This window comes from Juglans microcarpa x Juglans regia, chromosome 4D (assembly GCF_004785595.1).
Source record: "Juglans microcarpa x Juglans regia isolate MS1-56 chromosome 4D, Jm3101_v1.0, whole genome shotgun sequence".
Taxonomy (NCBI): Eukaryota; Viridiplantae; Streptophyta; class Magnoliopsida; order Fagales; family Juglandaceae; genus Juglans; species Juglans microcarpa x Juglans regia.
Window position 1 is genome coordinate 24,102,663 of NC_054600.1, and position 71,232 is coordinate 24,173,894.

At 35.8% G+C, this 71,232-nt stretch overlaps 7 protein-coding genes across 8 annotated transcripts; 4 read left to right on the plus strand and 3 right to left on the minus strand.

Moving 5' to 3' along the window:
• Nucleotides 1-19,294: 19,294 nt before the first annotated feature.
• Nucleotides 19,295-21,766, minus strand: LOC121260467 (transcription factor MYB1-like). The gene is made up of 3 exons (XM_041162346.1): nt 21,529-21,766; nt 21,149-21,278; nt 19,295-20,380 (listed from the first exon to the last, which is right to left on the minus strand). Exons 1-3 carry the CDS (start codon nt 21,659-21,661, stop codon nt 19,405-19,407), a joined length of 1,239 nt encoding a protein of 412 aa, XP_041018280.1. The 5' UTR covers nt 21,662-21,766; the 3' UTR covers nt 19,295-19,404.
• A 14,757-nt stretch (nt 21,767-36,523) lies between these two features.
• Nucleotides 36,524-40,828, plus strand: LOC121260468 (dnaJ protein ERDJ3B). Its single transcript, XM_041162347.1, has 10 exons — nt 36,524-36,709; nt 36,811-36,959; nt 37,081-37,213; nt 37,785-37,899; nt 38,743-38,859; nt 39,175-39,261; nt 39,615-39,674; nt 39,754-39,831; nt 40,291-40,362; nt 40,476-40,828. The coding sequence occupies exons 1-10, from the start codon at nt 36,639-36,641 to the stop codon at nt 40,632-40,634; spliced, it is 1,041 nt and encodes a 346-aa protein (XP_041018281.1). The 5' UTR covers nt 36,524-36,638; the 3' UTR covers nt 40,635-40,828.
• Nucleotides 40,829-40,972: 144 nt separating this feature from the next.
• Nucleotides 40,973-42,797, plus strand: LOC121260470 (LOB domain-containing protein 24-like). Of its 2 annotated transcripts, XM_041162350.1 has the most exons (3): nt 40,973-41,800; nt 42,101-42,231; nt 42,339-42,797. In XM_041162350.1, the coding sequence occupies exons 1-3, from the start codon at nt 41,734-41,736 to the stop codon at nt 42,654-42,656; spliced, it is 516 nt and encodes a 171-aa protein (XP_041018284.1). In that variant the 5' UTR covers nt 40,973-41,733; the 3' UTR covers nt 42,657-42,797. The 2 variants fall into 2 exon arrangements, with proteins under 2 accessions (XP_041018284.1, XP_041018285.1); XM_041162351.1 differs by lacking the exon at nt 40,973-41,800 and having other exon boundaries at nt 41,812-42,231.
• An 84-nt stretch (nt 42,798-42,881) lies between these two features.
• LOC121260471 (transcription initiation factor TFIID subunit 13-like) lies at nt 42,882-45,023 on the minus strand. The gene is made up of 5 exons (XM_041162352.1): nt 44,921-45,023; nt 44,779-44,816; nt 43,714-43,773; nt 43,557-43,631; nt 42,882-43,101 (listed from the first exon to the last, which is right to left on the minus strand). Exons 1-5 carry the CDS (start codon nt 45,021-45,023, stop codon nt 42,886-42,888), a joined length of 492 nt encoding a protein of 163 aa, XP_041018286.1. The 3' UTR covers nt 42,882-42,885.
• Nucleotides 45,024-45,967: 944 nt separating this feature from the next.
• On the plus strand, nt 45,968-47,207 carry LOC121260469. Its single transcript, XM_041162348.1, has 2 exons — nt 45,968-46,814; nt 47,132-47,207. The coding sequence occupies exons 1-2, from the start codon at nt 45,968-45,970 to the stop codon at nt 47,164-47,166; spliced, it is 882 nt and encodes a 293-aa protein (XP_041018282.1). The 3' UTR covers nt 47,167-47,207.
• A 9,295-nt stretch (nt 47,208-56,502) lies between these two features.
• LOC121260465 (phospholipase A1 PLIP2, chloroplastic-like) lies at nt 56,503-60,743 on the plus strand. Its single transcript, XM_041162345.1, has 5 exons — nt 56,503-57,408; nt 58,306-58,806; nt 59,093-59,152; nt 59,365-59,781; nt 59,883-60,743. The coding sequence occupies exons 1-5, from the start codon at nt 56,758-56,760 to the stop codon at nt 60,459-60,461; spliced, it is 2,208 nt and encodes a 735-aa protein (XP_041018279.1). The 5' UTR covers nt 56,503-56,757; the 3' UTR covers nt 60,462-60,743.
• A 4,300-nt stretch (nt 60,744-65,043) lies between these two features.
• On the minus strand, nt 65,044-67,589 carry LOC121260472 (transmembrane protein 205). The gene is made up of 3 exons (XM_041162353.1): nt 67,197-67,589; nt 66,260-66,479; nt 65,044-65,432 (listed from the first exon to the last, which is right to left on the minus strand). Exons 1-3 carry the CDS (start codon nt 67,400-67,402, stop codon nt 65,217-65,219), a joined length of 642 nt encoding a protein of 213 aa, XP_041018287.1. The 5' UTR covers nt 67,403-67,589; the 3' UTR covers nt 65,044-65,216.
• Between the last annotated feature and the right edge of the window lie 3,643 nt (nt 67,590-71,232).

Below are 71,232 nucleotides of genomic sequence, written 5' to 3' on the forward strand. Positions count from 1 at the left end.
GCAAGGTCAAATATTGCACCAAGACAAGATCAAGATTCAACCAAGAGAATACTTAGAACATACCGTCAAAATCAATCAAACAAGTATGGATATTGCTCCCTCATGTCGGCCTCTCTCTCCCAAGAGAAATCTTGAGCCAACGGATCACCCCACGCCACTTTCACCATAGGTATTACCTTGGACCTTAACTCTTGCTCTTTCCAATCTACGATCTGGGTCGGGGTAACTTCATAAGTAAGATTGGGCCGCAGTTGAATGCGTTCGGGATCCACAAAACGTGGCTCTTGCTGTCCAAAACTCTTCTTCAATAAGGACACATGAAACACATCATGAACATCTCCAAAATAATCTGGCAAGGCAACTCTATAAGCAACAAGCCCAACCTTCTCTACGATCTGAAAAGGGCCAATATATCTTGGACTAAGCTTTCCTTTCTTACCAAAGCGCTTAACCCCTTTCATAGGAGAGACTTTAAGATAAACCCAATCTCCTTCTTCAAAGGATAAGTCTCTTCTTCTTGTATCTGCATAACTTTTCTGGCGACTTTGCGCTTCAGTCATCTTCTTCCTGATAAACTGAACTTGATCCTTCATTTCTTGAATTAACTCAGGCCCAAGCAATTTGTTCTCGCCAACTTCATCCCAACATAAAGGCGATCTGCACTTCCGTCCATATAAGGCTTCATACGGGGCCATCTGAATGGAGGAATGAAAACTGTTATTATAAGAGAACTCAATAAGTGGTAAGTGATTCTCCCAACTTCCCTGGAATTCCATGACACAAGACCGCAACATATCCTCCAGAGTCTGAATAGTACGCTCTGATTGGCCGTCTGTTTGGGGGTGATACGCCGAACTAAACTTCAATTTAGTGCCTAATGCCGCCTGCAAACTCTTCCAGAAATGGGACGTGAATCGCGGGTCCCGATCTGACACAATACTCTTGGGTATTCCATGCAAACGCACTATCTCCTTGACATATAACCGAGTCAACTTACCCAACGAGTCAGTATTATTAACAGGCAAGAAATGGGCACTCTTGGTCAACCGATTCACAATCACCCAAATGGAATTCTTCCCACTAGGAGTCCTTGGCAACCCTACCACAAAATCCATAGAAATATCATCCCACTTCCATTCCGGAATAGGGAGAGGTTGGAGTCTACCAGCAGGTCTCTGATGTTCAGCCTTCACCTGTCGACATGTGTCACATTTCTCAATAAACAGGGCGATGTCCGACTTCATTCTATCCCACCAGAAATTCTTCTTTAAATCCCTATACATCCTTGTGCTTCCTGGATGAACCGAATAAGGAGCTGCATGAGCTTCTGCTAAAATTCGCTCTTTAAATTCAGAGTCTCGGGGAATCACTCTACGATCCCGAAACCTAAGAATGACATCCTTATCCAAGCTGTAATGCAAGGGTCCTCTAGACTTTCTGACTCTTTTCCTGATAGCCAACAGATTAGGGTCCTTTCTTTGGAGAGTCTTTAATTCATCAAAATCCACTACTCGGACATCCAAGACTGAAGATAATAATTCTTCTTGCTGTGAACTCTCGATAAGAAGTCTCCTCATTCCACAAAGGAGAGAGTCCACATCTGAAGATTCCGCTTCATCCACTTGTTGTGACTTCCTACTCAAGGCATCAGCGACTAAATTTGCTTTTCCTGGATGATACTTGATTTCACACTGATAGTCGCTAATTAGCTCTAACCACCGTCTCTGCCTCATGTTTAGATTCTTCTGAGTAAATAGATGCTTCAAGCTCTTGTGATCAGTATAAACTTCACAGGCTTCGCCATACAGATAATGCCGCCAGATCTTAAGCGCAAAAACTATTGCCGCCAACTCCAAATCATGCGTGGGATAATTCCTTTCATGAATCTTCAGCTGGCGAGATGCATAAGCAACAACCCGTCCCTCTTGCATAAGAACGCATCCCAACCCGAATTTGGATGCATCACTGAAAATCACAAATGGCTTGTGTGGCTCCGGAAGTGCCAAAATAGGTGCCGTTGTCAATCTTCTCTTCAACTCATGAAAACTTCTCTCACATTTGTCAGACCATACAAACTCAGTATTCTTCCTAGTCAAGGCAGTGAGAGGTCCTGATAGCCGAGAAAAACCTTCCACAAATCTTCGATAGTAACCGGCAAGTCCCAAGAAACTTCGTATCTCACGAACTGTTGAAGGGCGAGGCCACGACAAAACAGCTTCTACTTTACTGGGATCTACAGCCACCCCTTCTTGAGAAATCACATGTCCAAGAAACTTAACTTCTTCTAACCAGAATTCACACTTGCTCAGCTTAGCGTACAATTGATGTTCTCTTAATTTCCCAAGTGCCAGGCGAAGGTGACAAGCATGCTCTTCCAAATCTCGAGAATAAATCAAAATGTCGTCGAGAAACACCACCACAAAAGAATCCAAGAAAGGCCGAAACACCCTATTCATTAAATCCATAAAAGCAGCAGGGGCATTAGCTAACCCAAAAGACATCACCTTAAATTCATAATGCCCATACCTCGTCCTGAAAGCAGTCTTGGGCACGTCCTTATCTCTTATTCTCAACTGATAGTACCCTGACCTCAAATCAATCTTCGAAAAGATAGCCGCTCCCTGAAGTTGGTCAAACAAATCATCAATTCTTGGTAGAGGATACTTGTTCTTAATAGTCACTTTGTTAAGCTCCCGATAATCTATACACATTCGGAGAGTACCATCTTTCTTCTTGACAAACAATACGGGCGCTCTCCACGGTGAAGTACTAGGCCGAATAAATCCCTTGTCGACCAGTTCTTGCAATTGAGTCTTCAACTCTTTTAATTCAGCCGGTGCCATGCGATAAGGTGCTTTATGCACAGGAGCCGCACCAGGTTCCAAATCAATAACAAATTCCATATCGCGAACGGGAGGCAATCCGGGCAAATCATCTACAAACACATCAGGAAACTCGCCCACAACTAGAATATCTACTAACGACTTCTTCTCAGATGACGTAGACTCAACTTGGACCAAAAAAGCATCTGCTCCACGAGCTATATCTCTCCTAGCTTGAATTGCTGATATAATTGTTGGTTTTGCCTTCAACTTACTTCCCGTGAATTCCACATAATCATCATCCGAGAGTTGAAAACCAATTACCCGACTTCTACAATCAATATTTGCTGAATATCGATATAGCCAGTCCATTCCCAGAATTATATCAAATCCCAGCAACTTGAATACAATCAAATCTGCATCCAGCGTCCTCCCTCCAAAATCCAAAGGACAGCCCAAAGCAACTTTAGAGCACCACACCATCTCACCATTTGGAAGTGCCACTACTAGAGTTTGCGATAAAGGCTCCGTGACCAGATTACACATCCGTGCAAAAGTGGCAGACACAAAAGATCGAGACGCCCCAGAATCAAACAAAGTACATGCATAGAAATCATATAGGCGAACTCTACCTGAAGCAAACACATCCACCAGACAATCCCAAATAATCCAACCATAACAAATATTAAATCAATTTAAAATGATTAAATGCATACCAGTAATAACCCCAGCATCGTGGGTCTCTGGAGCTCCGTAATCCACATCACCAGGGGTCACTGCATAAACCCGAGCTTGTACCAACTGTCTCTGGTTGCCCCTTCCACCTCGTCGACCTCCTCGCGCTCCTCGCGCTTCTTGTCCTCCTTGAACTTGACCAGGACACTCCCGAGCAAAGTGACCCGGCTGGCCACATCTAAAACACTGAATTCCTCTCTGGCCACACTCACCCTCATGGGCTCCATTGCACCTGTTACAAACTGGAGCTCGACCTCCAGCACGAACACCGGTGGTCGTCTGCGGACGGGCACTAGTCCTTTGCACGAACTTATGAGGCGACCCAGAACTACTCCCTTCGCCAAGGTAACTCCGCCTTTTCTGACCCGGAGGGGAACCTGCTCCAAAACTGTTTTCCCGCTCTACAATGCTGGCTAAATCCACTAACTCTTGAAAGTCCTTAATCCGAAGGCAGGCCACTTGTTTACGTACCTCATGGCGCAAACCCTCCAGGAAGCGCTCGACCCGCAACTCCTTCGTAGTAATGAGGTGAGGAGCGAACCGTCCAAGCTCCATAAACTTTCTTGCATATTGCTCCACAGTCATGCCACCTTGGACCAAATTATTGAACTCCCGAGCCTTTTGCCTTCTCACTGAAGCAGGAAAGAACCGGTCATCGAACTCTTTCTTGAAACGCTGCCAAGACACAGCAGCCAAGGAACCCAACTCCATTTCTAATAATGTCCGCTTGGTCTCCCACCAATTTGCCGCTTCACCTTACAGCATATAACTTCCATATAATACCATCTGAGCCTCCGTGCATCCACAAACTTCAAATGTTCTTTCCAAATCTTGAATCCACCTCCTAGCACGCATTGAGTCCTCCTCCCCAATGAAGGCAGGGGTCCTATGCGTTAGGAAGCGCTCATAGGGACACCCCACTTGGGCTCCTCTACTTGAATCTCCCTACGGCGGTCGGAAATTCTGTTGAAGAAATTCTGTCATTCTATTTAATGCTCTTGCCATAGCATAATTTCCATCACCTCTAGGTAACTCATCTTCAGGCACCTCAGCTTGCCTTCTTGGCCTCACCATAATCCTGTCATAGAACATTCTCCAACCCCGCTTAAATCCATATAATTTATACTCAACCAAAAATAAACAATAAATAAAGCGATAAATAAAATAATTTAAATAACAACAATTAACATAAAATGACATAGCAACAAACTCATAATATAAAATAAATAACTTAACTTACATCACTTTTAAAAATATTTTTTTTTTTTTAATAATAAAAATAATAAAAATAATTTTCTGGTACTATCCTAAAGGACATGTGGTTTTACCCAGAGCCGAACTGCTCTGATACCACCTGTGGCGCCCCCAATCCCCCTTATAAAAATACACAGGGATCGAGACGCCAGGATGGTGACAACACGGTCACACATCCCAACGAAGTGCCAGTGTGTGTAAATGCAACAGTGTTCAAATAAAATAACGCAGCGGATAGTCAACTAAGTACCAGAATTTAATTACAATCAAACATCAGTAAAGATTTAAATAGCAATTATACAGTCATCCATAAAATAATTTACAATAGATTAAAGCTACAAACGAGTGATCCCAGATCACTCCTCAGGCGGAGCCGTCTCCTCAGGCTCGCCCTCCTCCTCCTCATCAGCATCAAAATCTGCGACACCACAAAATGGTCTCGCAGGTAAGTATAACCCAAACAACGACGTAATACAAAATGCATTAAATGCAACTAACATGCATGCACATGAAAACATGCATTTTTCAACAAAACATCATTTTTCCGAAAATGATAAATTTTCCAACACACACCAAAATCTCATTTTGGTCCGAATTATCCATAAAACATTTTCTCAGAAAATGATTTACCCAAAAATCAACTCGCACTATTTTCTCAGAAAATAGTGCATTAATACCAAATGCACCATGCATTATTTCCATATGCATCATGGTCTCCCCTATGGACCATCCGCACGTCCTGGCTTCGCAGCGGTGCTCAGTTCCGCGTCCAGCGCGTACGTGGCCAAGCACTCACACTACGCAACGAGCGATGCCCAGTTCCGCGCCCAGCGCGTACGTGGCCAGACATCCTCTAGTCCCCGCCAGCAGAAGGACCACGGAGTCGGCACAAGACCATCTCGTCCGAACCCATTGTCGCCCGGCGACAATCCAGGGGACGTTACTCAGTATATTCCGCTCCCGAGTAACCAGAGGAGCTCCACCGAGTTAATGTCCCATCTCGGCTTGGGGTCGTGATACACACGCACCAAAAATATTAACACATAAAATCATAGCTTTTCAAAGCACATGAACATGAATGCAATACACGAAAACCCAGTTTTCTTTTACAAACATGATCATGCATGAAATGATGAAATGCACATGTACCAACACAACATCCAAACCAACAAATACCAATCCAATCAAAACCAACCAAACAACTCCAATCACAAATCCATCCGACCCCCGAACTCCTCGGACTCAGTCCGGCATGCCAAAAAAATACAGTGAAATGGGTTAGTGCAAAAATACATTTAAATTACGAAAATTCTTTGGAGAAATACTTACAGTGCAATATAATAATTTTCCGAGGATCGCGAAGTTGAAAAAAGCGACGTTTGAGCAACACCACAGTGTAAAATACACTGTGGCCGTGGGTCACAATTACCAACTTTTCAACGAGGACAAACGAAGACCCAAGATTGATAGGGTAGGGCCTAGGGAGGTCGGTGAAGCTAGTGGTGGTGGTGGTTTGCCGTGGGTGGCGACGCAAGGGGCGGTTTTAGGCCAAAAAAGTGCAAATCGGAGATGGACTTGGTGGGGCTTCACCGGTGACGGATCGGAGCTGGGGTTGGGTCCAATGGGTTGCCAAGAGGCCGGGGATGAAGTGGTAGGAAGATGGTGGCCGGAGGTGGCGCGACGGCGGCGCAATGGAGGAAAATGTGCCGCGGCGTCGTGGGTTTCGTGGGCTTCGTGGAGGCTAACGGCGGCACGAACGGCGGTGATACTGGTGGGGTAGGACGGCCGGCGGCTGGGGAGTCAAATGGGCTGGGCGGTGACGACCACCGCCGGCGGACGGCGGCGCTGGGAGTGGACGAGGGAAACGGGCGGAGGAGAGGGGAGGAGAGAGAGAGATCGCGCGGGAGAGGAAAAAGAATAAGGAGAAAAGAAAAAAAAGAGGAAAAGAAAAGGAGAGGAAAGAAAAAGAGGGAAAAAGAAATGAGGTCCAATCCTCATAACTTGGGTCACAAAAATGATCCAACGGAAACGATTTTAAAACCACAAGTTAAATAAAATAATTTAAACGTAATGGTAAAGTCAAATTGAAATAATTAAATCCCACGGTAATTAATTTAAATATTAAAAACAATTTAAATGCATAATAATAAATAAATATTTGGAAAGCACATAAAAATAATTTTCACCAAATAAAAATCATAGAAATAAACTCACTAAAATCCAACCAATTTTAAAATAAGAGAAATTATTTTAATTACATAAAAATAATTCCTTCAGTAAAAATACACTAAAATACGGGGTGTTACAACAATAGTTTTAACTTTTAATATTTTCACTGACTAAAATATTATTTTGACATAAAAAATTCGCATCCCGCGTGCTGTTCATTCCGCGCGTTTCACTTGTGCCCCACTTTCATTTCGTGCTTTAACAAATGGCTTTCCTCACTCCTAGATTCTCTTTCTGCATACGGCATAATAATCAATGAAGCCCTGGATGGATAACCAACGAAGTTATCTTTCGGAAGTCGCATGTGACCACCCAGACTTTTAAGATTGTCATTGCTGGGAATATCCATCCTGTGCGAAATGAAGTTCGCATGTGACCACCCACATCCTTACAGGTGACCACGAACTAGTGCTCTTACCCGCAACCGAACCATTTCGCCCAAATCTCACATCGTCTTCGTCTGCCACCATCGCTGCCCATCGCCTTCTAATAAGCTAGGCCGAACTTTTTTTTTCCAAAAAATGGAATGTGGATGAGGATTTGTTTTTCTGGAATGTAGAAATTTGGTTTGTGATGTTTGGGCATTTTTTCTGGAATTTGGTCTCTTTTTGTGAAAGTATAGGAAAAAAAAGTAGAATTTTGGGTATTTTTTGGGAATTTTTGTTTCTTCTGTTATAATCTTTGTCAACAGGAACAAAACAGTAGAGGAACTAGTAGTTGCTAGTTGGAGTAGATGATCGTGAAGAAGAAGAGGAGCTTTTTGCTCTCTCTCTCTCTCTCTCTCTCTCTCTCTATTCAATTTCCCTTCTTTTTAATATTTTAATAGAACAGTAATAGATTTGTTGAGCTTGTTATTTGATATTATTGAAAAGTGGCTAGTTAAATTTGTAAAAATGAATTTTCTAGTTAAGTTTTAGCTAAAGTTTGTTGAGGTCACTACTAGTGCTCTAATAATACCAAATAAATAGTTGTTATATATATTTATATAGAGGAATGCTATACATCAGTCACTATTTACTTCCACACCTTACACTTATAACTTTTTTGTAGGGTGTGGATGTGTTTTTCATAAGGTGTGGAGATATTTTTCATATGGTATGGGGTGTAGGATGGTGAATAGTGGTTGATGAGAAAAAAATTTTTATTTATATATAGTTTGCTATTAGCAAGCCTAAATATACATGTATATGTATATATATATATATACACATATTTTTTGTTATAATTGTGAGGTGTTTGATTTTATTTTGTAACGGAGACTTAAGCAAATTATAATTAATTGGATGAAAAGTTTTTTTTAGTAGTAAAGACTTTTTAGGAGTATGCTCTCTCTCTCTCTAAAAAAGTCAAGGACTCTAGATCTGATTTTCACCAGAGGGGAGGACGCATCAGCTTCTTCCTTTTCCTCCCTCTTCTTCCCTCCTTCCCCCATTCCGCACTCGCCCACCTTGCCTATCAAGGTTTATTTTGCATAGTTTTATTTTACTTTCTTTAAGACAAAAAAAAAATAGATCTACAGCTTTCCGGTAACTCCCAAGAGACACACGTAGCACAAGCAAATTTATAGGTCGAAAATCATTCGGAAGAAAGTAGTGGTTTTGCAAAAATACCGGACTTGGTTCTCACGCGCCACCTACATCTATGCGTGATCCTCATGCACCACCCCTTTCGACAGCTCTTCTCAACACATGTGTTAGATCATTAGACTCGCCACCATCAGACCTTTCAGATCCAACCTTTATGGCTGAAAAGAGTCAAGTGCGCTGCCTTCACGGTTTGTCATAGATTCCAAGTCTACCGGAATTGGTTAAAACTATAATCCGATCTTTTCTACATCTATCTTAGTGTTTCCTTTTTAGTTTCCTTATTATTAATTAAAATTTAAAAAAAAAATAGTTCATCTCTCGGACTTTTGTCTATAGATGTTGAGTCCTCTTTTTCTATGAAATGTGAGATTGAGTCTCTGTTTAAGCAGAGAGTGTTGTCTCTTGGACGTTTGTCTATAGAAAGTATTAGCAATAGTGAAGACCAGACCAGTCACAAAAGGAAATAGTATACTAGTAGAACTCCAAATGCATTATTTTAGTTTATGATGTCATGTTTGATATGCGGACATCATATAATATATCTGATTATGAATGTAAGTTTTTCTTATGAATGAATAATGGTAGTTTCTCTTAAAAGAAATATTTATTTCCGGATCTTTGAATTGCAGTTTGAATTTTCTATTTTCTTTTTTCAAAATATGAATATGTATATATATATATAAACTAATTAGCATCTTTTAGGTACAAACCTTGCAAAATCATATGGGTACGTAGTACTCTATCATACGATAGGCAATGGAATTAGGATTGATCGCCCGTCCTAATTATTAAGGTACGTTCCTTTTGTTAAATTCATGTGTTTCTCCTATAGTAATCTAATTCTGCTTTTTTTCCACTTTGCTTAGTGCATGCAGCTTGTATGTTCTAAGGGGAGAAAGAATTGTATGGATAAAAAAATAATAATGTTGGTCTGCCCAAAAAAGAAAAAATAACTAGAAGACAAAAGATCAAGTATTGGAATGAGCTAATTTTCAAGCAGGTTTCCACAAATCCTATTACTCTATCTCTTCAGTCTAAATAGAAGATGGAAGAAATGCAAATTTTGCAAAACCACACCTCGACATCCTTTCCATTGACCTGGAATCCAGTATCCCAGTGGGAGGCACCTCCTCATGGTTTCTATAAGATAAATTGAGATGCAAGTCTTCAGAAACAAAATTGTACAAGGGGAGTTGGTGTGGCTATTAGAGATTGGGAAGGCAACTTATTTGCAATAATGAGGATGAAAAGATCCTTATACCCAAACCCCCACCTTGTTGAATCCTATGCTGCTCAAGAGGCTGTCCTTCTAGCTGCAAACATTAGACTTAGAAAGATCATCCTTGAAGGCGATGCTCTGCAGGTGGTGAATGAACTCAAAGGCACAAGTGAAGACTGGGTTCAAGCTAGTCTAATTTCCATGGATACAAGGATTCTTCTAAATAGATTTGAATCTTGATCTGTCCAACATGTTAAAAGAGTATCCAATGAGATTGCTCATGTTTTAGCTAAGCATGCTCTTGTTATTGATTATGTAATCATAAAGCTAGAAGACATTCCTAGTTGTATTGGCCATTTGGTCCCTACTTGATGAATAAATCCCTATCGTTCCTTTCGAAAGAAAAATAATGGTTCATTCTAGGATCATTTTGATTAGTTCCTTCGACATATCTTTATGTTAATACCTTAATTTGCACAACAGATCGGAAAGAGAGAAAGAATGATTTCCGACCCACGTTGGTGACTCAGATTTTGATACAATGCTCTTCGCGTACATCTACATGATAAATAATAAATAAGTGATAAAAATAAATAAAGAGACACAAAAATTTACGTGGTTTGGCATAATGCCTACGTCCACGAGTTGTTTGGGAGCGAAATTCACTAGAATGGGTGGTTTTACAATCTTTCATGGCCTCATTCATCTCACAATACAATATAAAAATTTAGGAAAGATCTTTTGGAGTTGTAGTGAAGTTTGGGCGTAGGGAGCTTCTGTGTAAAGAGCTTGTGGAGAGATCGTTCTAAGTCCCTTTTTTTTTAAGAATCTGAGTCCACTTGTCATATATCTTCTTGGTTTTATCTCTTAACTTGATTTTCATCCTTATCTCGAGACTAAATGATATGATGTTGGTTTGACTCCTACACAGTGGGACAAAAATACCTCTATTCTAGTCATAGTGGGACACGAATATCTCTAAATTTCATGATAGCCAAAAGTCTATAAATAGCACTTAGGGGTTAAGGATTCTCACCTACAACATTATTGTACCTCTAGCCATCCAGAGAAACTCGGAGATAAAGTTGTTAGGATGATCATTCTCTAGTCAGGTGTGGCAACTACTTGAGGGAAGAAGAAATGTGAAACGGGTAGGGTTTTCTTCAACTCATTAAGGGTTGTGGGCCGATTGTTGGCCATTGGGTTTTGGCCCAATCCAAGAAAATAAAAGGGAAATCATGTATACGGGCCAGCGTAGTGGGCTAGAAAACTGGCTCAGCCCAATGATAGAAACAAGAAAATAAAAAGCGGCTAAATGAGTTGCGGGCCAACACAATGGGCTACAACTGTGGTCCAACCCAAAAGTAAAACAACAAAAAAAATGGAAAGAGGGGCCAAAAAGTTAGGCTTGTACAATAGGCATGACCCAGATCAAAGGGTGACTTGTGACCCAACCGACGGTATCACAAATGAATCGGGTTTCAGCCTGGGTTACTGGACCGGTCCGGTTCGAACCCCAACCGGTTAGGTTATAATATAATATTATTTTAAAAAAAATTAAAAAGAAAAAGGAAAAATAAGTCTTTCTTTCTCTTCTCTCTCAAAGCATATGATTTATTGTTTATTAAATGTATGAATTATTTAAAGTTGAATTATGGCTATTAGTTATAAAATTCTTAATTATTGTTTCTTATGAATTTTATCCCATGGTAGGCCATATAAATATATGAATTATTTGCCCTTGAATTATGGCTATATGTCATAAAAATTCTTAATTATTACTTTCTATCAATTTTATTGTATGGTAGGAAATATAAATGTATGAGTTATTTGGAATTGAATTATGGCTATTAGTTATAAAATTCTCAATTATTATTTTTTTTATTGATTTGAGTGTATGTCTGGCCATATAATATATATATATATATATATACACACATATATTATATATAATTGCTTATTCCATATGGAGCAAATAGTTTGCACCAAAATTAAGGAAAAGATTGGTTGACCAAAGGTACAAGATTTTTCTTAATTTTAGACGGGAAAACCATTAAACTCCATAGTGAAATTCTTTTCTTAGTTAAAGAAAAGATTGGTTGCCAGAGGTACAAGATGGGTATGATAGAGTGAATAATTTTTTGTGTCAAGATCTACACCCAAATGAGGATTTTGATGACCCTACTAGTTCATCCATCAAAGTAAAGTTGGAGTGAACAATTTGTATATCAAGATCTACTCCCAAAGGAAAATTTTGATGACACTACTAGTTCATCCATCAAAGTAAAGTTAAAATGAACAATTTGTATGCCAAAGTTTACTCCCAAATGAAGATTCTGATGATATAGCTTACATAATTTAAGATTAAAGGAAACACTTTGTATGTCAGAGTTTACAATCAAATGAGAATTATCATGATACAGCTAGTTCATCCACAAAAATTTAAAATTAGAGGGAACATTTTGTGTGTTGGGGTTCACTCCCAAAGGAGGAATCCAGATGACACTATTAGTTCATCCATAATGATTTAAATTTTGATATTGTTTATGAGTGTCGAGCTCAAAGCATTAATGTGATTAAAAAGGCTTTTTTGCATTAAATATATGAATATCTTTATAAGGTTTTCTGTACAGAATTGACTCGAATTTAGAGAAACATAAGCATGCCAAACTTATACTAGGATTTTTAGACCCTGGTTCATCTATTTTAAGTCTAACATCAATTATTATTGATAATAGTGATAAGGGTCATAAAAGTAAAATGTTTAAGAAAATTGAATTAATTGATACATATCAAACTATAAGAATTTCTTAGTTTTGTGCATAATGGTTTACTCCATGAGAATTATTATTTCATTAAAATAATGATATGAACAAGTTGGTAGCTTGGTTGTTAGCTAAATACAAATTTATTCTGCTAATTTTTATGGAAAAGCAACTGTATTTTTTGGAAAATCAAGAAAATGATGGTCACAGAAGTGTAAAAGTCGTGTCAACTAAATTTTGAAATAAATAAAGGCATATGAAGATTTAGGTGTCCTAAACATAAGACTTGATTCGAAAGGAAATGTAAACTTTTATTTCTGTGTAAGTTTCGAATAAGATCTTATACATGTTAATCCATTTTTTGAGATTAAACTCGAATGCAAATGTTCATCTTTATTTTGTCTGTATAAGTTTCCAATCAAACTCTATAAATCTTGATACTTAAATTGGTGGTTGAACTCGAGCACAAATGTTCAAATTTCAATTTGTTTCAAAGTGTCATTTATATTGGTTCCATTTATCTTCCAGTAAAACTTTTATTTGTCATGCCTTCATAATAATGTTTTTCTTAAAACATTTCCCTTTTTACTTATGAGGCATGTACGGGAACGAAAAGAAAAATTATTTATGAAAAAAATTTATAATTTTTGGCATAGAATTTGAAACATAATTTGTGACATAAAATATTCTCCAGTTTGGAGAATATCTTCAAGAATAGTTTAGATGTTAATAAATAAAATATCTTCCGCATTTAAATTTTCTAATCTCAGGATGTATGTTGATTTATATAAAAGGAAAACAAGTCAAACATATCAAGAAAATATGGTACAAGGAATAGAGAGTTTCTTGAGATAATCAATATAGACGCATGTAAACTTTTTTCTCTATAATGTTTGATAGATATAAGTATTTCATTACTTTTATAGATGATTTTCATGATATGAATGTATTTATCTACTACAGAGAAGTCTCAAGTCATTAGTAATTCTTGAGGTTGTTCTCATATGGAGGAATTGTAGTTAGATAAAAATGTGAAAATCATTCAATTGAATTGAAGTAGTGTCATGAAAAAACATTTTAAGAGTTGAGCCATAACCCTAACCTATTTCATTAACTTCTTGAAAATATGTGTAGTAAGATTTTTAAAGACAATCCTATATATCTTAGATTGTGTTTCTAGTAAGCAGTCTCAAAGACTTATTTTGAGTTGTAGAGTGATAGAATACTTGATTTAAAGCATATACGTATATGAGTAGTCAATCTAAAATAAGACTTTACAATCCAAATAAAAAAAAGTTAGATCGTATAACAGTTAATGGATACATTTTGATTACTCAAGGAGATTCAAATGATTTAGGTTGTATTGTTTCTATTCATAGTTTGAATTTTAAGGAAATTTAAATGTCAAATTTTTTATAGTTTGCAAAATCAGTGGGAGTATAAAAACTAGAGATGTAATTGTCGTGAAGTGCATTCTAGTACTTCAAAAATGCTTGTAGTTCATTTTTTTTATTATCTCAATGATCACATGGAACAACAAACAAATGATCATCTATCTCATCAGATAAACACCGCTAAAGAATTGGCCATGGAGACACCAGAATAGGTAACTTCATGCAATTTTCTTGATTTGCTATTTGGTTAGGCTACGTAGTATATTTTTAAAATTTGAATTTGATATGAAAACAAATGAAAGTTTACATATGTTTTCACAAGTTATATAAATAAGTGATTTTATAAAAGATCGATGCATAAAATAATGATTGAAATACATGAATTAATGTAAAGTCTGTACTTTTGTCTAAATTATCTGAAATATCTTAAATGTATAAAAAGTAGAATGTAAATTGATCTCCCTAACTTTATTAAAAGTAATGTTGAACGATATAAAGTATACTTGTAATTAAGGATTTTATCCAAAAACAAGCATTTTTTAAAAAAAGATAGATTTTATAATAAACCTGAAATGAATCATTCAGGGTTACTATAACATTAGTAACTCATTACGATTTAGAATTACATTAATTGGATGTGAAAATAATTGTATAGTGAAAGTTTGAAGTCTACAAGAAATGAATAAAAGTACTACTTAGAAAAAGTAAAAGATTTTTAAAAAAATAGTACATGAAATTTGATAATACCAATACTATTTTTTAATTTATTGTTAACGTATATACCCGAAAGTTAATAGGAGTATATTTTCATTTATGGTCATGTATGTTTATGACTTTTTAGTATGTATAAATCATGGTTTGTAGGATTGTCTCAATATATTTGGATAGAGTTTTGAAAGACTTTGCAGGCTTGTTGGTCAATAAATGATTTAAAAATAAAATGTGACATACTCAGTATTTTACAGTGTTCTCGAATTGATTTGTTATTAAAGAAATTTTTTTTATGATTGTTATAAGGAATTTGATAATTGAACAAACTTGTATAAAGTTGAATATTAGTTTTCAGCTAACATCCTTGGTTGTTGCCAAAGTAACTCAATGATATTTGACCCAAAAGCTGTGAAAATAGTGCAAGGTTATTTGCAAGAAATTAAATAGTATTGTTGCCTTAAGAAAAACTAATACTCTTAAGGTAGTTAGATATTCAGACCCTATTTTTTGGGATCACTCTAATGATGGAAAATACAATTATGGTTATGTATTTTGCTATGAGGCAAGTCTCTTATTGCTTCATGTGTAATAGGGACTGAGTTTATGGTATGCTTTGAAACCACAGTGTATAGTATCTGACTGAGAAATTTTATCTTAAGACTTGAAATTGTTGACTTCTAGCCAAGCCGCTAAAAATGTATGACAAGAATTCCTCAGAGTATTTTTCTCCAGATAATGAGTATTTAATGAAATTTTAAATACCTAAGTGTTAAGAAGAAAGTACAGAAACAAATATGTCCATATCAATAATGCATTAATGATTATACTTTAAGAACATGTTGAAAAAATAGGTCTTATGCTTATACCCATGATGTGAACATATTAAAGAGATTATTTATATGCTGAATATTTCGTTAATGGACATTTATTATGGTTGTTTCTATTTTCTTGTATTTCCACTTTATATGTACATTGAATTGTATAGATGAATGATAACAAAATAATATTTGAAATAGATATAAATTGGAACTTAATGCATTACAGTATTCCCCTTAATTGTCCAAATTAAAGATCGTGATAAATTAAAGTATTAGTGTTGTGATACATGGAAATAAATTAGTTGGTTATATAATATAGGACCGCCATAACTTGCATTGGTAGCTGATTTTATATTGATATTACATAACTCATTTAATATATTTTTAGTTAGGAAAATTTTCTAGAAATGAACATGCGCAATATGGTTGATTTCTTATAATAAACCCATAAATGAAAAATATTATTTTATAGGTGTATGGGCCAAGTGAGAGAATGTAAGAGTTTTATTAAAATTGTATGTCTCACACACCCATATCCTAATGAGTTTAGACTAATTCAAATATTATCATTTAATTAATGAGTCACAATAGGACAAAAATACTTCTATTCTAGTCATACTAGGACATAAATATCTCTAAATTTCATGACGGTTAGAAGCTTTTAAATAACAATAAAGATTTAAGGGTTCTCACCTACAACATTATTGTGCCTCTAGCCATCCAGAGACATTTGGAGGAAAGTTATTACAGTCATCATTTTATTATAGTTAAGTTAGATTTTTTATCAATCTAAGATGAAAGGAAGAATATTTTCTAATTATTATTATTTATTATTATAGATTACATAAAATTGAAAAATTTTATATTTAATATTTCATGTTAAAATATTTAATACTTTTAATTATGAACCTGCATGCATTCTTTCCAGACTTCAGGGTGCAAATTAATTAAAAACCTGGGACTCATGATGAGAGAGCTAGCTGAGTCGATTCAAAGCAGACTCATGTGAACTACATGAAGCAAATTATTAAGGGCACCAAGCTAGCTACAAAGCCAATTATAAGGACACCCCAAGACCTCGAAAACTACTAATCGATCGACGACGAATGCTTATACCTATACATTATGATGATATGGACATCGCCCTTTGTTTTTAGCAGATATGTAAATCACCTATGCCCACCACATTTATATTTGAGAACCCACAACATTTATAATCAATCTGCAATACCTTCTAATCACTTTGACTTCAGAACCCTCAAAAGTTTTTTTTTTTTTTTTTTTTTTTTAAGGTAGAAAATAGAATGAATAATGGATCCATTCAGAACCCTCAAAAGTTAACGTTGCTATTTTATCATTTTTTTAAATTTTTTTTAATATTTTTAATCATTAAAAAAAATAAAAATATATATAATTTTATTATTAAGTAAATTAAAAAATTAATAAAATAAATAATAAGAGAGTAATAATTTTATTATTTTTTATTATTATTATCATTATTGTTCTACCTTTTTTTAATCTTTTTTTAGTTTTTGTTGGGGGTATTCGCGAGCATTCTTTTCTGCATTGGAAATAATTGTAGACACATTAGGCTGTCAAGTCAATATCCTCTAAAAGTGTTGCAGATCGAGGTACAGTGAGGTCCATTATATTTTCTAGGGTGTTCCAGCAAGCACGTCGCTGATAGGGATATGAAAACGAGGACTGTAGGCGCAGTTAAGTTTTCCCTTCGTTGGCATGCAAGTGGGTCATCGCATTCAATCGTTATACCAGTGTTGATGTGGTAAAATGCCACTCCTGCAAGATTTTCTTTTTTTTTTTTTCCAGATAATTGTCAAGTCAAAATTGTTAACTTTAGCAGTTTAAATTAATTGTTTCTTAGTTATATTATCATACTTTCGTCACGCGCATCTCTTGAAATTTCTCATCTCCATGATATATACTTTAATTAAATTGATCAACAAAGTTCAGTTCAAATCTAAGATTCACCTTTGTGCTCTCATCTTGCTGAATGCGATCTATTTTTTCAGTGAGGGCTTGGATTGCTAGCTGTATCAATCTGAAGATGCTGTGGATTTATAATATAATTATAAATTATCTTAATTTGTTTAGTTTTTAGTAATAATTTGTTCCATGATCATAATAAATAATACGTGATCGATACATGACCATTATCCATGCGTACTATGCAAATTAAATTCGACTTTCGTATATAAGCCATTATCCGTATAGTACTGCTACGTACACTACTATTATTTTCCACCCACTTTCTTTTTAATCAATATATATTGCATGATTAAACTAAAGATAAAAAGGATATATACAAGAGAAGGTACATGAATGACCTCATCATAACAAAAGTGCATAAGAGGAAAATAGAAAAAGGTAATATTAGATCGAGTTAATTGGTCCAACCCTATGTTCTTTAGTCAAATCCAAGAAAACAAATATCAAAATTGTTAGTTTTGATGTAGACAATATGGTAGGTTGAGGAGTTGAGGTTAAAGGATGCAATTTGTAAATAAACATTATAGTTTGAACTCTTTAATTTGGCATGTTTGAATGAGACATTCACTCACTTTTCTTCTAGATTCTCCAATAGAAAAAGTGAAAGAATAGACAAATAGTTCGGATTTTATTGTTAAGATCGATATTTGGCCATAAACAAGCTTTACTTTGACAATCGAGGGTACAAAGACACGTAATGGCACGTAAGCCTCACACACTGATAGAAACATGGGTACGGGTCAAAACATGTTGAATTGAATGATAATTTAATAATACTGCAGCAACTCGACAGAGTGTGTGCAACTCAATCGTAGGTTGTTAGAAAGCGATAATTTGGCGTTTTCCAATCGGGAAAATAAAAATAAAATGAAACTGATTAAGACTCAAGAGCTCGTGGACAAAGAAAATTGAGAGAGATAAATCATATATAAAATTAATTATTACATAAAAAAGAAAATCTTTAACTTCCCATAACATTAAGGTAAAATATAAATTCTCTTTGAATTTAATTAATTTCCATCAGGGTTGGATGCCATAAGAAGCTAGCCAACGTGAATAGAAACTTAATTAATTTGTCTAGTTTTATATATATGATCATCATGTTCGTTGGAGTAAACTAGGAAAATAATATATTTTTAACACGTGCTTTATGACAAAATTAAATATCATCTAAATCGTCATCGTACGTACCTTTGGTAGCAGTAGTAAAGTTTGAATTTTATACTTGAAAGAAGATGAACGCTAGCTGAAGTACGCGTGCATGCTTTGATCCACTCAATACGTTTTTCTTGAAAGCTAGTCTACCCTCAAATTATACGAATCTAATATTTAATATTAATTCGTGCGTTAAAAAATCTCAGACATAAGAATTCCACAAAAAATATCCACCGATCCTCTTCCACACGCAGAATTAACCCACTCCAGTGCCCATATAAGTACACCGACATTGACAGTACCATGGCCTCAGACAAAACAAAAAACATTTACTTGGAATATGATTTTCCAACTGCTCTAAGACTGAAATTAATTTTACATGACACAAGAAGAAAAACAAAATGAACAAACAGGAGATATATCCATGCATATAGCCGACGGCATCTACGCTAGCTCAAAAAGAGGGGGGGAAAAAATTGACAGTTTACACCTTCAATAAAGATCTGGCCATTGAAATCAATGAAATCTTGCCGATTAGATCTTAACCGAAGGTTTATATAAACTACCAAATTTAGTAATTTAAAGTGCAAATCGAGAGCTTTAACAATTCAAGGCAGTATAATTTGGAAAAAAAAATGGCACTCCAGAAATACAAGAAAGATATCATAATCATGATTTCCAAAAAAGGAAGAAGAAAGAAAGAGCATTTTCAGGATAGGAGCCAAGCCACCATAGCATCTTGTTTGTCAGGATCTATACCTTCCAAGTTAGAACTATCACCTTCCAAGTTATCACTCTCCCACAGCCAGGATAACATACTCTCATTTTGATCCGATATCCCATTTCCCTGTACAACACCCTCCCATTCCCAATTATCAACCCCATCATCAAAACCAGAAGCCATTGAAGAGCAGGAATACCATTCCCCACTCTCTCCATTTGAACTGTAATTAACACTCTCAAGATCCTCACTAGCCGCCATCATCGCCATCTTGTTTGCACACACGAACCCTGTACTATCTTTCTTCTCAACATCATGATGAATAGTACCGATGACATCATGATGATCGGGATTCCCCTTATCGTTTAAAGTTAGAATCCCATTTGAATCCATCAAACCATTGCTCATATTGTAATCAAAACCCAACCAAACCCCATCAATGTCGCCGAACTCATGATCATATGGTCCCAAAGTTTCAGTCTCTTTCTCATGACCACTTGGGAACAGTACCACTTGGTTCTCATATTTCTTTTCCTCTTCAGGGCACAAAACCAGGCTGCTGTCTCTCTCCTTGTAATTAACCTGATCTGGATGATCCGAAACCATGCAATCGTCTATCACGGCGGTGGACTGCAAGGTGGTCTCTTTCACCAACGCTGTTGTTGGGGGCGATGGGATTGATGATACTGTTGTATTCACAGTGCTATCTTTAGGTTTTGTCGTCGGAATCCCAACATGTTTATGGATGTATTTCTTGTCTTTCTTCATCATGGCCCATCGACTGGTTCTCCCGCCTCTTCGCTTAACAGGTAAGTCCACCTTGGCTAAGTCCATGATCGTCGGTAGGGTTTCGGTACGGGAAACCCTCCTGAACGTATGAATCTTTCTGCTCAAGTGAGAGTTCCAGTAATTTTTTATTTCGTTGTCCGTTCTTCCAGGCATTTGGCTTGCTATTAGAGACCACCTGTAATATTTGTGGGTGAAAGTTGGTAAGACTGCTCAAAAAATAACAATATAACCCTATATAATAAGTATAGGAACAGTGATACTGTAGCATTACTTACTCTTTCCTTCTTTCTTATCACAATAATGTTTCTCTTTGTTTTTTAATTAATTGATATGATATATTTTAGACCAGTTATTTTAAAAAATTATTTCAAATATGATACATCCAATAATACTGTAACTTAAAAAAAAAAAATCAAATTAATTGTTAAAAAAATAAGCGCAAAAATTTAATTTAAACGTGTAAAATCAGAATTATTAAAAATCAACCCCTATATTTTTTAGTTTTTATTTCTTTTGGGTACGTAAAAGAAATAAAAAGAGAAATATATAATTAATTAGTTTTGCGGGGATATTAATTTTCAACTGCTGATGTTGATCACAAAAATGATAAAAAAAAAAAAGTCAAGATATTTTGGATCAATTGACAACACTTGATTTCTTACTGAGAATCAAAGATCGAATCACCATGTATAAAAAAAATGACAAAAAAACTAATGGAAAATTAAGGAAAAGGCCAAAACGAAAGAAAAAGATGATGACGACATTAACGATGTTACATGAAGCAATCCCTGACTTTTCACACCATTTTGAGGATGGCAGGCTGGCAGCCATCACAGTTTCGAACCAAAGATAGTAAAAGACAGAGAGATAGATTTCGGATCTTTTGTACATTTATTAGGCCGTCGTGGAGATGGAAACGACTGAATATTGCCGCTGCACTAACCTATTTCCCATTGAAGTATGCAACTTTATGATAATTTGCTCCTCTTCAGCAGAAATGTTTCCCCTCTTCAGGTCGGCTCTCAAGTAGTTAATCCATCTCAGTCTGCAGCTCTTTCCACATCTCAGTAACCCTTCAAAATAACAAAAAAAAAAAAAAAAGACAGATCATCTATCAATGAATAAAATACTAAACTAAACCATGCCCATTTGTTCACAAAAGCAAAGAAACATGACCATTAAATGAACAATCTCTCTCTCTCTCTCTCTCTCTCTCTCTCTCTACATGAAGTAAAAAAGAAAACAGAAACCAGTCAGGAAAAAAAGGAGATCGAAGACGAAAACAGAAAGCATATATGCAGCATTCATTATCATTATACGTACCGGCATTCTTTGGCAATGACCTCCATGACCCTTCCCCGTTGGCCTGAATATAGTTGATCAAGATTTCATCCTCCTCCGAAGTCCATCTCCCCTTCTTCAAGCCGACTTTCTCACAGCAAGGAGCCCTTCCCATTTCGCTACAAAACAAAAAGAGAGAGAGAGCTGATCGAGCCCCGTTGACTAGGTAGCTAAGATTACGAAATTCATGTATCCGTGCACAAGTTTGGAATTAAGCAATAAGCGGAAGTTAAAAATTTGATATTTATAAAGGAAAGGAGAGAAAGAGAGAGAGTAGCCACGTAGGTGTGGGGCTATTGATGGAGATGTATGTGTGGTGGATGACTTGGCCACGAGGGCTACCTATTAAGGCCGCAGTCGTGGCTACTCTACCGTCGAGTGCCTCGTGACGGGGCTTTACTCTCCACGTTGATGCCCTTAACGAATTCAACACCCTCTTCCGTGCATGCCCTGCATTTTGTTTTTGTTTTTTTTTTAATTAAATTCCTCGCCTTTATTATCTCATCTAACCCCAGCCCAGCCAGGTACTGGCTTTCTTTTTTCTTTTTTTTTTTTTCTTTTTCTAATGTAAATTTTATGGACAAAACCCAATGAAAGTTCATCTTTTCACGATGAACCCTTTCATCAAAAGTTTCAGTATTGATCACTCTTAACACATCCTAAAGATCAAAGTAATTAACCTTAATATAGAGATAATTAATTACTAATTATAACCTTAATCTCCATTAAATCACTTCCCTTTTATTTTTTGTTTGTCTTTATAAATCTTTTTTCTTCATGAATACACTTTTTTTTTTTTTTTTCCTTTCATTTCTTTTCTTCTTCTTTTTTTTTTCCTTCTTGATGATGAATTCTGATCCCATCCACATGCAAGACTAGGGACCATTGGTAAATACCAATAAATTATAATGGCTGGAGCGCACCTGATCTTATTTTCTTCAAGTCCCATGCATGCATCCATCTGCTAATTGCTTTGGGCGCGCGTACGTAGGGGATGGTGCAATTACTCACCATGTACGTGCCAATTAAAAGGATTAATTAATTAATAATATAATCGATCGGAAGTTCGGAACAAACAGTTTTGGAAAATCTTCTAATTAGTTAAAGAAAAGTTTGATAATCTAAGTGATGATACTGTCCATTATTTTAAAGATAGGTTTTTTTTTTTTTTTTGAAGAAAATAGTTAGAGGTAGAATATTGAAATCTAGTTCACCCGTAACCGGGTGTGATTTAATTTCGACCAATTTGAAATCTTATGATTTCATTCTACGGTATACATCCGGTCAAAGTTATTATATATTCTCAAATTTGTGTGTAGAATATATATAATCCACATCAAGTAAATGATAACATTTTATTTAGAATATTTAAAATTTTTCTTTTAGATTAAACTATGCCATATGTAAATACTTTATTATGTTTGCTCTATATACTGACTTAATAATAAAAAAAAATTTAAGTTAATAAATTAGGATAATTATTTGGCAAAAAAAGAAAATTGTAGCATGCAATAAAATAAATGTGAACTTTAATAAAACGAATGCAACTTACCTACCTACCTACCTAGCTAAGACGTTACCAACTAATTTAGCGAGCGGCATGACTTTAAATATAGGAAAACACTAATACCGCCTCAACGTGACCGTTCTTTTTGACCATTTGGTAAAAAAAAATTTTTTTTTATTTAGTGATTAAGAAAATATTTTTAAGTATATTGATATATTTTTTTATTTTTTAAAAATATTTATATGTATTAAAAAAATATGAAATGAAAAAAAAAAAAAACGGCAGAGTAGCATTGCCACTATTTTATATATATATATATATATATATATATATATATATATATATAGTCCATCATGCGTGCTTTGGATTATATTTCAGGAATGTTTTCTTTTTTTCCTAGGATGTCAGTTCCGTCGTTTAAGCATATGGAATTAATTAAATGCTAATTAATTATAAGCTACGTACGGTATAAGAAATATTTTAAAGAAACGCCTCCTTTATTTATTATTTCAAGACCCAAGCCTAACATATAGTCATAAATATGGCTGCATAATAAATTAAACAGAGACTCACCGTCTTGATACCTTTTCAATGATACTCTACTATCGAAAATCTGTACAGATAAATGGACAAGAAATATGAAAAATTCTTGATCTCCTGACAGCAAACATGGAAGGCCTTAAAGAGGTACATACGTCCACAAGGTAAAGTGAGTCAGTGAGTCAGGTCATATTAATGACGCCACTCTCCAAACTTTACGCCGCATTAATGATGCCGCCCCTAAAACCACGCAGCATTAAAGGATTCTAACTAAACGAACAGTTGAAGGGACATGGATTTTCCAAATCAGGTACGAGTTGTCTCCATCTAAAAATCTAATATAAAAGTCGACCTTCATGTATAAATAACTATCTCTAATTCTTAAAAACTCATGCATAAACTATTAAGGAGATATATTAATTTTAACATCGGAGACTCTCCAACCTCCGTCAAGACCCCACACTCATTGTGCTTTCTTAAGTGTGCAAGTGAAGGATTCAAGAATCGAGTTGGTAGAATCCGACCTAAAGACATACGAAATACGAATAGAACATGGGATTTTTATTTTTTTAACTAATTATAATTCGAGTTTCAAGAAAGTCTAAGCTACGCTAATTGATGTTATTTGGTAAGTCGTGTAATTAAGATCATGTTTCAACTTTAATAACTTGCGGTAGTGATAATTTCTTGATTTGTTTTTTATAGAAGCCCGAGCAATGCCACTCACTATTCGTTTTCCTATCATTCTCCTAGCTAGCTGTCATCATGTAATAAAATAATATTAATTTTTTTTATATTTATTTTTATAAAATTTCTTTATAACTAAAGAACTTTTTTAACTGATTGAGATAATTTCTTATATTTTATTTGTAAATCAATCACTTGATGACAAGTCAAGAGATGAAAAGAAACTGCATGGTAGTAAAATGGATGATAAACAAGTTTTTTCTTATGAGAGTACAGCTCACTGGCTAGCTAGTTGCTTCTAAAAGCTGCTAAGTTATTTATATCCATGAAAACTGTAGCTTAATTTGCTCACCAAAGAAAGGAAAATAAAATGAAGCCTTGCGGAGAACTGTACATCCTCATGAGTGTTCACCTGATCATGACATGTGATATCCTAACTAATTAATAATAGATCATAAAACTAAAAGTACTACTTTATTATATACCTTATATATCTTAGTTGATCCTATGTACATGATATTCTTCATAATTAACTCAATGCCCCTGGTCACCTACGTCATACGTACCAGCACCTACGTACCTAGAAGAATATATATCTAAGTCCCAAGTAATGTACGTCCTCATCAACTATATATATGCCCTTTACTCGAGCATTAATCCCGAGTACTACTGAAAGTCTACATCTAATTAAATACAATAAAAAGTTTACGTATAAGTACCAGAGATTCCGCCCAATCTAGCAAAGAAAAAGAAATTAAGTACTGGGACTGCCGGCATAGAGAAACAGTGTTCATGACTAAGGTTAATGTGTTTGGCTAGTGAGGTGTGATCTCAAAAATTATGTGAATAGTAATAAAAAAATAATAATAGAATATTAAATAATATTAAATTATAATTAAAAATAATAATAAATTAATAATTAATATTCTCTAAGAATACTCTACTATCCAAACTAACTCTAAGTTATAGTACTGACTAAATGATGAGGAAGATGATGACCCTTCACTCTTTTTATTTTGTTATATTTTAGGTAAAAAGGTGGGAACGTATAATTGGAGGAATATAGGGTATAATAGCATCCTACCAGTTGGAAATTTGGCAAAATGAGTCTAGATAATTAATGAAAAGCCATATACGTTAACAGTGGTGTCGTCTGTGAAATTTTTATAGATTTTATGTGTCTTTCGTATGTCTGCGACAACCCGTTCTCAAACAACTCGGAGACAAGAAAAAGTAACGTCAATAAACATGAAAGCAAGGCTCTCCGTGATGGAACAACTGGTAGAAAAACTGTCTGCCGAAGTGGAGACCCTATAAAAAGAGAACGAAACACTCAAAGTAGCCACCAACGGGCCAGAGAATGAAACAGAACTAAGTAACAAGGAGCATGTAGAGTCTAGAAATGCAGAAAGGGAGGTGATGCGGAGGAAGAAAGAAAAAGCATGCAGGATGAGCTATGTAACCTCAAAGGAATATACGAAGAAATGGCAAGAAAGATGGGCACATCGTCATAAATAGACAAACTACTCACTAGTACGGGCCTACCCTAAAGCGAGGAGGTGATGGTTGTGCCCTTACCACCAAAATTATGAGTTCCCCTCATGGACATGTACGTTGGGGACAAAAACCCCCTTGAACACTTAGAAACCTTCAAAGCTGACATAACTTTGCACGGCTTCCTAGGAGAAGTGGCTTGCAAAGCTTTCCCATTAACCTTGAAGGGGCTGGGGAGAGTATGGTTTGGGTCTTTGGCACCCGGGTCCATAGATAGCTTTGGGGAGCTAGCCTACCTATTCCTTATTTAATCTATGATGAGCAAGAGAAAAAGACGTCCCACGGCGTACCTCCTCACCATCAAGCAGGGGGAAAATGAAACTCTAAAGACATACCTAAACAGGTTCAACAAAGAATGCATGACTACAAACAACCAGATAAGATAACTTTGGTAGGACTTTTAAGAGGTGTGTGGCCTCGATCCTAGTTCATGGCAAAATTGGTAAGGAGAACTCCCGCCATGCTATGAGAAGTCATGGATCAAACCAACAACTTTATTAACACCGAGGACACACCTTAGGCCTTGACCGAGCCGAAAAGGAAAGAACCGGAACAGGCAAAAAAGAAGGAAAGGGCACCAACCAAAGGCAATGCTTATGAGAAGCAGGAGAAAGGACCACGCGACAATAGGAGAGAAAAAAACCCCTACGAGAGGCCTGGGGTTTTGATTTGACCGGCCAATGCTCACCATCCAAAAAGATGATTGTCAACCCTCCCAAAAAGACAACTACAAGAGCACTAGCCACCGCTATTACACTTACCATCAGTCTAACACTCATAATACTAAAATTTACCTTTCTTTGAAAGATGAAATAGAGTAGGGTGGGCGGACGAGACAGCGATACCCTCCTGCGCAAAGGTTAGAGTAAGAGTGGGGAGGAGATCACAGGAGAGAAGTGCGGTGAGAGTCGAAAGGCCAAGGCCAACGAGGGAAGGGAGCCCGAGGTAAAGGGTAGCTGCGTAGGGACCCCAGCACGATTGCCCCCACTCACCACATTAGGAAAGGTCGTTGAACGAGCACCACAACAGAAGATTGCACCGAATGGAGAATGGGCATTACGCCGGAGAGACTCCCTCCTAGGTGTCTTCCCTATCCCTTCCACTGGCAAGCTAAGGGAACATCTACGTACCTAAGGCACAGTCGTCTGCATCAGTGCAGTCCAATCAGTGAAATGCATGTTGGCCAAAGGAGGCAAATATCGTCAAAGGCTGCCCTCATCCAATAAGGCCTCTGAAAAAATAGCGTTCGGATGGGCTTTCACCCAAGCACGAACGACCTCGATCCGACTCACTTCCTCGAGAGTCGCCGAGGGTTTGAAGCTCTTGTCATTGCCCATGACCCCCCCCCCCCCCCCCCCCAGATGGCACGAACGAGGCAATCACACTAGTTGGCTTGCCTGATCGGGAACTCCCACGATCCCACCCCACCCCTTACCAAAGAAGGAGAAAAAGCGTCGACTCTACCCTTTCACCATGTTATATTGTGGCTCTAAACGAGTCAACGCTTAGATGAAACTGAAAGCATGTGTTGTCACTCTACTTTAAAAGGTTGTGTATAAGGAGGAACTCACGTTCGGTGAGATCAGGATATTCGAAACCTGCCTCCTCCAGTGCTTGCTGCCAGATGATGTAACACGATACCAAAATCCTCCACGCATTTAGGTGGAGTTGGGCAGGTGCCAAGCGCAAGTAGTCCAACACATCACAAATTGGAAGGCAGAAAGGCAGCCTAAGGCCGTTGGAGAATATGCTAAGGTACACAGCCACCTTCAACGCATACCCTTCGGAGTTCACAGCGCCTTCATTGAGCGACGGCACCTCAAACTCTACGATGTCAGGCACCTTATAGGTTGTTCTCGGCGACTCCAACTCACTAGGAGTCACCATCGATGGCCACGAGAACCCGTTGAATCTTTGTGACTCAATGCGAACATCAGGAGGATTTAGGTCCCCGGGAGCATGCAGAGAATCAAAAGGCTTGGCAGGCTCAAGGTTTTTAGGGGCAAGACATGAGTTTTTTGGAGCCATGTGAATGTAAAGACGGAATAAGGCGATGATTAGCATCCTGAAGTTGTGGGAATGCACATGTCCCATGAAGCTGGCAAGATGTGCACGAATCCCACGCATGTACTGTATGATGTGGCGTGAAGAGAAAGAGCCGCCTAACACCATTAATGCTAAGGGAACCAAAATGAAGCATTTAAAAGCAAAACCCAACCGTCAGAAAACATGCCAATAAAGTCGAGACAGGAATCGTCGCCTAACATCGTCAAATGACAAAATACCATACAGGCATAATCTAAAGCCCAGAACTTGACACGTAGAGAAGCCGAGAGAGTAATATCTGCCCACTTCTAGGGAAGATGATCTTAACTGCAGCGACTGCAAGAAAATATATAGCATGAAAACGAAGGCCAGTATCTGTAAGGGGGTTTTCCCTCCTATCAGCCCGACCAAACCCAGCCAAGCCCAATGACTCTCTTCTAAAAGGAGTCAGTGGGCCTCTGTAGAGTACTCGCCCCATGAGTAAAACTCACCCACAAAGCAAATCACGCTTGGTAAAGCGAATGGTAAGGGCAGAGGGGACTCGTGTAACACCCCGCTCCTTCTTTCTGACGTAAGGAAATTCGACTACGAGTCTCATTATGAGTGTTGAATTCCAATTGCATGTTTTTAAATATATTATATGATTTCTAAAGTAAGCCCAATGTTTTAAAGCTCTTGAATATTTTAAAAGTCTTGGAAATATTTATATGGGATATTTCCAGTGTTATTTGACTAAACTTGATTTTAAGTAAGACAATTATAATATTTTTGAAGAGCTCCAAAAATATTATAATTGTAGAAAATCATTTTATTAAAATGATTTCAGTTATTTAAAATATTATGAGATTTAAATTATGTTAAAAATTCTAATTAATAAAATGATTTTATTCTCTTAAAGATATTAAATAAGACTTCATCATTTTATTAATGATGAAGGAATATTATTTTATAAACTAAAATTTAGTTTAAATAATATTCTATCTTAATTCCTCTCAGTGTTTTTAAGTTAAATCAGTATTTAATCTCTTACTGTTAAAATGTTTTGAAGATCCCAAGATGAAGGGTCTGGATTAAATATTCAAGCTCTCTTTTTTTTCTCCCTCACTTTTCCCTTTCCTCTCTCTCTCCTCCCTCTCCCTTCAGCTTATGCTACACGCCCCTCTCCCTCAACCAAATCTCCTTCAGCCCAGCCCGACACTGTTGTGCGCCTCCTAGTCTCACCGCTACCACTGGTGACTCCCTCTTACGCCGGCGACCAAGCCAACCACTACCAACCTTACCCATGAGCAACTCCTTCTCTCCTCTTGCGGTAACCCAACCAAAATGAGTGAAACCCATTTCTTTCCCTGTGTGCCGCCGTACGCAGCTATCCAGGCCACCGCACCTCCACCACCTCACACCGGAAACCACCTCTCACAAACCCAGCCACCACGAACCTCCATCTCCCTCTCCGTCGCACACATGCACACTACCTATAGATGGGTTTCACACTACCCATATCTGGCATTAAAGAATTCTGATTAAGCGAACACTTGAAGGGAGATGGGTTCCTCGAAGTCAGGTATGAGCTATCCCCATCCAGAAACATAGTATAAAAGTCGACCCCAGGTACAAAGAACCTTATCTGATTCTTAAAAACCACAAATTATTAAGGAGATATACTGACTTTAACAACGAAGACTCACCGTCCTCTACTAAGGCCGCCCACTCTTATGTATTTTCTTAAGTATATAGGTGAAATAAATGTATAGGTGAAAGACCTAAGAAACTAGTTGCTGAAATGTGGTCGAAAAGCGTACAAAATATGACGTGAACATGGGGTTTTCATTTTTTAACCAATTATGATCATATTTCAACCTCAATAACTTGCGGTGATAATTTCTTGATACGTTTTTTTTTTATTTATTTATAGAAGCACGAGCAATGCTGCTCACTGTTCATTTTAATATCCTTCTCCTAGCTGTCATGCAATTAAACACACATCCTTCTCACGTCAGTTTGTCTGTGAAGTTACTTTTATGAAATTTTTTTTATAACTAAAACACTTCTTTTAAATGATCGGAGATAATTTCTTTTATTTTATTTGTAAATCAATTATTTGATGCAAAGTCAAGAGATGTTGAAAAATTGGTAGTAAAATGGATGATGGACAAGTTTTTTCTTCTGAGAATATAGCTCACTAGCTAGCTAGTTGCTTCTAAAAGCAGCTAAGTTATTTATATCCATGAAAACTGTAGCTTAATTTGCTCCCCAAAGAGAGGAAAATAAAATGAAGCCTTGCGGAGAACTTTACATCTTCAGTGTTCACCTGATCATGACATGTGATATCCTAACTAATAATAGATCATAAAACTAAAAGTACTAACTTTATTATATACCTTATATATCTTAATTAGTTGATGATCCGATGTACATGATATTCTTCATTACCTCAATGCCCTTGGTCACCTACGTTATACGTACCAACACCTACGTCGTACCTAGAAGAATATATATTATATCTAAGTTCCCAAGTAATATTGTACGTCCTCATCAAGTACTATATATATATATATATATATATATATATATATATATGCCCTTTACTCAAGCAATCCCGACTACTACTGCAAGTCTACGTCTACTTAAATACAATGAAAAGTGTACGTACCAGAGATTCCGCCCAATCTAGCAGCGAAAAAGAAATTAAAGTACTGGGACTGCCGGCATGGAGAAACAGTGTTCAGGACTAAGTTCTAGTGCTGACGAAGAGGAGGAGAGGATTATCCATCACCTTTTTTATTTTGTTCTATTTTAGGTAAAAAGGTGAAAATGGATAATTGGGAGGAATATAGGGTATAATAGCATAGCCTACCAGTGGAAATTTGGCAAAATGAGTTTAGATAATGAAAAGTCACGTACGCTCTCTAAGTCATATTTGACGCATTGGTTAGACCCGCCCTAATCTCACTACGAAATTCATTAAATTCTTACTCAGTCAGGTACTAGTGCTAATAGTATATTAGGCGAATTTATATTCGAATTTGAATCTAGGATGTGTAATATATGCCAAACTAATTTGATATAAAATCTGATAAACTAGCTTACATATTAGAATGAATAGTTTCTATGAAGAAACAAATTCTAAATACTTTATTACAAATATAATAATGGATGGATTTTAATTTATTCCATGAAACACTATCGACAAAAATCTGAAATATATGTTAACTTATATCTTAACAATTTTATTTCTACATGTATATAGCAATTTATTGAGATCTTATTTTTATATATAATTATGTTTTTCATGAAATTAATATTAATATTTGTCTATTTTCATTTTATATAAATAAACGTGTCAGACGTTACATGCAAATGTTAATTTTGGCCCCAAAATAAAATTTCTTGTTCCGCCACTTTTCCAAAGAGTAGTACTGGTTTGGAATGCCAATGATCTCTTTTCACTCTAGTTTGTTATTACTACTTCTAATTTTATTAGGGATTGACATGAGTCATGTGATTTATTCATCACACCATTTGAAACTATCCAACGTGATCGATACATATATAAGAGATGTGATGTGTTTTTTTATTAACCTTTAATTTAGACAATATATATCATAACATTTTGATATATGTGTGTGTTTGTAAAAGCATTTCTTCGGTTTTTTTTTGTTTAGTAAGTTTTCTAAATATGGGAATCAGAACCCCATACTTGTAATTATGAATAAGCTTCCTACTCATAATTCTTCCTACTCATATTAGGACGTATGACTTGATCTTCTGAAAAATAAATGTAAAAAGTACACTAACCATTCTATGAACTACCGAATTTCCTCCATCGGTTTGAATTTCATGATCAGCATGCATTCCAAAAGCAAATTAATGAGCAATCAATAATATTAAGGAATAATGCATATAGGAATGTTTTTTTTTTTTCTTTCTCTACAAATTAAGAAAACCAGTGCTCTATTTATTCACTAGTACATGTACGTGACGATTAGTACTTTTGACGTGCCCTTCCACCACCATTGCCATTACCGGAGCCTCGTAATTAATTAAGAGCTAGGGTTCCCCAAAGATTACGTTCCAAAATCCGATGACATCTCCAAACGTACGTATGCCAGATTAATTAATGCAATGGTGGTGGAGTACCAGTGGAGATTGAGTAATTATTAGGTTATTTATTTATTTATTGATTATTGTTATTATTTTGCACTATTTATATATATATATATATATTGATATAGCATAATTTATAATTTTTTTTTTTTTTGTAAATATAACATTTATTATTCTTAGGAATATAATGGACCAGGACAATTAAAGGTAGCTAGGCATATATTTGCTCTTAAGAGCGCTGATATTGACTTAGCTAAATATTAGGGCATCTCTAAATTTTGCCTAAATATCGATGAAATGATCTATATTGAAGTAGTCAAAACTTCTTAAGTCCATCTTTGATCTGTAACAAATCTAAAGCCTTCTCCAAGTTTGGTGTGATACTGTTTATAACCAAAACACATTGAGAAATGCTAAACTTCCCGAATTTAGGATACAAAAAGTGTCTCGAATGAGGTTTTTTCTTTTTTTTTTAAGAAAATATTTTTTAATGATGTTGTGAATTTTTTTATTTTTTTAAAAATATTTATGATAATTAAAAAAATATATGAAAAAAAAATTAAAAAAAAAAAAAAAAAAAAAAAAAAGAAAATATGCTGTTCGGAAAGTAAATTCGGGATTTTTTTTTTGGAAGTGTAATACTACTCAAACACATTTTATTCTAAAATTTGTTTCACAATCGCAAAAACCTTTTCTTTCGTTTTTCAGTTCCGACGCCCCCCTTTCATTTCCTCTTCCTTTCTCCCTCGTTGAGCCCCATTTCCAATTTGCATAACCCATTTTCTCCATTCCCTTCTCTTTCTCTCACTTTCTCTCTTCTCTCTCCGGACACTCTCCCTCCTCTTCTCTCTGTTTTTTCTTTTTTCTTTCAATTTTGTTTCTTTTTTTTTTTTCAATTTTTTTCTCTCCCGGCTGAGGATCACTCGGTAGGGACAATCTTCAACCATTGCAAGAGGAAATCAAAAAATAAAAAATAAAAATAAAATAAAAGCAACTACGGAAGCTGGATTTTGGCTGGTCAATTTTTGCCCTAGACTAGTCTCCAAGTCTCTCTTCCCTCAATTTCTATTGTGCTTCAGAAGAGTACATTTCTGTGACCATTCTTCTATTTTCAATTTCTGTGGAAGTGTTTGTTTGCTTGATTTTCGAAATTGGTCTAAATATATGGTGGTTGGGAAAGCATACATATTGTTTTGGAGGTTGCTCTGTGTTTTGGGGTTTGCTCGATTTCTATGTCCTTGTTCAGAACCTCTCTCTCGGCTGGACTGTGTTTTGTTTGCTTGGCTTTTTAGAATTTGTTTTGTATTGTTAAGAACCTCTGTGGATTATTTTGTTTTGTGATTGTTCAGAATTTGTTTTAGATGTGAGGGTAGAAAAAAGGTTGGTGTAATGTTTTTGATGCTTTAAAAATTATAGATATGCCTGTTGGGTAAAAGAAAAGTTGGTAAAATGTGTTTGTTTATACAAAATTTATATATATAATTGTTGGGTATGATTGATAAAAACATAAAAATGTGTTTGTTAAATAATTAGATTGAGAAAAAAATAGTTGAGAAAAAATAATTTAAATAAAATTAAATTATTAATTAACATATAATTAGTATAATTGTAGAATATGAAAAAAAATTTAAAATTATATTATTATTAAAATATATAATATTATTAATATATAGATTAATATCTTTAATGACTTTAGCTTTAGATAAAATCTCTAACTTCAGTCAAATTTTAACTTTAGTTTTAATTAGACCATTACCAATACTCAAGTATATATAGCCTTAAGGCTGTTCTTTGTCTCTTCAGTGAGTCTTCACCCACAGATCTCTGTGGCCAGAGTCGGCCTGCGGCATGGCTACGTTTACTTTCAGTACTTTTTGGAATTGGGTTGCCTGTAAGAGTAATTAATGCCATTAAATTTCTTGCAGGAGGCAACTCTGCATGCACTGCTGTACGTAGCTGTAAGGAAAGGAGAATAGCCTTGAAAATTAACGTATCTACGTACCACTGTTAATTTGAGGTAGTACCGCTGAGGTTTTGAAACTTTATAAGCAACTGATCCATGAAAGGAATTGCAAAAAAAATTACAATATTCTTGTGAAAGATATACTAATAGATCATTCGTCTGATGCTCTTCTATTTTCAGCTTACAATTCATAAAATTTTGAGATATTCTTAGTATCTAAACAAATTCTTAATGTTCTTAGTATCCAAACAAATTCTTAATGTTCTTCCATTCAAGAGTGGTATAGTCAATACCCTCTTGGGTAGCCTATGCCATCGTGACGGTGATGGAGGTGGATCAATGATAAACGCACCTCTTTTTCACTATGTATAACTTAATTGAAACAGTGGTATTATGCTCGATCTGGGTGAGAAATGCGCATGCGAGTGAAAGATGGGTAAATTTCCATTCATACAATAAAATTGCCCTAATAGATTGACTACCATCCAACCACTTTTTTAATGAAAATGTACTCGGCTATCAACTTATAAATGTAGCCACCAAGTTGAAGTGGTTGAATACCTGGACCAGTTCAGAAAGTGATCATATCCTTATATATTTTCCGGCCCACAAAAAGAGCTAGGCAATAAAGAGGGAAAGAAACAAAAAAACAAAAAGACATAAAGACATAAAGAATAGGATCCTCTATACTTTTCAAGTAATTTATCAGCTATATTTCTTTTAAAAAAAAAAGCTATTTGCACTCGGGAAGGGTATCTCTCACGTACACGTTAACCACGTGTAAAAATAAAAATAAAATGGTGAGTTTTGTTCAAATTCAACAACCTTTCATCTTCTTCTTTGCATCTTCTTGACATTTTCTTCTCACGGAACACAGCACTTCGGCTTCGGAAGCAAACTACCCCACAGAAGAAGACGAAGACGAAACACGAAGACAGGTTCTTTGTGGATACTAGTTCTCATCTTCTTCATCTTCACTATTTTCTAACCAAGCCGTACCCCATTGGAAGTGTTTCTTTAACCAATGATTGGTAGGAATCAAGTATCTATTCATGATGGCTGCCATGGATATGAACTGAAAACCAGACAGAGTACGAAAAGCAAAGAATATTCAAACAGGTGGAGAAGAAACATGAAGAAGAAGAATACCGTATTCTTTTCTCCACTGTTCAAAATATGGAAAGATAGTAGAAGTGTAATCGTGGGCAACAATTTGATCATCATGATTTGGGACTTTTATCACTTGGATATATGAAAGTGTTGAAAGAATGAAAGAACAAGGCAAAGTCTGATGGTAGAAATATTGTTGGAATGAAGTCTAAAGTGAGTAGATCTAGGGCTTTCATCACCTAGGTATAAGAAAGTAGACTTTTTCGTAAACCCCAACAGCTTTTATCTGAGATAGGTTTAATTTGCTTCAGACTGATTTGGGTGCTGGCTGGGATGGGGTTTTCTTCTTCTTCTTCTTCTTCTTCTTCTTCTTTAATTTATTATTTTTAATTTTAATTTATTTATTTAAATAATATCGACTAATGTGGCATTAACCACATCAGCCGATTCCACAACAGGTACCCAACACCAGGTACCTGTAGCAGAATTGTTCTTTTAATAACTTTTCTTGATCAATATTTGTCACTTTCAAACTCAAATAGTTATCATCTTAATATTTATTACAACTAACATATTAAATTTGAAGTTTAAAATAATATATATTTACATTCTTGACATTATATTTGAGAACAGCGATTAAGATTTAAGGTAACATAATTGATAGAGTTACTACTTATATACAACTTTAAGATAATCAGTGTTTAAAAATTAATTTTTTTTTTCCTGTCTTTTTGAACTGTTGAATGTCAAATCATATGTTTGAGTTAAAGTGAACAAATTATTATCTTAATGTTAACTGTCTTAAAATTGGTGTATGAGTTGTAACTGTATTTACTCTTTAAGATAATGAGAAGATTATTTTGAAACATGGCTTTGTTTATCAATCTTTCTAACTTGCTCTTGTGAAACCAATGTGGAAAATATTGAAAAATATAATCATTTAATAACAATTTGACATTCTAAACAAGTACTAAATACTATGGCTCACTTCACATTCTATTTTTCTTCTTGTATGTATTTTTTTTCATATTTGTCGACCCCTTCTCTTTTTCTTCTTCTTCTTCTTCTTCTTTTTATTTTTTTTAAATTTGTAGTATCACCAATCCATTTTCTTATGGGCTTTGGTTCGTATGTTATATGCTCTAGCTAGAATAGTGAAAAGGCACAAAATAAAATGTCATTTTCGTGTTGAATTGGACCTTAGCCCAACTCCATTAATGGGCCTCATGTCTTCGGGCTTCCTCCCCCTCTTTTATTTTTGTTTCGCCGTAAGTGTCACGGCCGATCCCATTCAAGACCCCAAAAGACAAGTCGGGTCAAAGACGACCTGCTAGTTTCCCGTTGGGGAGGAAGCAACGGAGGAAAGAAACAGATATCCACGTGGCAAATAACGATTGGCTTGAACAACATAGAGCGTGTTCTCATTGGACAGTTTTGGCAAGAACACGTTGCAAAGCGTAGGTTCCGCCTTTTGGGTCAGCCCAGTTCTCTCAGAGGGACTCCAAAAAAACTCTCACCAGGTGCCAGAGTGCCGAACCACACACAGAGATCCGACTCTTCCCTCGATCTCTACAGTTCCCTATGGCGCATCGAAGGACAAAGCTCTTGTTCCTCCTTTGCGCTCTGTGCTACGCTGTCGCCGCCATTGCAGGGTTGGACGTCATCTCTCTCTCTCTCTCTCTCTCTCTCTCAAATGCTAGTGTGATGAATTGTATTGTTGCGATGCTTAAATTTTCGTTGGTTTTCCGGCCAGGAAGAGCTACTATGATATACTGCAAGTGCAGCGTGGTGCCTCGGACGACCAGATCAAGAGGGCGTATAGAAAGCTCGCGTTGAAGTACCATCCCGACAAGAACCAGGGAAATGAGGAGGCTAATAAGCGATTCGCCGAAATTAACAACGGTATTTACTAAAAACAAAGCTTTTATTAAAATCTTTAATCAATCCTAGTTGTTTTCTTTGATTCCTTACGTAGTAGGTGCTGATAATTAGTCTCTTCACTATGATTATTATTTATTGATAGCATACGAAGTGTTGTCGGATAACGAGAAGAGGAATATATACGATAAGTATGGGGAAGAGGGGCTGAAACAACATGCAGCTAGTGGGGGAGGCAGAGGTGGCGGTGGAATGAACATCCAAGATATTTTTAGCCAGTGAGTCTTTCTTTTTAAGTACATTTTTCTTTTTGAAATTTTGAATGCTCGGTAATAAAGTTGAATTTTTTTGGAAGTGGAGGTTTGGAAAACTTGGATTGAATCTCTGTTGAAGTTGTGAAAAGGATCAGTGTTTGTCTTTTTGGTGGGTTTTTTTTTTTTTTTTTTTTTTGGTGTAGTGTATATACATGCTAAAAGCATAAAACTAATTTATTGGTATTTCAATGGTTATCGTCGGCTGGCATTTGAGAAAATTAAAAATGAAAGGATGGCCCTCAAAGTTTGATCTGCTATAGCATTACTTGATCTATTAGGTTCATCAGGGTGAGTTTACGATATCTGTTATTTTACGTGGACCATTGTTGTCATTAACTTCACTTGGAAAGCTATTATTGTAGGTGTAAGAAAGTTTATTTTTGTGGTGCGATTATCTATTGGAGTATAGTGAACAATCAAAATTGATTTGGCAGATTGATTTCCTTTGTCATTGTAGAGGCATTCCATATATCCTGTGTAGCATGCGTCAACCATGCGCTTGTCTCTTTATTACTGACGTGAGATTGTCTTCTAGGTTTTTTGGTGGGGGCCAAGCGGAGGATGAAGAAGAAAAAGTTGTTAAAGGTGATGATGTGATTGTTGACTTGGATGCAAGTTTGGAAGATTTATATATGGGAGGATCATTGAAGGTAATCTTGTGTTCGATATGTAATTTAGAGCATGTATGTCCTCAAGCAAAAGAAATCTTTTGTGACATTGGCTATATAGCCAGACTTGGCTGAAAGGACTAACTAAGCAAGCGCATACCAGTCCTGAGAAATACTTTATGGGAATCATTAAACTACTAACCAGTATTCATGACCTTCCCATTTAAGAATTTTAAAATGGAAATCACTGAACTGCATTTGCCCCAAGAATCAAGTACTACATTTTTTTATGTGCTGTTGTTTGGTTTCTGTCCTTTTTATAGGGCATGTTTGGACACTTGGAGTATTTCAGAATTTTGTGAATAGTAGTGAAACGGTTTGAGTGAAGATGTTTTATTGGGTTTTGGGAAATGAGAGAGAAAAAGTTGAATAAAAATATTATTCAGTTAAAAATTTGTTTGAATTTAATTATTTAATATTATTTTTGTTTTGAAGTTTGTAAAAGGTGTATTGATTTTTGTGTTTTGTTTTGAAGTTTATAAAATTTGTATTAATTTTTGTGTTTGGATAATGATTAGATGAAAAAGTTGAAAATTTGATTTGAAAAGTGTTTTATGTTTGAATGATGTTTGGGAATAAAATTATGTGAACTTTTGAGAAATTCTCGTAGTGTCCAAACATGCCCTTAATCTCATTTCACATCTTCTTGTGGTTGGGGGGTAATAGCCTTTTACAAATCAACTTTAATTTCATTTTTTGAGCTGGGCCAGTGGTTCTCCTTGTGTCCTGACTTGATTTGTAGAAATGGTTAAAACAAACAATTATTTACAAATGGTTAAGCGGTGCTTTCTTCTTTTAAATGATCTTTTATGTGCGATTTTTCAGGTTTGGAGGGAGAAAAACATTTTAAAGCCAGCCCCAGGCAAGAGACGCTGTAACTGTAGAAATGAGGTATATCACAAGCAAATTGGTCCAGGGATGTTCCAACAGATGACTGAGCAGGTATATAATGGCTCTAACAATTCTTCAAAGAAAGTTACCGATCAAAAAAAAACAATTCTTCAAAGAAAGTCTTTTGAAGTGTTTCCCCTGTTTCCCATTGTTTTCCTTTATATCTAGTTTGCAGACAGCATTAGTGATATTTTTTTTTTTTTTTTATTCTGGCTACGGTTGATGCCTTTGTTTAGCTTCAAATTATGTTCTTGTACACTGCAGTGGCATAATCACTTGTGATTGTTTTGTCTCCATCTCTTGGTTGACCACTATCCCTTGGATGCTCTTTCCTTCATTATTTCTTTTTTTTTTTTGCATTGTCAGGTCTGTGAACAGTGCCCAAATGTCAAATATGTACGCGAGGGATATTTTGTCACCGTTGACATTGAGAAAGGGATGCAGGATGGGCAAGTATGCTTTTAGATTTTTCAATTTTAAGCTTTGTTATGGCTTATTTAGTTAAGATCATAACTTTACAATCTTTAGTTTGTACTTCTCTTGCATATCATCAGCAATGATATTCATGTTAATAATACGCCAAGACAAGAAAGAAAGAAAAGAACAACACGATTGATCTCTTCCCCCCACCCCCCCCCCCCCCCCCCTTTTTTTCTCTTCTAAAATCACAGTTGTGTTAAAACTAATCTGGAAGCACAGAACAGCTGTATAAGCTTACTCTTAATTAATCATTTTTGTGGATAAGATAATTGTTGTGAATATGATATTTGTTGATTGCAGAATAACAATTTACATGCTTTTCTCAGGAGGTTGTTTTCTATGAAGATGGTGAGCCTACAATAGATGGAGAAGCTGGAGATTTAAGGGTTAGCTCTTTAACAATGGTTTATGGATTGGTATTATGCATCTACTGTCTACTGACAATATGTACCAATTTTTGGGCAGTTTCGCATCCGCACAGCCCCCCATGGTCGCTTCAGAAGAGAAGGCAATGACTTGCACACAACTGTCACCATAACACTGGTAACTATTACTGAATTTAAGTTCTGTGCATATCAATAGCTGGCTTTGCATTGGATTTTCTTAGTGTAAATTAACATCTTCAGTTTAAAGTGTTAAGACCATCTACATCTATTATTGTATTGCATGGCATACCTGAGACCTCGCAAACTTCCAGTCCAAAATGAACTGTTAGGTCTTTTGTGGAGACTATAAACGAGAGTTAGGATCATAATTTGAATTCTTGAAATAGAGAGAACAAAGAAAGTAGGGGGGGGGAGATGCATATTAGGTTTACTGAGCCTAAAGAAACCTGATTCGGGTTTTTGATAAATTTCTGCTGAGTATAATAGTTGTAATTTAGTTTGAGCAAACATCAGACTTGGGCATTCTCATTTCACAATTTCTTTTACTCAATTTTATCCTCTTAAAATGCCAAGTCCTTATAATCATGTGAGGCTGATTTTCTTAACCTTTTTCCAGGTTCAAGCTCTAGTTGGTTTTGAGAAGAGCATCAAACATCTCGATGACCATTTGGTTGACATCAGTACAAAGGTAAGGAAGATCATATCATCTAGCTTCATTTTATATAACTAAGATCAGTAGCTGAGTGGGTGGAAGAAAATCCTATTAGCAACTTGCCTGACATGAGTGCCTTAACTGCTCAGGGAATTACTAAGCCCAAGGAAGTGAGAAAGTTAAAAGGGGAGGGGATGCCGTTGCATTTTAGCACAAAGAAAGGTGATCTTTACGTAACATTTGAGGTTTTATTCCCAACATCTCTAAAAGAGGACCAGAAGACGAAGATCAAAGAAGTTCTTGGTTAGGATATAGGATATAGGTGAAATCTTTACCCATTGTAACATGATGATGATACACTATTGTTTTAGTATGTTTCTAAGATGTTTTTGCTGTAATCATTGAAGCCATTTGGCATACCAGTTTTCCCTCGTTAGCGGCATAGTTTCTCATTGTTTTAAGGGGAACTATAATAGGAATGGAAAGGTACTAAATTTACCGATGGATCGAGCATTGATCTCTTTGCATTCTGCTTATGGAAGTGCTGACTTTGAAGATAATTTTGATAAGAAAAAACTTCAATTTCAAAATTTTATCAAAGAACAAGCAAGTCCCTTTCATACATGATACATACTATGGTCACAAAAGCCCACCTTCCAAATATCTACGCCAGTTGCTTAGGAGTAGGCTAATTTATGGCTCGTTTGGATGATGAGATAAGACGGTTTTAGATGGGTTGAATAAAATATTGTTATAATATTATTTTTTTAATATTATTATTATTTTGGGATTGAAAAAAGTTAAATTGTTTATTATATATTGTATGAAAATTTAGAAAAATTGTAATGATGACATGAGATGGGTTGAAGATGTTTTTGTATAGAAAACGGGACCTTAATTCGCCCATAACCAATAGAGTTTGGACGTGTCATAAGATACTAGCCTTCTCTGTTTAGAAAGATGGTGGGAAAATCGAGACTAGAGTTCATAATATAATTGAGTTTTAAGGGCAAAAACTGAGGAAAGCCTGCATGCACAATTGCACATAAGCATCAGCTTATTCTCATCAAAATTAACTGTCAGGAACAATATTGTTCGGGGTGTTCTTCAGTTGTTTTACTCGACAAAATCAGCACTTTGGTATCTCAAAACACATCAAAAGCAGTTCCAGAAACAGCGTAAGAAATGGCTGATTATTTCATCATCCACATCTCTGTCTCATGTCTCAACAGCTAGTGCATGGGATGCGAGGAAACGCGCTCTACGCCGTATGGCTTGTGTTCATCACGCAACGACCCGCATAGGTGCCCCTGACAGTGCTACCCGCCGAGTAGGTCTGGTGCTCGTAGTTTTCAGGCGGGGTTTTGGACTAGTGGAGGATGATGGGTTTGACGATTTTGGAGGAAGATGGTGGTCTTCCTGCGGTTGAGAACAAAGTTGGAAGGAATTTGTTTGAATGGAGGATTCATATATGGTAAGCCAAATCCCTATTTTGGGGAGAGGTGAAATTATAATTGGTCATAGTCCATTCCTACCATATCAGAAGCTTTCCTTTCTTATAATCTACATTTTGAAAGAAATACTAGCCGTTGGGCTTACAAGTTTTATTACAAATACTCTATCCCAAACATTCTGGACAAATAGTAGATCACCAAAATCTCCATTAGATCATCCGAAGTAGCAAAAATATTGAAGAAAATCTTTGTGGGTGTGGGTGATATGGTTTGTTAGATTATTTTAAGGATTTGAACCATGATCTCTGGTCGTTGTGCAGCTTGCAAATACTTGAGAAGAAGATGCCCTTCACATTGCATTTTCTCTCCCTATTTCCCTCCCAATGATCCTCAAAGATTCGCTTGCGTTCACAGAATCTATGGTGCTAGTAATGTTGGAAAGATGCTCCAGGTAATATATCTCAAATGAATCTCTATTCTCTCTTTTCTTGTAACTCTGGGCCTATACGATTGGATTTGTTACCATTTTTTCTGCTCATTGCTCTTTACTCGAATCAGCAACTGCCACCACATCTCCGAGCTCAAACGGCGGATACTTTGTATACGGAAGCAAAATGTCGTATTCAAGACCCTGTTTATGGATGTGTTGGTATCATCTCTCACTTACATCAACAAATACATATTGCAGAAAGCCAGCTAGCTAAAACCCAAGCTGAAATTGCAGTTCTCAATTCCATTGCGCGTGAAGCCCAGGTTCAGGAAATTGAAGCCGATTCCAACTTCTTCAACGATTTATTGCCGGAAGAGATCAGTGCTGCTGGCCTGAGGTCCTATGGCTATGGCCCTCGTTCCACTCAAGCTTTTAGGTTTAATTAAGCAGAATTTGTTTCAAATGATGAATAATGGTTTGGTTTTTTTAAACCGACTTGTACATCTTTCAAATTAATATTGGTCACTGGTTCACTCAAATAAAGACTTTCCTGTTGCCAAAAGGGGAAAAAAAGGGTCTTGAATTTAAAAAAAAAAAAAAAAACAAATCTTGATTGTTTTATGGAAGATTCATATATTGTAAGCCATTTTCTATTAGTTATTGTAAGCCAAAAAATTACTGGGGTCTACTCTTACCATAAAATCTTACCATACCAGAAAGTATGAACAGATGCAAGTAGAATAAAACCACCACACAAATCCATCTAGTTTCTTCATCTGCCTCTAAAACCTTCCTCAACTTCTCCTCATCTGACTCAAAAACCTTCCTGGCTTGTTTCAGCTCCTCATTCATAGAAAGCAACTCTGTACACCAGTTAAGTTTTGGCAAGTCCTGCAGGATCAACAGATCAGATCGGCATTTGTTTACTATCAAATAAAATAACAAACTTTGCGCAAGAACATTCTGCGGTAGTCTATATCCCACGAGTATAAAGCAAGATAAGGCATCAAACGTCTCAAGACTATAAAGTTAACTAAAGCTTTTCTCGTTGAAAAAAGGACAAGAAAATTGTTTTCATGTAGGTTATTTACTTTCAATAGAAAAAGAAAATGATGCGAATTAGTGCTGTTGGCTGAGGCACAAATTGCATGAGATACATAAGAGACCAGCAGACCCAACCTGCACCTAAAAATGGCATTCCATCCAGAGGAAAGTACCTCTATGATGCATTTGTGTAGCAAAGTCAGCTTGCTAGATGGTATGCCTCAGACCAATTGTAGTCATAAAGAAATTTTTAATGTCAGTGAAGTGAAGTTGTATGGTGAAATGGTAACTAATCAAGGTACCTTGCGTATCAGATACAGGAAACCTTCAACTGATAGCTTCCCCCTCTTTGATTTAATATCTTGGGCTTTATTTACCTACAGAAAATTGAAAAGCATGATATCCCCCATCACATCTAACGTAAAAGTAAGAAGTAACAAATACCAAAGAAGTACCTACCAGGTCGGTGATACACTCCAAAACAATGTCCTCCACAAGTGCCACACTCTCTAGAAGCGGCTGATAATGGAATAATAGACATCTATATTAGTACAATAAAAAATACAACATTGCTTAAACTGGATACTCTACGTCATTACACCTTGCATTCTTTATAATCAGAGAATTCCATGTAAATAATATTGGATTCATTACACAACTTTTTTAAAAAATGCAGCAAGTAAAAATAGGAAAAGGCAGGCACCTTTTTTGTTCAATGTGGTGTAGATAACAAGGGCAGAACATTTCAGTATTCAAATCATGGACAAATGAGATGAATGTATCGCATGTAGAGCCTAATATAAAAGAGTCCATGGAGGTCTTTTCTAGTAGTTTTAGTTAGCTGTGGATCCAATGATCCATGAGACACTGCCATAAGCTGTTGCTACAGGTCTGCCGCAAAATGTGATGAATTATGCACATGTTCTTTTCAATCTCACAGCACAAACCTATGAAAATGCAAACCCATTTTCATTTGATTAGCTTATGTAACTTTTGCTATGATATTATCTTGACTCTTGCCTTCCAACTTGGTGCTTCAATTCCTAAAATCAATAGGCCGACTGGGAGTATATTAACATCTTAGTAGCAAAGATAACTGGTAGCAAATGGATGATCGGATCATTCTTTCAGAGCCAAGTTAAGTTGAAATCTCTTTCTTATTCCAAGAATTTACATACCAAAGACCGCTTAGGACATCATTGTTTGAACTGAGGTTTGAAACCAAACTCTCAGGAGGATAGATGAGGTGATTCAACCGCTAACAACAAATATAGTAAGCCATGGCAATGTACACCATCTTCACATATAAAAATTTGCATTTGTTCTTAAATCCAAGAGTGCCGTCTGAAATAAAAAAAATATATATATCAAAATAGATTGCCATAACCATATCACAATCAGCAGGTCCGTTACAGGTTCGAAGTCACCAAACAATAACGATCATTATATAATAATAACCAGATTACCTTTTTTTGGTATAGTCTAAAAACACCAACCATTATACAAACAGAAGGTGCTACTTACATTTGGGTCATCTCCAAAACCATACATCATATGCTGCACTATAAGAACCCAAAAGAAGAAGAATTAGGCATATAAAAAGAAAAAAAAAAAAAAAGGACTCTCCTATAAACCCAACAAAGCAAAAACATTTCTAGACTCTCACATTCTTTCTGAAAGAATCCTCGTTTGCGCTTAAACGAAGTTTCCGAGGGCTGCAACGACCCAGCCTTCGACTTCGAGGAGGCTCCCCCGGAACTAGTGATCATCCCAGACTCTCAATTCGGTCTGTCGCAACAATCAATGCAGTTCTACGATTGAATCCAGCACAATAAAACTATAAATTTCCATAATTTTAGCAAACATGTAAGAACTAGGAATCAAACAAGACCAAACTAGCTTAACGAAATCTTGCAAGTGAAATTTGAAACAAGTGAGACACTAACCATCAGTTTGGTTGCCGAAAAAGAGGTGGAAGAGGGAAAAAAAAAACTAGCCCACGGGTCACCATTGCGGAGAGATTGCGAGAGAGAAATTGGCGCTACAGAACAACGATACCTTCCTACTTTCAATCATAGACATCCTCTCGTCCCAACCATATCATCTACCTTGAGTGGGATTATGGGGAAAAAAAATTTAAGACAATATTGGGTGGGCCGTGCCAAGATGCGAGATTCATAAATTTATGCCCAGACAGTTGGGCTCATATGTTTTTTTCAAAAAAACAAATCAAATCATAGCTTGCTGTTTTATTCAAAAGAATCAATAGAATCTTTATTGACATAATCTAATCTGCTCATTCTCAAGATTTTAAATTGCACAAAATCAGCCACGAAATCATCACCATAATTTTAGGAATAGTTATTGATTTATAAATATTAATTCTTTCCTTATATTTGTTTATTTCCATACTTAGTATAGCCTCTTGTATCTATTTAAACAAGAACATATCATTGTATTAAGTAGGCCATTGAAATAAAATTATTTTGTTCCTTACATTCTTGACATGGTACCAGCCTAAATACAATCCTTTTTTTTTTTTTTTCCCTTTCCCGCAACCTCCATGACTTCCTCGTCATCTTCCACCTCCATGTCTTCCTCCTCAACCTCCATTGTTCCCTCTCTATATACCCTCCATCCCTCTGATTCCCCTAGTCTAATCCTTATCTCTAGTCTCCTTATAGGAGATAATTTTCCAAAATGGCAAAAAGCCATGACTCGAGCACTCAACGCCAAGAACAAACTTAGTTTTGTCGATGGCTCTCTTCCCACTCCTGATTCGAACTCTCCTGAATACAAACAATGGAACCAAACCAAGGACATGGTTCTTACCTGGATTTTAAACTCCATTAGTCCATCTCTAGCCAACTCCCTTGAATACCACACCAATCCACGAGAAGTTTGGATTGACCTTCAATCTCGTTTCAGCCACGGCAATAATGCCCGTCTCTATCACCTCAAACGTGAGCTTTCCTCTCTGCAACAAAACACCACCTCTATCCATGAGTATTACAACCATATCAAACAAATATGGGATGAATTAAGCCATCTTCAAAACAACACTGACCTCAAGGATTTGCAAAAACAAGTAGACGATGAACGCGTCTTCCAGTTTCTTCTTGGCCTAAATGATTCTTTTGCCCAACTCAGAACCCAAATCCTAGCTATGGAACCCCTCCCCCACATTACAAAAGTTTTTTCTATCTTATTTCAGGAAGAGCAGCAGCGCCTCCTGCACATCCGCCCACTGCCGACAGAATCCATGGCCTTTGCAGCAGCCAACTCCGGCACCACCCGAAGTCATCTCCGTTGCACTGAATGTGGTAAAACGGGTCACACCCGTGACCGATGCTGGAGAGTTATTGGTTACCCATCAGGCCGCGACCCACGCTCCAAGCCACGCCCATATCTGCTCGGCAAACCACCGTCTGGTTTGGCTCTAGTCGCAAATCAAGCCTCTTTCTCCTCAGACCCTTCGCCAGTACCGGGATTAACGCCGGAGCTCTACCAAAAATTGCTGGACTTGCTCACCCCGACACCCTCTTCCTCCAATTTTGTCGGTAACGTTATTTCTTCTCCCTCCTCCTTTGACGGCCAACACGACTGGGTCGTGGACAGCGGCTCTAGTGAGCACATGTGCCACGATCGCCGTCTGTTTTTTTATTTCAAATCCCCTCCCCCTTCTCTCTCAGTGAAGTTGCCGAATGGCCATACCCTCTCCATTATGGGTATCGGCTCCTGCAACTTGTCCCCAAATCTTACCCTCTCAAATGTCTATTATATCCCTGACTTTTATTTTAATCTCCTATCTGTTCCTCAGCTCACAACTAACACAAATTGCATTGTTTCTTTTTCCTCTAAAAATTTTTTGTTTCAGGACCCACAGTCGACGAGGCTGATTGGAGTGGGTGATTTTTGCAATGGACTTTATGTGTACCGGTCCAACAATGTTCTGGCTCTTTCCGTACAATCCACTGCTAATAAAGACTTATGGCATCGATGCCTAAGTCATCCTTCACGTCTTCTTATTCCTCAATTATTTAATAATTCTCATGTTATTTCAAATTGTGATGTTTGTGCTCGTTCTAAGCACACACGTTTGCCTTTTTCCTCTAGTGATAATAAAAGTTTTTTTGCTTTCAATAGAATTTTTTGTGACATTTGGGGTGGCTACCATACTTCTTCCATTTGTGGTTCTCATTATTTTCTCACTATAGTCGATGATTTTTCCCGCACCACTTGGATCTATCTTATACGTTATAAATCAGAGGCATATACAAATCTCATATATTTTTTTGCCCTTGTTCAAACTCAGTTCAATACCACGGTAAAAAAAATTCGCACTGATAATGGATAAGAATTTCTTTCGTAAAAATTTCAATCCTATCTTCACAATCACGGCATTATTCATGAACGTACCTGCGTTGAAACTCTACAACAAAATGGCGTTGCGGAGCGAAAACACAGGCACCTTCTAAATATTGCTCGTAGTCTTCGCTTCCAAGCACACTTGCCTCTAAAATTTTGGGGAGAATGTGTACTCACAGCGGCATATCTCATTAACCGTACACCGAGTCGCATTTTTCAAAATAAATCTCCTCTTGAAATTCTCTTCAACACCATTCCAAATTACAATCACCTCCGTGTGTTTGGTTGTTTATGTTATGCACAAACCCTCTGTGCTCATCGTGATAAATTCCCTCCCCGCACCTCCAAATGCATATTTCTTGGGTATCCCAGTAACCACAAAGCATACAAACTCTATAATCTCGACACACAAAAAATCTTTCTTTCTCGAGATGTTACCTTCCATGAAGACATCTTTCCTTTTCAAGATCTTCCAGATATTTCTCATCCCTCTCTCCCTATTATTCCTTTACCCGTTCCCGAACCCATCCTCTCATTACCTGTTCCTGCACCAATCCTACCAACCCCACCCCCTCTTTCTTCTATTACCACCACAAACTCTCCCTCTCCCTCTACTTCTCTTTGTCCTCGTCACACTACTTCTCGACCAACTTATCTCCAGGATTATGTTTGTCCGACTCTACATGCAGAGCCCACGGCATCATCACTCACTACATCAACCTCAGGTACTGCTCATCCTTTATCTGCTTTTCTTTCATATTCTCGTTTCTCACCTTCTCATCTTACATTTTTACATGCTCTCACCTCTTCTGTTGAACCTTCTTGTTATTCCACTGCCCTTCGTCATTCCCATTGGCGTGAAGCAATGTCTAATGAGCTCCGTGCCCTTGAAGCCAATTCTACCTAGACATTTGAACCACTCCCTCCTGGTAAAAGCTCATTGATTGCAAATGGGTTTTTAAAACCAAACTCAAAGCAGATGGTTCAATTGAAAGGTATAAAGCTCGTCTGGTTGCAAAAGGCTATACTCAAGTTGAAGGTCTCGATTATCATGAGACTTTTGCACCTATTGCAAAAATGACTACTGTCAGGTGCTTGTTAGCTGTAGCCGCCGCTCAGCAATGGATCATTCACCAACTCGATGTCAACAATGCCTTCTTACATGGTGATCTTGATGAAGAAGTTTACATGACACCACCTCCTGGATATTGCCCTAAGGGGGAGACTCGTGTCTGCCGCCTCCGCAAATCCCTCTACGGCCTCAAACAAGCATCCCGCAACTGGTTTTTTAAACTAACAACTGTGCTTCTTGATGCAGGTTTTACTCAATCGCAGGCAGATCACTCTTTATTCACCTTGGTCACACCCACGAGTATCACCATTGTACTTGTCTACGTTGATAATATTCTGGTTGCTAGAAATGATCTTTCCCAAATTGAGACATTCAAACATGCACTCTCTACCAATTTCAAAACCAAAGATCTCGGCTCCCTCAAATATTTTCTTGGTCTCAAAGTTGCTCGTTCACAAAAAGGCATCTTCCTTAATCAACAAAAATATGCTCTTGATATTCTGAATGACAGTGGCCAACTTGGCGCCCGAATCGCTTCATTTCCCATGGAACAAAACTTGAAGCTCACAAATCAAGATGGCGCCCTTCTTTCCAACCCTAGTGCCTATCGGCGACTCGTGGGACGACTCATTTATCTGACCATCACTCGTCCTGATATTGTCTTCGCAGTGAACATCCTCAGTCAGTTTATGCATGCCCCCCGCCTTCCGCACATGCAAGCCGCCACTCGTGTTCTTCGATACCTTAAAGGCAGTCCAGGCCAATGCATTTTCTTTCCCTCCTCCACTACTTTACATGTAACTGCTTATACTGATTCAGATTGGGCCAACTGTCCCACTACTCGTCGCTCTACTACTGGCTATTTCATTCAGCTTGGCACGAGTCCTATTTCATGGCGCACCAAGAAACAAACGACAGTAGCTCGCTCTTCTGCTGAAGCTGAATATCGTGCCATGGCCGTCACCACTTGCGAGCTCACCTGGTTAAAACAACTCCTCGCTGATTTTGGTATTTCTCATCCTGAACCTTTCAGCTTACATTGTGATAATCAATCTGCTCTGCATATTGCTCATAATCCTGTGTTCCATGAACGTACCAAGCATATTGAGATTGATTGTCACATTATTCGAGATAAGATCCGGTCTGGTCTCCTCACTGCAGTCCATACATCATCACATGAGCAAATTGAGGACATCTTCACCAAAGCCCTCGGCCAAGAACTTTTTCATCATTTTTTATGCAAGTTGGGCATTACGGATCTTCATGCGCCAACTTGAGGGGGAGTATTGACACAATCCAATCTGCTCATTCTCAAGATTCCAAATTGCACAAAATCAGCCACGGAATCATCACCATAATTCTAGGAATAGTCATTGATTTGTAAATATTAATTCTTTCCTTATATTTGTTTATTTCCATACTAAGTCTAGCCTCTTGTATCTATTTAAACAAGAACATATCATTGTATTAAGTAGGCCATTGAAATAAAATTATTATGTTCCTTACATTCTTGACAATCTTCGTTACAAGTTTTCTCACTCATAACCGAGCAACCTCAATCCATACAATCTCATCTGGCAATTTAGTAGCTAACTTGCCAAGTTTATGAGCTACAATGTTTCTTTCTGTAAGTGAAATTGAGACTCCAACTTGGTCTTTCCCAAAGCATCCTTCTTGCATATTCAATCAAAACACCATACTCTATGCAGACTTCTTCACAACTAGTAGCAATTTTAACTAAAACCTGAGCATCTCCTTCTAGAATCACGTGAGGCAGTCTCAATTCTATGCATAGGATCATAGCTCTTCTTATGTGATCTTTTATTACAAATAGAATCTGTAATAAAAGATAGAATTTCACCTTCCGAATTTTTTATTATAACTCTTATTCCCAATTTCTTTTCCTTGTTATCTATAGCAGCATTCCAATTGGCTTTTACACGTTTTCCACATTGCTTCTTCCATTTTATCTATTGTCTCAATGCAGTACTTGGTTGATGATCAATCTGCATATAGTTTTGGGCTGATTTGAAAATTTTGTTTAGCAACCTTGAATAATTGTCTCGGGTTCTCAAATATCTGTTAAAAAATTAGTGAATTTCTCTTTAACCATATCCTCTTCATAACATAAGCCACCAACTCAATATCTTCAGCTTTTAATCTCTTAGTAATTCTCTTCCACAACTCCATAAACTCTACCTCTGCTCTTGACCATTTTTTCACTAGACTATCAGTTTAAGACCACTCTAAACACAAAAATGATCTCACAAATTGATGTAAATTCATGTGATCTGTTAGATCTATTTTACAATAAAAATAACTCTACAATCTGATGAACCACATGAAATCACGTTAGTTTATTAGATTTCTTTTATGTAATCTCTTTTTTACTAAAGTATTTCTCATCATTAAATTAGTTCGGCCCGATTTAGATGATTCGATAATCAAGTTTATACATATTTGTTAATTAATAATGCTAGATATAGTCATGAGTTGTACAAGCGTCACGCACTTCTTTTAAAAAATAGTAGGATCTACTATTTAAAAAATTAAATTTTTTATATGATGTAAGTCTTATATTTACTTAGTTTTTAGGACAGTGCTACTCCCACAAAGGGAGGCTACCGAAACAGTCACGAATAGGCAAAAGAAAAAAAATTAATATTTTTGAAATTCATTAAATATTTTTTTGAAAAAAATAAAAATCAGAAATTCATTTTAAAATCCTTACTTAATAATTAAGTAAAAAAAATAAAAAAATAAAAATTCAAATGGTGGCCACCATCAGTGAGACCACCTTATGTGGAAAAAGCATTTCCCATTAATTTGTTTATTATCATAATATATTTTTTTTTATATACAAGGGTGGGGAGGTTCGAAGCTAATTGTTCTATTTGGAAAAGGGGACTTGTACAATCTGATTCAAATGACCTTTACACCTTTTAAACCTTTGTGAAGAGTATGATCTTTACCCATTTTCTTTAATCTTAATATGTAATTACCGGAAGGGCAGCACTTTAAAGCTTGGTTTGGATAGTGAGAATACCTGAGAAATATTGAAAATGTTTGTGAATAATAGTAAAAAAGTAATGAAAAAGTAATAATAAAATATTAAATAGTAGTTAAAAGTAAATGAAAAATAATGAATAGTAAAAAAGTAGATAAAAAGTAATAATAAAGTAAAGAATAGTAGTGAGAATATCTCAAGTACTCTCACTACCTAAACACACCCCGTCTCTAACTACAACAATTCCCATCATAAATCTCCTAAAAAATATACTAAAGAGACGTATGGAAAGAATATTTCTCTTTTGTCGTAGATTCCCCTGAGCACACCTAACTCATGGACGACCTACCTCTCTGTGTGTAAAAGAGAAAGATTTAGGCCCTGCCTGCGGAATACACGTCAAGGAGGAAGGGGTAGTAACATCACCCACCCGTATGTACAGCAGCCCACACACCTGACAGGAGGTCACGCCACATTAAATATACAGAGATGGCAACAATCAACAAGCGTAGCTGGAGCCTCACCTTTTCTAGAAAATTCGATAGTAGGTGCATTCCCCACCTGCCACAGGAAGCATACATGAAAATGAGCACGCCCAAATTCAATGCGGCGGCATGGTGTCTAGGGCGGCAGGCAGTTGCCCTATCACAAGTGTGGTACCCAGTACGGCGCACGAACAACTCACTGACAGTGAGTGGGGGACCACCTCGGCCGGGGTATATAAACCCAACTCTAGGCTTGGGTAAAGGATCTTTTTTTTAGCTCTCCAAATTATTCTCCTTTCATACGACATCCTTACACTCTATATTAACTTAGGCATCGAGTGTCACACACCACCCCTCATCCTCAAGAGTCTTGCAGGTCCATTGGACAAGCTAAAAAAGTTGCCCACGGTACAAAACACGTCATCAACAGAGACGTATGAACATAGAGATGAGACATAAATATTTCAAAACTTTTTATAATTTCATTCTTTCAATTTCAAATTTTTAATTTTTCAAAAATCAACACAGCTTTTTTAAACTCTAAAACAAAAATAATCTTAAAAATTTATATTCAAACAAATTTTTAATATTATAATATTTTTATTTAACTTTTCCTCTTACTTTTTTCAAAATTCAATAAAATATATTAATTTAAATTATTTTACAACTATTGATATAATTTTAAAATACTCCAAGTATCTAAACAAATCCTAAGCTGTGAAAAGAAGTAAGGCCATCGACTCCACCCAGCATGGGCTAGGCCATCGACTCCACCCAGCATGGGCAAGTTGATTTTAGTATATAATTGGCTCCATGTAGCCATCCATATTATATTTTGCCTACATTTACTTGTCATTATTGCACTTTGATATGTCCCATTCTCTGGTCTCCATAGCATTCCCTATATATGCATCCAAAAAATACGGTCCTGACATCCCTCAGTTTATGATGAACGAGTCTAGTTTGTTTTTAAAAAATATCTCATCTCATTTCACTTAGTCATTATAATTTTTTTAACTTTTAATATAAAATAAAATAAATAATTTAATTTTTTTAAATCTCAAAATAAAAATAATATTAAAAGATATATTCTAATAATATTTTATTTAATTTTTTAACTTTATTCTCAACTCATTTTATCTTATCTCTGAAGACAAACGAGCCTAAATGGGATGTTTAGAAGTATGAGCAAAAGCCGGATAGATTTTTCATCATTCTTGATAGAACTTAGAGTTTAGAGTGGAAGATAGATATACACATAAAATGTATTCCATAATTTTCATAGTCACTCCATAAATTTTATGTGTTTAGTTTTTATTTTTTCATTTAGACATTTTTAGATAGTAGATAAAATGAGATGAGAAATTTATGAATAATAGTGAGATAGTTTGTGAATAGTAGTGAAATAGTCTGAATTAAGATTTTTATTGGATTTCGAAAAATGAGAGAAAAAAATTGAATAAAAATATTATAAAGTTAAAATATTGTTATAATATAATTTTATTTTTATTTTTAAATTTAAAAGAGTTGAATTATTTTTTGTGTTTTATATGAAAGTTTGAAAAAGTTGTAATAATTAGATGAAAAATATGAAAGAAAAATTAAAAAATGTTTATATTTAAGTAGTGTTTGAATGTTGAGATGAGATCAAATGAGACCAACTACTTATTCAAACGGGGCCTAAGGACTCATTTGGATAGTGAGATGAGATAGTTTTAAATAAGTTGAATAAAATATTATTAGAATACTATTTTTTAATATTATTATTGTTTTAGAATCTAAAAAAATTAAATTATTTATTATATCTTGTGTATGAATTTAAAAAAATTATAATGATAAAATTATATGAGATAAAATAAAATAGTTTCTATATCTAAACGAGCATGTCATATAATTCAGCAAAAAAAAAAAAATGGCAAACTAGAATATAAGCAAGCCCAACCATAACAAACTTGTACAAGGCTCTAACTTGTCGGTATATTAATAAAATTATAGATTTGGAATATGGAAAATCATGGTGTCCTCACGGTCCATCCTACTCCCAACCACTTTAAACACTCAAAATTTATGTTTGAGAGCTTTTATGGGCTTAACCCTCAACTCCCCTACGGTCCTACCTACCTAAAAATAGATGGGTGACTCATTTCAGCCATTACACATGAGTGGGTTCCCTCCAGCTTTGGGAACAGAGTTTTGGAGTCTCCAACTTAAATTCTCTCAACCATAAACTGCAAAGTTTTAGGTCCTAAATGAAGCCCATCACTCGAAAGCCGAGGACTGCTTTGCAATTACAGTAAAGCCGACTAAAAAAAAAACAATGCATTAGTGAAAGTTTACATAAAATTAATTAGAAGATTTTAGAATTTAGACCACAAAATAGATGTTGCTGAAGTTGTTTTCGCGGCTCTTTAATGATCTAAATCGACTCCCAAAAGAGTCCCTATTACCAGCATCATTGTCCTATTTTTCACTGTCGATGTAAACTACAGTTCACGAACCAAAACCAACCGGCGAAACAGGTATTATTTGAAAATCTTTATATCCTATTATTAATAGAGTAATACTACATATAGTTATAATATATAGTCACTTTGAAAATAATAAGGTTTACAATTAAAAAATTAATTTTTTTTATGTGAATCTCATATTTATTCACTTTTTTTAAAGTGATTGCGCGGCGTTTATACACTCACGACTGTAACTATCATTTTTCTTATTAATATTATAATATTAAGTACAAGTTTTATATAAATAAATCTCACGTAAGCTATTTATAAAAAAAATAAGTGCTACTAATAAAGAATAATTTTTTTACACATTTTTAAGGTGTGATTTGTTTTTTTATATAAGCTTGTGCAGAACTTATCTATTTAAAATTTGTACAAATCATTTCTCATACCACATACTATTAACAATAAAAATCAAATTGTAAAATTTATCTTTCAGATCAAATTATACAACTTGAATTGTGTTTAGTGTAAATGCATTTAAATACAATTCTTTTTTAAAAATATTTTACTGCTTATAAACTTGTGTATCAGCAGATTTATTATATTATTAGATCACACCATATATATCATTTAAATGATAAGATTTAATTTATAAGATTAATTTTTAAATTAATCTTTTAAATCAAATTGTGTCACATAAATAATGTGTGGTGTAGATGTTTTTACTCTTATTATAAATATAATAGAAAAATTAAAATATCAATAATTTTTATTTATGAAAAAATTATTTATTATCTATTTTTTCATCATTTTTTAATCGATATGATATTATATGATAAATTCATAAGTAAAATATAATAAATAATTTTTAATTATCTAAGAGCATTGGCATTGGCTTCATCAAAGTTATCTTTAAAATTTGATGAAAAGTACATAATTTCTATAAATCCAAAACTTCCTTAACTATAACTCCACATTAAATTAGTCATTGAATTCATCAAAATAATAATATAATATTATTTTTTTAATAAAAATAATTTTATTTATTTTATATTTTACAATCACACTAATCATATGTTGATTAATAATTTAATTTGATTCTTACATTATTATTATAAGACGGTTGAAGATTAAACGTGAATAAAAAAGACCTTAAGAGATTAAAAGTGAATAAAAAAAGATTTGATGAATGAATAGTAAATTTTTAAATTTGAAGAAACCTATACATCTATTATAGTTTAAAATTTCACATTTATCTATTTGATTAATTCAATACAGTCTTATTTTGATAAAATTTATTAAATTATATATTTAATTAAATTTTTGATAAAACCAATGTTAATACTCTAAGATTCTAAAGTCCCGATGAAAATTGAAATGATAGCATTACTTTTTATTTTTTGTGAGGCCCGCTGTGAATTTGTAAAAAAATAAAAAACAGGTATTTTTGGGAAAAAATATGTTGACTTGAATAATACGTGTTGATGAAATGCAGCGTGTAGCGTTGGAAACGATATCTAAGCGAGTATGAGTTATCCCTACAAAAGACGTGTCTACCCAAAGAGATACAACTGTTAAGTGCTTTAGGGACACGTCACTGGTGAGTTGTTGTTATTCGGTTCATCTGCATCCTCTGACGTGGTGAAGATCAGACAGATAGATATCCCATCCCGGCAGGAAACTTTGACGAACCAACCTACGCCTACGCGCTTTTTCCTACTAAACTCCACCATCGTCCCCGACAGATCTAAATTCTAAACGCACACGCTGACATTATTACGACGTCGTATCTGTCTCTCTCTCTCTCTCTCTCTCTCTCCTTTTTTTTAATGATCCTAACTTTCCGTAAGGCGTAAGGAGCTGTAATTTAGAACCGAATAATAATTTAAAAAGGAAAAAAACAAAAAAATTGTTTAGAATCTTGAGTTGAGAGAGATCGTTAAAAAGGGTAGCGAAGGTTGGTTACCTGTTTAAATGCTCTGCAAAGAAGAACAAGAAAGAGAAAAACCCGATTCAAAGGGTGTGGGTGCACGTTTACATTCTGTGCTATAAATAAATACATAAATTTGAGAAACCAAAGAATTTAGGAACGTTAGGCGTTGAGAAGAAAGTGCTGATTCGATGATGGATAGTTTGTGTTTGAAGACGGGGATTCATGGGGGGCTGGGCTCCTCCATCTCCGTCTCCAGTGGTGGTGCTGGGGGTCTTGAAGCCCGTTCGACGCCGTCCCAGGTGAGCGCTGTGGGGAGGGAGAAGAAGACGGCGCCATTTTCCAGGTTCTCCTTCAAGGTTCCCTTGAGATCTCTCTGGCCGCTGAATCAAGGTGGCGGCACCAGTAGGTACAATGGTTTGACCGTAGAAGACGCTGTTCTTGCCGAGAATAATAGCAGTGTTATGAATAGAGAGGAAGGAAAGGTTGGTGTGGAGGTGGCAGAGGAGGTGGAGGAGGATGTGGGGCAGAGCGAGAACTGGGTGTTGAAGATTTTGCACGTGAGGTCGCTGTGGAAGGAAAGGACTGCTGAGCTTTCGGAGGTAGAGAAGGAGGAACGGGGCGCTGTGGCAATTAATCAGAGAATTGGTTCTGATGGTGAAGATGACGAGGAAGGGTGTGATGCTTGTCAAGTTGGTGATGATGAAGATGAAATGGAACGGGTCGAGTTTGATAGAGATTCGTTTTCGAGGTTGCTAAGGAGGGTGTCCCTGGCCGAGGCCAGGTTGTATGCTCAAATGTCGTATTTGGGGAACCTGGCATATGGCATTCCCAAGATCAAGGTACCCGCTTTTTGTCCAATCTTTTGTATTTTCCTTGATTTCGTATATTCAGAGTTCTCCCAATTTTATTGTTGGTTGATTTTATGGAACGGTTTGTTGAAATGGAGGGAGATTTGGAGGTTTATGTTTTGATTGTGGGGTTGGGGGTTTATGAGACCCGAGATCAAGTTCCCCATTGTAAAGAGAGTTTTTCTTTTTATTTTATTGTCGTTGAGTTTTTCGTGCGGGAATCATCTCATCTGGATGAGTTTCTGTTTCCGGTCCGGTGGTTGAATCACATTGCTTGAAAGTAAAGTTTCCAGTTTTTTCTTCAATTATGATAATTTCAGGTAAAATTTTATCTCTGTTTTGATTTGAAGCTTCAGATCAAGATGACATTTTATGAAAAAGTTTGATCCTTTCCAGGATATTTTCATTGGATATGAAAACGTTGAATTAGAACATCGAAACTGATACAGCTGATGCTGTGTTTTTTGACAATGGAATTAGTTTATTGAATTTGGAATCAGATGGAATTAGAGGTTCCCCTTCTCTAGAAAAACCGAAAGTAAGAATATGACTCGGCGCTCCATCTTCCATGTTGCCTAACACTGGACTGATCCTTTTCACACCCCTAACATTTTGTGAAACGAATGTCGATATCTGTACAAGAATGATGAAAATTATGGTGTACTAGGTAGGGTTTTTGAAGCCTGTGAATTTTACTTGGGCATAAAGGAACTCAATATCTTAATATTCTGTTTTCATAGATATTTCGTGTTGACTTTGGTTTGGTGCACTTTGCATTCCTTGCTCATTTGAATTAAATCATTTTAGAAAAATATTGCGAAAGCTCTGCCATAGTTTGTGTGGAAAATTTATCTCATGAATCCTGTACCATGATTTTTGATAATCCAGCCAGGGAATCTCCTGAAATACCATGGTCTGCGTTTTGTAACTTCATCGATAGAGAAGAAGGAATTGGCTGCAAACTCTGAGCAAAATCAATTGTCAGCTGAAAATCTGGAAGCAGAAAAGGATGTGAAGGACAAGTTGGAAGGAAAGGAAAACAAGAAAGAAGGGTATCGGATAAGTGCATCTGCAGCATACCATATTGCTGCCTCTGCAGCTTCCTATTTGCATTCTCATACCACAAGCATACTTCCCTTCAAATCCTCAAAAGCCGAGGCTGGTGAACATCCACCTGAAGGAAGCAGTGGAAGTGATGACGGTTCTAATATGATGAACTCAGAGATCGCTTCTTTTATGGCAACCAGGGACTCCGTGACAGCTGTGGTTGCTGCAAAGGAGGAAGTGAAGCAAGCTGTTGCGGATGATCTGAACTCAACACGTTCGTCACCTTGTGAGTGGTTCATATGTGATGACGATCAGAGTGGAACAAGATTCTTTGTCATTCAGGTAGGGTGAATCTATCACTAATATTATCTGCTTTCTACTAAGCTATGTTCTAGGCATCAGGTAACTGAGGACTGCATGTGCTTTCTACAAAATTTGTTCACTTCATGAGGGCACATATAATGTGTTGTAGTTATGATCTATCTTTTCTAGTAAGTAGATCAATGGATCATGTATTGCTTCATTTCTGACCGACAGGATAATATAAGATGGTTATTGGGACAAAACTAATTTTGCTAGTTTTGGCATCTTTTGTATTTTCAGTTGTATTGAAAGTTTTCCTGTGCAGGGGTCAGAATCACTAGCATCTTGGCAAGCAAATTTACTTTTTGAGCCTGTTCAATTTGAGGTAAATTCTCTTTTAACTGTGTTTTTGGAATTTTCCATATTTATTTCTCGATTTTGAAATGTTTTTGTTGTAACTAATTATGATGAATGAGGGAAAAAAGTCATTCATATACTCACTTTAAATGAAGCTTATATCTGTACTGCTACTGTTATATAGAAATGTGATGGACCTATATTTCCCAAAACTGAGGAATGTGATACATCTTTTTACAGGGACTGGATGTGCTTGTGCACAGAGGCATTTATGAGGCTGCAAAAGGGATCTATCAACAGATGTTGCCCGAGGTCCATGCACACCTAAACTCTCGTGGAAAGAAAGCAACTTTTCGTTTCACTGGGCACTCTCTTGGGGGAAGCTTGGCACTAGTTGTAAATCTCATGTTGCTGATACGGCATGAAGTGCCAATGTCTTCCTTACTTCCTGTAATTACATTTGGTGCACCATCTATCATGTGTGGAGGTGAACGGCTGCTTCGCAAGCTTGGATTGCCACAGAGCCATGTCCAATCGATCACAATGCACAGAGACATTGTACCTCGGGCCTTCTCTTGCAATTATCCTAATCACGTTGCAGAGATTCTCAAGGCTGTCAATGGGAACTTTCGCAATCATCCTTGTCTCAATAACCAGGTAGTTTTCACACTTTCGAAAAAGTAAGAGCTAATGAAACAAATGAGTTTCCTAATGATCTAAGTTATCTGACTGTACTCTTGTTTATTTCTATACTACAGAAACTACTCTATGCTCCAATAGGTGAGCTTCTTATACTACAGCCGGATGAGAAATTCTCCCCTAGCCATAATCTCCTTCCTTCCGGAAGCGGTCTGTATGTTCTAAGCTGCCCATTGTCTGATACCAATGATACTGAGAAGCAGCTTCGGGCTGCACAAATGGTGTTTTTGAACTCGCCACACCCACTTGAGATCCTAAGTGATCGCTCTGCATATGGTTCTGAAGGAACCATTCAAAGAGATCACGACATGAATTCTTACGTGAAATCTGTCAGGGGCGTGATTCGCCAAGAGCTTAACCACATCAGGAAGGCAAGGAGAGAGCAACGCCGCAAAGTTTGGTGGCCCCTTGTTTTGCCGCGTGGCGTCAATGCCGGTATCGTTGTGGGGAGGCCCATGATATCAATCAACATGGGCCAAGACCAGTTCCACTTCTCCCGCATCTTACAAACAGGAAGAGAGTCCTTGAAAAGGTTCAGTAGGCACGTGGCATCACAGCACATGCATTTGTTTGTGGTGCTCTTGTTTCCAGCTCGATTGTTACTCTTAGGGGCATACAGCATGATCAGTTTTCGTTGACCAGCCTATCATGCTTGGCACATGATTTAGCACCTTTTTGTTTGGGTAGCTCATTGCCGAGGGCACATGGTTGGCAGGATGGTTAGATGATTCTTTATTCATTAGTTCTGAAAATTAAAAGCAATTCATGTTAGCTCAAAAAAAAAAAAAAGAAGAAGCATTCATGTTGTCTTCTTTCTTCTTTTAGATTGGAAAATTTCCTCAAAGGGTATGTAAAGAACACTTAAATATTAATGTCTACAAATGAAATTAGACAATCAATGCAGTGATTCTTTTCTGGTAAAGCATTTAGTCCTTGGATCTTTTTTTGGGCACGGTAACAATTACCCATATCATTGTTGCTTTATCCTGTGTATTCTTGACGCTGGGAAGAATTAGAATTATTCTAATGGCAAATTAATTAACAAAAATTAGAGATTGAGAAAATATGCAAAACAGAGAAAAAACTTTGAAAAATATTGATTGATGATAAACTTTGAAATTATTTTACGAAGTCCACAAGCCGGACTTAAATAGCCCATGGGATCTCGAAATTGAAGTCAGAATCATGATCATCCATCTGACCCTTCAGGTTTTACATCTCTAAATGTCGTTGGGTTAATTCTACTATATGTCTATGCTCTACTATATGTCTTTGCAAATCTATAATCATCACATTCTGTACCTTACATGACAAAAATGAACATAAATAGATGATTAGAAAAAAAAACAACTGATATTACCTCAGTTCAAGGAAAATATTAAACTTTTCTTTTCATATATTTGCGCTGATTCACCTTCTTAAAATAGTTAAATGCAATCACAGTAAGATCTTGACCAAAATACCCCATATAAATTTGGGTTTACATCAATTATCTGATATCAAAGTGACCAATATGTTTAAGGCAAGGAAAGGGTCGTAGTCTTCTTCTGTCTCTATTAAAAATGGAAAAGAGTTGAAAGCGAGATTTGCGTGCATGTTACAGACACGATATTCAGCTCATTGGTGTGGTGTTTTGCGGTGAATATCTACTTAGCCATCAACAAACGTCTCACTCAGTCCAATAAATAATTCAGGCATGCCTTGTATATGTACCAGATATCACTCCTTCGTGCTGCCTTTTTTTTATTTTGGGAAATCATTCCAACCGTGAGTCCTGATTCATTCAGCTCTTAGATTTTGCTGCGGTAACATTAGATCAGAGTGCAACTGCAGCATGCTTATTTTGTTTTCAGGATTTAGAAAACGTGACCAACAAGAATGTGAAAAATAAAAAAAGGCCAAAAACTTGGAAAAATTCGCTAGAAACTGAATGCCCACTTGGGGATCCATCTTAAGCACGTGTCTGATTCACTTTTCAAGCTGCATGGAGACGACAAAGCCACCGGCCAGGACAACCCTTTTGTTCTGGTCTTTTTGAGGGTGCACATGAAGCTGAGTTGCAGACAAAATAGGTGTCCAAAATGGCTGAGCGCTGAATGCCTATCCATCCAACAAGGCAGACTCAGCCGTCTCAGTCAGTAGATTGACGGCTTTACTGGGTTAAGCTTCATTATAATTATCTTAACTTCTCTCTGTCTGAAGACAGCTTTTACGTTCAGAGTTGTATCATTTTCACGTCCACATTGCTTGTTTTGGATTTCCATTCCAATGATCAAATTGCTAAAGATTTTGTCGGGTGTGAATTTTGCCACCTTCCACGTTCTCCATTTTAGTCTGGCTTGAATCTAAAGAATATAAGAAAAACTCAGGAAAAAAAAAAGTTAGGTTGGACCATTTTACAAGATAGAGGCCAAAATCATGAATATGACAGACTCAGTAGGGTTTTGTTTAGAGAAGTTAGAGGTGGACCAGTTCCAACTGGCCAAAATTATGAGCATGAAATTGCAGTTTGTTTGGTGCTAATTATAGGAACGAGCATGTGGTTAGGTGGGATGAAAAATGATTCATTTTATATTATCTGATTATTATAATTTTTTTAAATTCTCACACAAAATATAATAAATAATTCAATTTTTTTAAATCTCAAAACAAAATTAATATTAAAAAATAATATTTTATTCAATTTTTAATTTTTATCTTATCTCGTCTCATCACAATTTACTATAAACCTCCCGAATACATCCGACGGTAATCAGATCCATGTTGGAAACGTACGTTTAGGATCGAGGACTTTCCAGACTCAAAATTTAGAATTGCTTCAGCCAACCATCTCATGAGTCATGCTTTTGTGTCTTTAACGATATTGAATTATGAAAAATGATAAACATGTATAATATATTTCACAATTATATTTAAAGATAAAGAATATTATTATAAAATATCTTATAAAAATAATATTATTTTATAAAAATACTCTCATTTTACCTCACTTTATAATTATATATTGTAAAAACTATTGTGAAAAGTCTTTGTATGAATATCATTCTTGAATTCTTGGATAAATATCTTTCACGACTTTACAATCAGCAAAGTCATCGGTCCAGTCCAAATATTTCATTAGATGACAGTCAGAAATTAGACTGCGTAAAGCACACGGTTGACAAATTACCTCCTTTTTCTTTTTTTTTCTCGTGTCATTTTTCAGAAAGAAAAATTTTATTATCAAATTCATATATAGAGCATATCTAATAAAATATTTACATAACATAATTTGATAATTTAAAAAATAAATTTTAAGATTTAAATCTTATAAATCAAATTTTACTATTTCAATAATATGTATGATGTGTTGATTTATACATCAGCTTGAAATTAGAATAATTTTTTTCGGGAGATGAATATAAACAAAAAACAACCTACTTAATACCTTCAAAGTTTTGGTACGTAGTATTCAAAATTCCACTTTGTACCCTTAAATAATCGATCAAATTATTAAAAAAATAAAAATGATAAGTTAGAATGTATATTGAGTTATTAAATTCAAAATTTCATATCAACTAATTAAACTTTTAGGCCTCGTTTGGTTACATAGATAAAATGAGATGAGATAAAATAAAAATTAAAAGTTGAATAAAATATTATTAGAATATAATTTTTAATATTTATTTTGTTTTAAAAGTTGAAAAAATTAAATTATTTATTATATATTATGTGAGTTTAAAAATATTATAATAATTAAATAAAATGAGATAATTTATGAAAATAAACTATCCAAATGAGTTAAAATAGCATCAAAATAGGGGCCTAGCCTAATAATAGCCTCAAAATGGGGCTGTCCTTTGAGATAGAAAATTGTTGAGCTCATTTTTAGGGGTCGGACGATAGGATCCATACGATTTGTCCGGTTTTGAATATATTGGGTTTTCTAGATTTGCCATTTGGGTTTCGTGTCGTTCATTGCAAGTCCGAATAATTTCACATCTGCCTCACTTTGGTGGCAAATTCAGCCCAGCTACGATTATTAATGGCCACTACCACCAGAAGAGTATCGGAACTTTGTAACCCAGAACCATTACGAACATATGATTTTTCTTCTTTTCTTGATGTTGAACCTCTCACCAAGGCATTTCTACAAGGACAAAAAAATACGAACAAGATAATTCCTTATTTCTCCTTCCCACCCTTAATTACGACGTCAAGAGACTCGGATGAAGTTAGCTGACACCTTCGGTTACTGATTCCTAACTCTAATCAACATACAACACAAGTTATTCAAAACCACCGGAGCATGGTCTTGTTTCTCTAGATTGTTGTTCCAAAACGCAGCCAAATCAAAAGCAGGACAGTTGAGGGAGTACTGTTCTAACCTTGAAAACATCCATACTCAAATGTTCTTTGTCAAACTAAAACTATAGAATTCAGAAAGTCTGACATAAGTCTATTTTGAACAAAGCCTCAGCTACAAAAAATTCTATAGACTGCTAAGCCATCTTATTCCACGCATGTGCTCTAGTGTTATACTGAGAATTTTTTTCTTTGACTGACAGGTAGTATAGTACTCAAGAGAGGGTGAGGAATGGACTTGGTCATATTTGAAGACAACTCCCCAGCTCTCCCAGATTTCAATACCATCTAGCTCAACTGTAAAATAAATATCTTTGTTAATGACCTATGCCCCCCGCCATCTGGAACCCATATTGATATATTATTTTTCTTTTTAATTTTTTTTCCTGCTGAAAACAGTACAAGTATCTAAGGAAACTGATTTCTGGGCTTATAGATAAGAGGACAGAACCTGGAAAAAGGAAGAGTTGAAATAAGAGGTCGGGTTTGGCAAAGCGTACATTTGCAATTTCCTGGGGGCTTGAAAAGACATCAGGCTGAGGATAACAAAAAGGGATGGAAGGTAGTTCACCATATAGCCCCCTAGATAAAGCACAACGAAAAAAGGGCTTGTATGAGCATCACTGAAAGATCTAAAGCATTTGATTAAGAACTATATTCAGTACAATGTGTCAATGTTGGTTAAGTATGTGTAATTCAAGTATAATCTTGCAAATTTGCATCTTAAAGAACTTTGCCTAGCATTAGTGAACAAGGAAAGTGACATTCTTTGCTTAAAAGGGGTGGCAATATATTTAAAGAGGAAAACAATTGTTTTTAGCATAAAAAATATTATTATAATCCACAGACAACGAAAGGATTAGTACTCTTGACATTTCGTATAATTACCCCTTTTCTAATTTATTTAAGTCTTGTTCCATCGTACATTTGACAGGATGAATCCGAGGTAATCATAAAAGAAGAGAGAGCACAAAGGTCCTCCCTCAATGGAATGGACATAATCTATAGCTAGACAACACCTTCCCTAATAAAGGGAAACCAGTTTCCAATTACAGATTGATTTTACCTGCCACGTACCACGAGTGCATGGCAAGGCTGCCAAAGGACATGATATTAGCGAGGGATGATAACCCATGAATCATCCCAAATTTCTTGTTCATGGCCTTAAGCTTGGGATTCACCTTTGCAACCTCCACGTTCTTTGACCACCCAACTTCTTCCCCAATGCTGGATTCTCTCTCCACCTTATGCCTTTGCTTCATCATCTACAACAACAAATAGAACAACATGACACTGAAAAAGAAATCCACCAACAAAAGATTTTTTACCCAATGTGATTTTCAGCGTGAACAAGAAGAACACTATCAGAACATTTCCTAAAAAATCCAAAACAACACGATGAACGCGATTATTCACTGTTTGTGTGTTTAAAAAATTGAAATCAAGCCTAATCCAATAATTTGGCTAAAGCTCCATTCACGTTAATTTTGAATAAACTTGTTTCAAAAGCTAGTTTAGAACCTACACATGAAACATATAAGGTGGCTAAACTCTCCCTCGTATTTTGTAGTTCGTCATGAATAGATAGCTAAGTAAGGCAATTTTTTCATCTGGTGAAAACCCTACTGAAGAAAAAAGGAGGCTTGTTAATCACGCAACTGGTCGTATCTTTCTGTACATCTTTGAATTAAGAGATGCCTTTAAACCCCTTCACCCGCAACTATATGCGCACATTCAACAGAGGACTTTAGAATGCTAAGGGAACCAAATAGAGGGTAGTTAAATCTACAAATTTTTTAGATTAAACAATTGGTTCAGAATAATCATAACCACATAACTCAAAAGAGAAATTATAAATGAAAACCTTACACCACACATCTCCACCTAATCAACATGTGATTGTCATTTTTGTCCTTCTATCTTAATGCTCAAATATGTGTGTGTTTAAATAGAAGAACAAAAATGACAAATCACATATTGGTTAGGTAGAGGTGTTTGGTGTAAGGCTTCCTTGTAGCATTTCTCAACTCAAAATATCACAAATCCAAATCACGTAATTGGCCATATGAACTTGTAATATACAAAACTTTACCTCAACGGTCATGGGAGTAAAGACAACCAAATTAGCAAGATTGAACGCAAATGCAGACAGCAAGAAGCCAAGTTGGTACTTCTCAGCAGTAGATGAAGACTTCCATGGATGCAGATACCCAAACGACCCCGCTGATATTGCACAACAGGTACCGACCAGGCTGAAATATGCAGGAAACATCTTGCTTTGCAGATTTCCAAACTGATGCCTCGGAAGATTCCTAAATTTAGAAATGGGGTTTTAGCAAAAATAGTTTATGAAAATGCTGCTCATACGAAACTTTAATAAGGAATAATATGGATTCTATATACTATATTATAAGAGACCTTTAATTTGGTGCAAAAGACGCATCCCTATACCATTTTCTATGAACTTGCAAGACTTATTCATTTGTATGACATTCTTCATAGTTCATACACATTACAATAATTTTATATATTCATATATCCCTTCCAAGTAATTAAACCACTTTGACGTTGGGTTGTTGAGATGATAGGCCAATAATTGAAAAGAAATCAAATTTGTCGAATCTTAAACTTCAAAACTTGGCCTATGATAAATATGAAACAATGATACTGTCAAATCGAGCATGGCAAAAACATCAGGCTTTCTTAAGTTTGATGTGCATAAATAAACACTCTAAATTTTCATTTATTTCATTTTTAATTCTGTCTTACAGTAAACATGGCTAAAATGCTCCACTTAATTATCATGGAACTGGTGAATAACTTTTTCTCTTCGAAGAAGAAAATCAGGGAACCAATGAATGAACTTAAAATAAATAAATAAACGAATCGTCGAATTCCGTCAAATTTAATTTTACAACTTTTCGAATGAGAACGCCAGAACACACAGAAAGTGATATTTACCATTTTTTTTCCTCATAAATCAAACACGGTGTAGTGACGTACTAAGGGATAGAGAGAAAGAATGTTACTTGAACATGATGATGCCGCTAATGAAGGTAACCCAGAGACCGGAGCCAAAGGCCGTGGAGAAGCCGAGGAGATGAGCCAACTTGAAGTAGATAGCAAGCTTCGACGGATTCTGACCGTCCGATTTCGATCCGAAGGTCTCCGGCGAGAATATCACACCGATTGCTAGGAAAGCCACGGCCGCTAGGAATCGCGTTAACCAACCCATCTCTCTCAGACTGCAGACAGTCTCTCTCTCTCTCTCTCTCTCTCTCTCTCTCTCTCTCTCTGTGGTGAAATGAAGTTGAAGGATGGGTAGCCCTGGGTAGGTACCAGGTTGTATTTAAAAGGGAAACGAAGTAGAAGGAAGGGTAGCCCTGGGTAGGTACTAGATACTTGGTAGAGCCACCCTATTTCAAAAGGAGTATGCGCAACATATTTTACCATACATTTCATAATATATGTTATAAAATAAGGATATTTTTATAAAATAATATTAATTTTATAAATTATTTTATAAAAATATTTTTTATTTAAAATATTGTTATGTAAAATATTATATAAAATATTGTGCGTTTATATTTTTCTTTTAAAAGCGGATGCACAGTGCACCTACAATGTTATTTGACCGGCAGCTGCCAGCCGGCCACGTGGATCTGGCAAATGGACAACTGCCACATCGACGATACTTTATCCATCATTATTTTAAGAATTTGTAGTAATAAATGATATTTTCATACCAAAACATAAAAATATTTTTATTACAGTTTCACTTTGGAATGGTACGTCTATCCTTTAACCTTTAACAGCCACAAATAAAAATTGTCCCAAGTAAAATTCTACACTGCATACGATGAATCCGATCTTGACTGATAGGTGAAGAACTGAAGCTTTATTTTCCTCTACGCTTCTTTGGAAGTTTTGTAAATGAAAAATGATAGAGTTTTTATTCTTTAATATTTGATTTTTTTTATTTTATTTAATGGTTAAGAAATTGATTATTAGTAAAATTAGATATTTTTTTAATTTTTTCTTAATGGTTAAAAATATTAAAAAAATACTTAAAATAAAATGATAAAAAAATTTAGAAAAACTTGAAATGAACTATGAGTAGCAAATAGGTAGTAATAGGGTCGTAACTCTATCACTGGCCTTTGTAAAATACTGTTAATTTTGGAAAGAACCCAAACCGATGCACGATACCAGGTCCGTCACTGCCACAACTGAATAATGCCATCGCCCACCAAGCTCTGTCACCCTCACCAAGTTTTGTTGCCGCAGGAGACCACAGCAACCACCACTTACATTTGCCCATCACAACCTTCGCCCACCACAGCATTTGAGTTCGAGTTGGCCATCGTCATCAACAGAGGTCACTGTCGTCTCCTCTACCACTTCATGGTTTGATTTTTGCACTTATTTATGATTTTTTCATTCATATGGATCGATCATTTAGGAAGAAATTTGAAAATTATTTTTGCGAATTTCTTATGTATACATTTTAATGGTAATGATTAGAAATCAGAAAAATTTTCTAGCAAAAATGACAGAATATGGAATATATTTTCATGGGAATTTAGAATTTGCTAGTTAGTAGATGGGCAAGTAATTTTTTGTAATATCATCTGCACATGGGCCCGATTGATTAACACATATGCTCTGTCCACAAGTACGTTTGTATAAATCTAATTTTTTTAAAATGACAGATTATGGAATTGATTTTCTTGAAAAATTAGATTTTTTTTGACAAATTAGAATTCGGTATGAAAAATAATTTTTTGGAGCATTATCTGCACATGGGGCCGATTGATTCACATATATCTTTTACTAGTTAGTAGATGTTATGTATCTGCACATGGAGCATCATATGCTCTCTCTTCAAGTATATTTATATAAATCTGAAAAATTTCTCAACTAAAATGACTGCATGAATTTCAAATTGTGTGCTTAGCTTCATTTTTTTTTAAATCAGCCGAATTAGATTGTTGAAGATCTTATTTTGTATTTCTTGACTGATTTTGAAATGTGATTATTTTGTAACGAATGATCAAATTTCGAGCTATAATTGTGATGAAGTTGAGATAATGATGAGTTACACATGTCCAAGAGGTAGAGATGTAGGGCTTCATGCTGAAATTGTAGAAGAACAATGTAATGTGAATGTAGAAGATTGAGTGAATGTGGAAGATAAAGTCAGTGTGGATGATGGAGTGAATGTGATTTTCTCTTCAAGTAGTGGTCATTTGGAGACATTCGTTGGTATGGTATTTGAAAGATGCCCAGACATTTTACAAGGCTTATGTAAGAAGAAAAGTTTTGGACCAATCATACTCGATTGTCAAAAGATAAGAAAAAAATAATTGCAGTAGATTATGTTTACTCAAAGGAATAAGAAAGTTGTAAACAAAAAGAACGGACAATTTATGAACCTGTTGAGACAAATATTGGATGTAAAGTACTAATGAAAAAAAAAAAAAAGATGATGAAAAGTGGACAATATGCAAGTTTGTGCTTAAACATAACCATGTGCTACTTACATCGAGAAATACTAGCTTGCTTCGTGGACATAGGGGAGTCACGCATGTCAAAAAAACTTATTATGACTTTAAATAAGTTTGGTGTATTAACAAGGAAGATAATGTTAGTATTAAGTAAAGAATCAGGCGATAACTTTAACATTTGTTGTATTGGCAAAAATGTGGAAAATTACTTGAAAAATAAAAGGAGAAAATGCACAAAAGTTATATGCCTATTCTTGATCAACAATGCAAAAAATCTGGGTTTGTATATTCCACACAAGTTGTTGAGAATGAGTGTATGGGAAGTTTTTTTGGGCAGATGCAAGATCAAGAGCTGCATACCAATATTTGTGTAATATTGTCACATTTGATGCCCCATACCTGAAAAATATTTATAACATACCCTTTGTGTCATTTTTTGGAATTAAACATCATCACCAAACTATAATATTTGGTTGTGCTTTGTTAGTTAATGAAACTGTCAAATCATATATATGATTATTGAGAACATTGCAAGAGATAATGCTTAGGCGTGCCCCGTCAACTATAATTACCAATGATGATAAGGCTCTGCTAAAAGCCATTGTAAAAGTACTCTAAAATACGACTCATAAATTGTGCTTGTGGCACATTTTACAAAAATATCTCAAACATTTGTCTCATATATATAACAAAATTTTTTATTTTTAAAAAGATTTTCGTTATTGTATATCTCTAAGAAAATTATAATTGATGAGTTCGACCAAGAATAAAATTTAATATTAGTGAAGTATGGGCTATGAGATAATACTTTACTACAAAATTTTTACATCTGATGAGAGAAGTGTGTTCGAGCTTACTTGCATTCAACATTTTGTGTCGGTGTGTCAACAACTCAAATGAGTAAAAGTATGAATAAGTTTTTCAATGATTATGTTCGTTCAAGTACTATGGTTAGTGATTTTGTACATCAATATGAGGAAACCTTAGATGCACATTATTTTAAAGAGAAAGAAAATGATGTGTGAACAAAATCAACATGGGCGATATTGAGAACTTGTCACAAAATTAAAGTAGAGGCGGTCATAATCTACACAAGAAAGTCTTTTGTGATATTTTTATATGAGTTTTTCAATAGTAAACAGTATAAATCAATCAATTTTTTCAAAAAATGGTGAAAGCAAGACATATAGAGTGACATCTCATGATAAAGAAACCCCTCTTTATTATGTGACCTTTGAGAGTGGATAAGAGAAGACAATATGTACATGTCATATGTTTAAGTTTATGAAAATTCTTCGTAGGCATATCTTATATGTTATTTGCAAGAAATCACAATTAGATAGGTTGTCACGACACTATATTCTAGAAAGATGAACAATCAATGTTAAGGGTCGAGTTATTCTTAACGTACCATGTTCTGAAGAGCATGTAATGTCACACGATGATCCTACGATGAGAAAAAATAAGTTGATGATGCAATTTTATGACATTGCAGAACTTGAATCACTATCAACAGAAAAACTCAACCACCTCTCTCTTGCCTTGGACAATGTCCACA

Coding starts and splice junctions, on each gene's coding strand:
- LOC121260467 (XM_041162346.1), bottom strand. CDS start 21,661: ATGGGAAGGGCTCCTTGCTGTGAGAAAGTCGGCTTGAAGAAGGGGAGA. Junction 21,279..21,528: donor GTCATTGCCAAAGAATGCCG/GTACGTATAATG, acceptor GTTATTTTGAAG/GGTTACTGAGATGTGGAAAG. Junction 20,381..21,148: donor CATACTTCAATGGGAAATAG/GTTAGTGCAGCG, acceptor CAAATATTACAG/GTGGTCTCTAATAGCAAGCC.
- LOC121260468 (XM_041162347.1), top strand. CDS start 36,639: ATGGCGCATCGAAGGACAAAGCTCTTGTTCCTCCTTTGCGCTCTGTGC. Junction 37,900..38,742: donor ATATGGGAGGATCATTGAAG/GTAATCTTGTGT, acceptor GCGATTTTTCAG/GTTTGGAGGGAGAAAAACAT. Junction 39,832..40,290: donor CAACTGTCACCATAACACTG/GTAACTATTACT, acceptor ACCTTTTTCCAG/GTTCAAGCTCTAGTTGGTTT.
- LOC121260470 (XM_041162350.1), top strand. CDS start 41,734: ATGGTGGTCTTCCTGCGGTTGAGAACAAAGTTGGAAGGAATTTGTTTG. Junction 41,801..42,100: donor GAATGGAGGATTCATATATG/GTAAGCCAAATC, acceptor GTCGTTGTGCAG/CTTGCAAATACTTGAGAAGA. Junction 42,232..42,338: donor ATGTTGGAAAGATGCTCCAG/GTAATATATCTC, acceptor TACTCGAATCAG/CAACTGCCACCACATCTCCG.
- LOC121260471 (XM_041162352.1), bottom strand. CDS start 45,023: ATGATCACTAGTTCCGGGGGAGCCTCCTCGAAGTCGAAGGCTGGGTCG. Junction 44,817..44,920: donor AGGATTCTTTCAGAAAGAAT/GTGAGAGTCTAG, acceptor GGGTTCTTATAG/TGCAGCATATGATGTATGGT. Junction 43,774..44,778: donor GTTTTGGAGATGACCCAAAT/GTAAGTAGCACC, acceptor TTCCATTATCAG/CCGCTTCTAGAGAGTGTGGC.
- LOC121260469 (XM_041162348.1), top strand. CDS start 45,968: ATGACTCGAGCACTCAACGCCAAGAACAAACTTAGTTTTGTCGATGGC. Junction 46,815..47,131: donor CTCTTCCTCCAATTTTGTCG/GTAACGTTATTT, acceptor TTTTTGTTTCAG/GACCCACAGTCGACGAGGCT.
- LOC121260465 (XM_041162345.1), top strand. CDS start 56,758: ATGATGGATAGTTTGTGTTTGAAGACGGGGATTCATGGGGGGCTGGGC. Junction 57,409..58,305: donor ATGGCATTCCCAAGATCAAG/GTACCCGCTTTT, acceptor TTGATAATCCAG/CCAGGGAATCTCCTGAAATA. Junction 59,153..59,364: donor TTGAGCCTGTTCAATTTGAG/GTAAATTCTCTT, acceptor ATCTTTTTACAG/GGACTGGATGTGCTTGTGCA.
- LOC121260472 (XM_041162353.1), bottom strand. CDS start 67,402: ATGGGTTGGTTAACGCGATTCCTAGCGGCCGTGGCTTTCCTAGCAATC. Junction 66,480..67,196: donor AGCGGCATCATCATGTTCAA/GTAACATTCTTT, acceptor TTCTAAATTTAG/GAATCTTCCGAGGCATCAGT. Junction 65,433..66,259: donor TTACTCCCATGACCGTTGAG/GTAAAGTTTTGT, acceptor TTGTTGTTGTAG/ATGATGAAGCAAAGGCATAA.